Genomic DNA, 60948 nt, shown 5'->3' with positions numbered 1-60948 from the left:
TTTGTTTTGGAAGAGAGGATGGTGATGAAAAGCAGACAGAATCAAAGGAGTCACTAGGTAATTTGCTTTGCCCCTCCTAGCACAGAATTTACCTTGGACATAATAACCTGTTAGCTAGGGGAGTATTTTCTTTCCCCTTTTGTGCCTTATCCCTCACACCCCAACATAAATTTAAAGAATGGGTAGACAGACAAGGAAGGGAAGCACAGAGGAGGCTTAATATTTCTTATCTTCAACCATTCTAGTTCTAAAAGTAGCATAACCAATTCATTAGCAAATTAAAAATGAAATAAGAGCAACACAGTCAACTGAAAGCTGGTCCTCTTTCTGTTTGAAGCCATCCTTCCCTTTCAGATAGCAAATATAAAGGTCTGAGTCCTAGTGGTTCCAGAGAAGGTACACCTTCTGCGAAGGAACTTGGGGAAGGAGATTGAAAAATAATTGGTCCAGAATGGGTGGTGTTCTTTCCTACCCCCAAACTGCTTCTACCTTCAGTCCCACAATACTAAACAGAAGACTATATAACCTACCCAGATCAAAAAACTTAGTTTTGTGAGTTACAAAAACGTCACCTTTATGAAAACAAATTAACTGGAATTGTTTAATTTGGATTGTAAATTTCTGAGGTTCAAAGAAGAGTCAAGGTTTTTGAAAGTATTTTCAAACTCCTGGTTTATTCTTTTTTGGCCACACACATTTGGCAGTTTCTGCCTCAACAACTACTGCTATTGTTAAGCCCTGACTCCTCCATAACATTCCCCTCCACCCATTTGCAGGGAAAGACTGGAAGATTAAACTGTATCAAAAACGCAATTCAATTTATAATATAGGATTCTTGAAACCCAAGATTTCTGCCTGCTCCACCTAACCCCACAATTAGGTGGGCATCTTCCTAACTCGTTGTTTCATATATACACAATCATTTTTTAAATTGAATTTCATTTTGTTTTGAGCCATTTGTAGTAATCCTGGTGATAAGGCAAATACCCCGGAGATTTCAAGTGCAGGGATATCTTTGCACCTTCAGCTGGATTCTGGGTGTCCCTTCCCATTGCTTCCCCCCACCCCATCTTTCTCCTACAGAGAGCTGGAGGATCCCTTGGATCTTCTCTAGTCTGCCCATCCTTGCTCGAACTTGCCCTATACCTCTATCAGTAATCTGGTTCATTCTTTACCTTTCTTTACAATCTTTTAAAAACTAAAGCCAAAAAAAGTCATTGCAATCTTCTAGATTTGTTTGATCTCCCTGAATTCTAAACCAAACCAGCCTTACCTGGTCTTTTCCCCAGACTTGATTCCTCAGATTCACTGCAAGTGGGAGGCAGGTAGCTAACGATGACCAAACGCATCCACAGTCCCAGAATACAGAGTACCAAAGCCTTGAGCTTTGCCCAGGATGGCTGATCTGACAATGGGTCATATTTGCTTATGTTTGCACCTTAACCGCATTTTCTCAGTCCTGGCCAATCACAGTCAGGCTGGCCCTGGCTGGACTTATGAAGAGAAGGTTTTATGTACACCTATTCAAAATAGCAAAAACCAGGAGACTTCTAAAGGCCTCTTTTCTCTTTTAAGTCTGTTTCCACGCCCTATTCTAATTGATTTTTCTAAAGTGCGCTACCCATCAATAATGCAGGAAGTGGGGTGGGGTAGAAGAGTAGATATGAAATTAGCCATATTATAGATGGGATACATTAAGCTAAAAGATACTGTATGACAAGATAGAAGCCAAAACAAACAACAGACACAGTACCAGGAAATTCTGGATTTGCTTTGCTGAGAATAGGACCCTGGGACCTGGAGCCAGAACACAGCTACCACAGTGAAGAATAACCTCAGGGGATGGAGCCCCAAATCCTGGAAGTGAAGTCTAGAAGGAAGATGATGTTACCGGGAATGGGTTTCGTCCCCTCCTAAAACCAACCTCTCTCTCCTAGTTATTGTCTGAACAGAATGGCTCATTCAGGCCTCCCCTCAAGGGGACATGAAAAGCTCAAAATCCTGAACCTCAGGGTTCTTTTGGACTGCTTAGTCTCTCACAGAAAGTCAACAGGAAAATGGGGTTCACTGTTTAAGGAACCAGATGGAGATAGAATTACTCAAAATGGCCTAGTGAGAGGAAGTGGGAAGTTCATATAACCCTCGGGAGTTATTTGAGTCCAAAGTGGGTTTTCTAGGCTGCAGTCAATTGGGTTGAGTCCTAAATGCAGATCTAAATGTAGCATGTCTGGGGACAGGCACCTTGAGTGACAACATGGACATGGCTGGCTCAAATACGCAAACAACAACAGGGCTATTCCTGATTGGGTTTTTAAAAAAAAACAAATCTTTTTATTATTTAATTGCAAGTAATACAAATATTCCAAAAATATAAACAGACACTTAATGGCGTCAAACATTTCAAGTTTTGGAATAAAACAAATTTCTCCAAGAAACCATTAATCTGTAACCAGGGCAGTCAGAATCCTACATAACAGATGATGTGGGGTGCAGTCCCACCTCTACCTCCAAATCCACCATTCCCTCAAGTGGAAAAGCAGCACAAGTTAAGATTAACTCTCACTCTTAGGGCCCTTCCAAGCCTTTGAGGCTGGAAAAGAAAGGTGTATCCTCTTTGGGGAAGAAGGCTTGGATTTACTAGAGAAGGGAGATAGCTAACCAGCACCCACTGCAGAATCCAGATTTGTGTGAGGCTGACTGCTTTTTAAAAGCATGCTCTTCAGGAGATTGAGTTATGAATAACTCCATGATAAGCCTGGGACTCTGCAGTAACAATTAAGCCAAAACACCTTGTGTTCCCCTTATTCTCCCCAGATACCCTGGAGACAGTGGGAATTGTTTAGAGGTACCTAGTCTCCAACTTTCCCAAAGCTTACTGGTTCAATACAAAGGGAGATGCTCTACCCATGTGTGGAGAATTCTTTTAATATGGCACAAGGGGCTCTCAGGAGAGAAGGCATTGGGGTGGGGCAGGGCAGGGCCAGGAGGCTGGCTACTTTTTTAGACTTTCCATGATTAGCACATCCAAAGTTTCTGGGTTCTTATATAAAACAGTAAAGGTAAATTTACAAGCTTACAAAATAGTCAACATCTTTGGGAGGCAGGAGGGAGCTAAAAAGTCCCAGACAACTCTTAAGGCAAATTTATCCAAGGATATTTCTTTCCCTGTTCAACAATTAAACACTTGAATTCATGGTACAATTCTCAAAAATCTTTCAAGTCCAGGACAGTGCTTGTTTTGCCTCCCAGCCTGGGATCCACAGGCCTCTGAAGAGCATCCTCTCTACAATGTGCAGAGTTGAGATGCTTAACCTTGACCCTCTCCCAAACTGGCCTTTTGTTTAAAGCTGCCCCCTATGAGAGGGATGTGAACATCAGGCTCTTTCTAAAGAGAAGCCCAATCAGAGACAACTATTGTGTCACTGAAGAGGCAACAAAATTTGGCAGAAGGATATAGTCCTGGAATGGTTGGCCTACGTGTAGGATGGTCTCTCTCTACAGCAGCGTTAGTGCTATAGCTGAGACCTAGTTTAAATGGGGCACCCTGGCTGAGCTCCGCTCATAACTAGGCGAGGTAAAGAAATCTGGTCACCCTTGGTTAAGAAGACCTCCATTTGCTTAAGGACTCAACCTCTTTAAAGTAAGGGGTGGGGGTAAAGGGGGGTAGATAACTAATGGCACCTGTTGGAGAAAGAAAACACTTTTTCCCTCAGCCCTGGTTCATTCCAAGAGTAAACTTGCCATTACTTCAGTAGTAAGTAATGCCTCTTGGGACCAGAATTTGAAAACCCTGTCAAACAGACTTTAGCCAAACTACTTTTGGCTGGTCCAGGCTGGCAGAAGGTCTCATTCAAATCTGGCTGAGTGACAGTTTTCTAAGAGAACATGCTTTAGCTGGAAGACCATGAAGAATGGATAAAGGGGCCAGAGCGCATGTCATATGTACAGCTGAGTAAAAACTAAGGGCTGAAGCACAGGGATGTGAGGTCCATAGGGCTTTCCTATGAAAGACAGTGAGTGTACGTACCAGTGGACCAGGGAGCATGGACGTTTGTTGCTGGACACTTAAAGGGCATCTCAGTAGAGGCTATACAGAATGTCAGCATGACCTCTCCCCGTCTTTCATTATTGCTCATGGATGTTTTGGGAGACTGAGGTCTCAAAGCCCCTACATAGTAAAGGCAGGTGGGCTTGGACCAGAAGTCAGGAATGTTTTCACTACTGTTCACTTAACCTTGAGAAGCTAGTACAGATGGCCTGGAGGAAGGGAGGAGTAAGTCCAAAAATCTATCCCCTTTCCCACCAACTCTCTTGTGATGGCTGGATAAAGAATTTGGCATTCTATGTAGGAATGATGATTAGGTTTGGGTTTTATTTTGGTTGGTGTGGTGGTTTGCAGGTTACTGGAAGCACCCAGACTCACCCTCCACTGATACTCAGGAAACCAGTCTTAGGAAGAGCTGCCACAGAGAAATAGCTAGAGAGAGAAAACGGACTCTGGGAAAATTTTGTTCTCTATCTCCACAGCTTTAGGGTGCTCTGTGGCATCTTGGTAGAAAACCAAGGAGAAAAGATGGAAGCCTGCTAACAATGGAGGGAATAGAATTGGCACCAAAGATTACATTAAAGAGGGATTCTAACCAGAATGCACACCAAACACAAACAAGCAGCTCTGCCCTTGAACTTCAGCCAACTGGCTATTTCTAGAAGCTCCCCCCACCCATGCCTTACCAAGAGAGCATTTTAAAGTCAAAGAGAAGGGTAGGGAAGAATCCTAAGTATTAAGTGTCCTATTCCTGAAGTAGTGTGGAGTTTCTTTACCTTTCAGAGAAAAGGTACAGAAATTAGTTTCTAATGACCTCTTTAGGGGAATCTTCCTTTAGGTTCTATACCACACTTATTCCAGTAGAAGCCAAGGCTATTGCAGAGCATACTGCTTACTTGGGGCTTGCCTTATGAATTCCCAAAAGTGCTTCCCAATACAAGAGAACTCTCCAAACTTGGAAAATGATTTGATTTTGTGTATGTGGCTTAATGCGAATGAATGCTTCTTCAAAAAAAAAGAGCCCTTGATAACCTGCAGATCCTTGAAGTGCATCATGATTTTGAAACCTCACACTGAAGCATGCCTGGGCCTCTGCAGGAAGCTAGCACACCACAATGAAGAGAACCAATTGTTGGTTCTTGCTGTTTATTTCCCACATTTGGGACACAGGTGTTCTTGAGGCTACTCATGCAATGTCCTCACTCTCCCAACCCTCCCTAAATTCAACTCCTTAGAAGATGAAATAGGAAAGGATTCTGCTCAAGGAACTGGAAGAGCTTCAATGATATTAAAACTGCTCCTGTCTATTCCTTTGAAGAAGGATCACTGAAAAGAAGCATTCTGTAGACTTCTTTCAAGATCTATAATCTGATCCTTGCCTCAGAGTAATAGAAATTCTGACTTTCAAAGTTTATCTTGGTACTAGGAATAAGCCTCGGACTCCCTCATCCCCCAGCTTTCAGTCCAGAGCCCAAGACTCTTTCAGCTACAAACCAAGTCCCACAAACTATTTTTAGAAAGAGAACTTTAAAGCAGAACCCTATCAAATGAAATCAATTCTCTGTCCTCCTTTTAGAGTAGGGGAGATCTCTCTTGTCCACGGCTTCAGAAATTTAACTGGAGAGTTAAGTAGATGAAAAGGGGGCCACCAAGTCCCAGGCTAGTGGGAGAAGGCCAGGAAGGAGCTCTTGGCAGATGGCAGTGATAGCCCCTTGGACCTGACCCTCATGGCCAAGTTTGTGAGGTCAAGGTATAGGCTCATAGGATGTTTTAAAAACGATCTTTTTTCCCCAAGGTCACCATAGGTCCCGAGTAAAGTTTTTGAATAGTGTGCACTAAGATTTGGTGCCAGTTTGCCTACATCTGATGCTGAAAGCAGCATCCCCACCTCCTTGGCACAGGCCCTACATTTTAGGGAAGACTCAAGGTTTGGCAATGGAGCACTGGATGGTCTTTGTTCCCATGAGAGGTCAATGCTCTTGAATCAGTTCTTGAGGAGATGAGCTCTGGCTCAGGGGAGTTTGAACCTTGATGGTTTAACTCTAATCCAACCTGAATCATCATGTCAAGGCGAGAAGGTGTCAAGTGTCATACATATACACACACATAGACACGCTCTTAAGTTATGTCCCTCTAGTGCCCAGTTCAAAGATCAGGGGGTACTAGTTGTCCCTGGTCTGATTGTCCATATCGTCTCACTTTACAGCTGTTTCTCCTTGCTTCCTGTTTCCGCCATCCCTTCCTAGCTGATAGAGAAGGCACAGTGTGTCACAGTCCCCTGCAGTCCTGTATGCCAATGAGTTAAAAAGGCTAGGGTGCCCTCAGCTGCCCAAGGCTGGTATAAACATCTTCAGCTTCACTTAGCTCCTCAAAGATGGGGATCAAATTCAGCAGTTCTGTGTCTGCCATGTCATCAAACCAGGATTGCACAGGCACCTGTAGAAGAGGAACAAACAAAATGAGGGGACAGAGGTGGCCAGAACCCTTGGATTTCAGGATTGCCCCCAATCCTTTTCTTCAATATAGGAGAGCCCTGTTAGTCTTCCTTACATGAAGAAAGTTTACCTCTGGAAGTTAAAAAAAAAAAAGACTAAAATAAAAATCCTGGGGGGGGGGGATCCTCTCTAAAAGACAAACTCTTCTGAATGGCTCTTGGTATTGCCTTTTCCTAGCTTCATTTATTCTACACAATCAACACGTGGCAAGTCTCCTCCTCCAATTCTACTGTAGCCAGGGATGGGAAAGAACCAAGACTCAAGTGGACTTACTGCATTCTCTGGGTGGAAGATGTATGAGGCAGGAGAATTGTCTAAGATCAGGGTTTTCCTTAGGTCTCTCCCTAATCGGCTGAGGTCCTTGACATAGCAGCCCTGGTGGAACACACAAGACTCCCTGAAGAGGCGGGCCCGGAACACACCACACTGATCCAAGAGGTCAGTCACAGGGTCAGCATACTGAGGGGAAAGAAGAGATCTAGGTTTGGCCCCAGGCTATTCAGCAGGGGTACCCACCTCTTCTCTGCCTGCTGCCCTCCCCCCATGTCCCAGGATACCTTGGCCAGGCTGGCAGTGAACAGGACACACTCAAACAGTTCCCCCATTCGCCTCAGAAACTCATCCACATAAGGCCTCTTAAGTACATAGACCTGGAGAAAACCAGAGAGAACTTTGAAAAGGGGGAACACTGGAAAGGTTTGGAAGATTTAGGTAAAAGCAAAAACAAAGTCATCAGACTCTTTCTCCAACCTATTTCAAAGAACAACAATGTGTGCTCAGACTTGACTTTTCCTAAGCAGCTGGGTTGCTATTACTAGAAACTTTCAGTCCTACTGACCAAGGCCCAGCTCATCAGCATCATTCACCCATAAGTCTTCCTTCATCACTCGGCTCTGTCTTCCAGCTTGGGGGCCAACACCATTTCCATGGCCCAGAAAAGGAAACATGATGAGCAGGTTTGGGGGTGTGTCCTGGGAATTTCTGCTTCTAGAGGTGCACTCAGCTGCCTCCAGAAACAAGTAATCAAGAATAGGCCTGCAGCTGGACACAGCCTATCCTGGATTACTTGAACCTGGCTGTAGCCTTTGCTGGATCTTCCTGCTTTCTTCAACTCTGGCAGGTTAGTTTGTTGAAGTCATCAGTGAGCAAAGGTGATCTTGCTCTAAAATTTCATCTCCTCCAAAATCATTCCTGGATTGATGGGCCAAAGCCCTCAAGTGCTTACCATCCTTTCTTTCCCAGTCTTTCTTCTTACAAGTACTTGCTTGCTCCTTATCCCCTAATTGTCCTCCACCCCCAAAACATTTATCTGTGGCTTCTTAGTACATCTTGGTTTAAATGTTTTTATTTTTACTGTCCTATATGTTACAATTACTTGTAAGAGTTTACAGAGTCTTAACTGTCCTTAATTGTACTTTCCCTCATCATCTTAGACAACAAGGAAGAACCAGAATAGTATCCCTGAAATGGTAATGATGTCATTCTACAGCATCCTATGGCACCTAAGAATAGGATCCCCTCACCAGCCTCTCTTACCCCTGTTTAACAAGAATGCATATACAGTGTGCTTGACCTATAGAAGTCAGAGCATGACAGCCTCTTCCTTTCTTCACTGAAGCATCACACCCAGTTCTTTCAACCTTCAAATTCCATTGGAAGCTCCTCTCCAGGAATCCATCCTTCAATCACCTCCTCTCACCTCTCAACTTCTGTACTATATCCTCCTTTGTATGTTATCCTGTACATGGTTAATCTACCTCATGAAAGTATTGTGTGCCCCTAGCTTGAAGGCCCTGAGGGCAAGACTCGGGTCTCTTTAGGCCCCACCACAGAGAGCCTAGCTGACCAAAGTAGGTGGCACAGCTGCTTAGACATCATTCCAATAAAATCAGTAACAAAAGCCTTTTCATGCCTTGATAGTGACAACCAACTCTTGAGGATGGTTTTCTTTAGCTTCTCAATAGGCCACAGGGACCTCAGTGTCCACTCCAAAGTCTGCCTTGACCCTCCCAGTCGTTTTGTCTGGTTGTGGCCATGGCTAGACAGGCAGCCTGATGAATTGCTGATCTTTAGTTTACTCCCACTATCATGTGTTACTTCTTTTTTTTTAGGTTTTTTTCAAGGCAATGGGGTTAAGTGGCTTGCCCAAGGCCACACAGCTAGGTAATTATTAAGTGTCTGAGACCAGATTTGAACTCAGGTACTCCTGACTTCAGGGTCGGTGCTCTATCCACTGCGCCACCTAGTTGCCCCTATCATATGTTACTTCTACCCTAATCCACAGTGACTTCTGACCCAGGCCTTAAATCCATCAACATGCAGAGACTTGCTTACCTGGTGAGTTGTCCCCTCAATCTCCACAGGCACTATAAAGTCAGCATTGTTGATTGGCTAGAAAGAAGAAAAATCAAGGAGGGGTCAACACAGCGAAAAGTGGGGAGACCATTCTCAGTGAGTCTTGGCCCTATCTTGAATTTACTGGTAAATCTGAAAAGGAGGAGTTCTCTGTTATTGTTGATAAGAAGAAGAGCTGAAAAGGTCACTCATACTGAGAGTGCTGCAAACCCCCCATCAAGCACCTTAAAAACTTATTTAGTGACACAGAGCACACACCACACCAAGGCCATAAGGAAAAGTCTTTCTTTTTCCCTTTTCTCCCTTGAACTAAACAGGGAATATCTCAATTTGGCACAAGATTCATGATGCTCATTTCTAGCTAGGTATTTCTCCCTGGGCCATCTTTCCCCCTTTCCATGCTCATCTTGCAGATGGTGTTAATGACACCAGTATTCAGGTGAAACTGAAAAGATTCTCATGAAAACTAGGAGAAAGGAAAGAGAAGAGGGGTTTATTCCACTTATTTAGACCTACTGCTTCTACCTTGAGTTAGGGTGACAATAGCATTTAACACTGACTGAAACAGCCTCTGGATATATATTAGGTTATCACAGGGCTTATAAGGAAAGCTGAGGCATACATGTATGTGTGTACACACACACACACACACACACACACACACACAATCTAAGGGGAAACTTTCCTCCTGCTTCTGCCAACTCCTCATCTAACAAAAATCTATGAATTGCCTACTATGTGTAAGGTAGACTTCTAGTGTTTTCTAGTTCTTGCCTCGACTATCCTTACCTACATCTCAGTAATCAGCAATCCTCCCAAACTGAACTTAAGAGTAGCAAGGCGGGCTAAGAAGTCAGATTACCTTAAAGGAACTATGCACAAGGGTCTCGTCCAGGTCAATGACCACACAGATTCTTCCTTGATCTTGTTGCGTCACCTCTGGAAGCAGGCATGTTCCTGGGATCTGAAAATAAATTTCAAGCTGCTAAGACTTCTCCAAATGAGATTGGGAAGGTCAGAGGTACTGCAACAGCCTGCCCAGGGGTTGAAAGTCTGGCTGAGCTAGAGAATATAGGATCCACCTAGAAGAGGGAACCCTTAGAAGAGAAAGGAGCCAAGGAGTGGATGGATAAAGAATAAAAAAGTTACAGGGATCCTCATGCATGAAAACTCTAGGCAGAACAGATTCCCTAGACTTGGTCTATTGGACTATTGGAAAGAAACCTAAAAACTGCTTCTTGAAGAATAGAATTGGCCATAGGAGGAATCCACAGCTTCACATATGGGGCAGGAACATCAATTTCAAGTAGTAGGGTTTGTAATATCAGTAAAAACACACTGCTTCCTAGATAATTATAGCTAGAGGCTCTGAAAAGGAAGCATTCTTTACCACCACCACCACCACTCCATCTCCACAATATACCCACTGTCCAATAGAGACAAGAACATCAATCCCTTAAAGTCTACCCTAGGGATTTTTGAGCTTTTCTATAAAATTTGCCAAAGGGCAGGAAGCTGGCCTGGGTACTTGTATGTCTCAGGATTGGAGTCAGAATGGCACTGTTAGAATTTAAATACCTGATAAAACTGGTACTGAAGACACTGGAGCAGATCCGACTAGAAAGAGAAAGGGAAAAATATCAGTGAAAGAAGTTCCTGTTTTCTCCCTCCAATGTTCTCTGAGTCTTCTGTTTCAGACACCAGATTAAAAACATTTCCCTTTCATATTGCAACCACCTGGAAATGAGAAACAATAATATTTTCTTTTTCAAAGCAGTGTAAGGTGACTCCTTACAGCTGAAGTCACAAAATTATGCAAAAAAGACTGTTGGAAACACGGACAGCTACTAAAGAAGGAAAAGGGACATTAGGGTCTAAATGCAATTTAGTTCCCGTTTCACATTTGCTAGGACTAACCCAAGAATTCTCAGCTCCTATTTTAAAAAAAGATATTATGGAACTGAGCTGGATTAAAGATGTAATGTGTGTAAGAAGTAGACTCAAAGTCTCAATTTTGGTCTCCTGCTTTATCCTGAACTCAAGGACCTCCATGCAAACAGATACATCACATACTTCCTAGGGATATAATTTGGAATAAAAATCTTTTTAAAAAAAATAAATGTTTTGAACTGATGCTGAGTGAGATGAACAAAACCAGGAAAAACACTGTACACCCTAACAGCAACATGGGGGTGATGATCAAACTTGATGGACTTACTCGTTCCATCAGTGCAACAATCAGGGACAGTTCTGGGCTGTCTGCAATGGAGAATACCATCTGTATCCAGATAAAGAGCTGTGGAGTCTGAACAAAGTTCAAGGACTATTCCCTTTAATTTAGAAAAAAACCAGGTATCTTATTGTCTGATCTTGTTACCTCTTATACTTTTTGTTTCTTCCTTTAAGGATATGATTTCTCTCTCATCACACTCAATTTGGATCAATGTACAACATGGAAACAAAGTAAAGACTGACAGATTGCTTTCCATGGGGGGTGGGGGAGGGAAGCAAGATGGGGGGGAATTGTAAAACTCAAATAAAATCTTCAATAATAAAAAAAATAGCTGTTTTATGAAAACTTTATTGTGACTTGAACTGGTGCAGTAAGGGTCCTGATGGTCTACCCAAACTTATGCCATCCCCCAAAACCCTGAGTAATAATCATTAAGGCAAAATGATTTTTATTAATTTGATTTCTAAATGTTTTATAGAAGTTGTCTCAGGAAGCTGGTCTCCAAAAAATCTGAAGCATAGGTTCAAATTCTTAAGACAACCATAACCAAATCCAAAAAACCCCAAGCTACAAAGAAGTATAAAAATTGCTACCCTAAAATGGCTAGATCTAGTCACGGGGACAAGATTGAAGACATATTCTCCTTCTCTGAGGATTATAAAGTCCAGCTGAGGAAAAAAAGAGTTAATGCTGGAAAGTTTACTACACAGAAATGTGGAATAACATAGTAGGCTAAGTCCAGTAAATGCTAAGAAGAATGCTATACAGTAAAGGAGGGGAGATGAGGTAGGTGAGGTTAATCATAAAAGACCTTCCTTAAATGAAGTAGACTTGGGGATTGATTTTTTGGAGGACAAGAGTAATTTTTTTTGTTTTTTTGTTTTTTAGATTTTTGCAAGGCAATGGAGTTAAGTGGCTTGCCCAAGGCCACACAGTTAGGTAATTATTAAGTGTTTGAGGCCGAATTTGAACTCAGGTACTCCTGACTCCAGGGCTGGTGCTCTATCCACTGCACCACCTAGCCACCCCTGAGAATAAGTTTTGAGAACTGTTTTGAGTCTTGCAGCTGAGCTGAGGTGACTACAAAAGGGGTAAAGACCATCATTCCCTAAATTCTATTGGGGTAGTCAACCAAAGACTGGGTTAAAGAGTCAAGGGGTCAAGGCAACAGTGACTGGTACCTAGAGCCATGTGAGGTAGCTTGATCATGAAGAACTAGAAACAAGATGAATAACTCTAAGGAACTGCTTTGGTCTACTTTAGAGGCCAAGGTTTTGACATTCTCATGATCTTTCCTCTGAAGTTCCACCCGTTACCTTGGCAATGGTGTTGGTTTCCTCCTTGTATGAGGCGAGTTCATTGCTGCAGCCTGACTGGCCAACATGCTGGGCACGGAAGCAACAGAAAAGTGCCTTGAAGATGTTCCGTCCACGAGGTTTCTTGGGAGAGGACTTGGAGACCAGACCTAGGAAAGAGAAGGCGATTAGGTGTGAGGTGCTGGGAACATATTTGAAAACCATTCCTACAGTGTGCCTATCACGGCAGAGTCTCTTGTACATCCTTATTTTCTTTAGGGTTCTTTTTTTTGCAAGGCATATGGGGTTAAGTGGCTTGCCCAAGGCCACACAGCTAGGTAATTATTAAGTACTTGAGATCGGATTTGAACCCAGGTACTCCTGACTCCAAGGCCGGTGCTTTATTCACTACGCCACCTAGCCACCCCTGTACGTCTTTATTTTCCCAGCATTTGCATTCAGTGGGCAGAGAAGTTTGAAAGTACTGGTGAAGGGGATTGAGATTCAGAAGATTTGTTCTAATCCCAGAAAATGAAGCCAGGACAGGTGTCCTGGTCCCTATTTGATGAGCCACTTTATTTTAGCATTGCAGCTTCTTGCACATTATTCATTGACACAGTGCACCAAGTGAAACTGATGAAGACCAAAGAAATGGTGATAAATGGGAAGTCCAGGTTCACACAAACTAAAGGGTTTCAGGCACAACCTTCCCTCTCAAATATAAAAAGGAGCTTCCCCAGCCCATTAACTGATTTAGCCAATGTGGAATTCCCATTCAGCATGAGACTAAAAACCCCAGGAAAAACAGACTGCCTTCTGTGGGGGTGGGGGGGAGGGAAGCAAGATTAGGGGAAACATTGTAAAACTCAAAATATTTCTTGAATGACCAAAAAAAAAACCTCACAAAAAAACCCAGGAAAATCACAAACTTTGAGGATTAAACATTATTTCCTCTTAAATCCCCAACCCTACAACCAATTCTCTTGGAAGATGTATAATTAACTGTCAAGTATTCACAAATGGATTATCCACATGCAATGGCTCTTTCTAGCAGTTCCTGGTTACCTTCCTCACTTTTGCCCAGCAGGCTGTTCCTTTACCACCTAACCATTTTATTTATTTATTTATTTAGTTAGTTATTCATTCATTCATTCATTCATTCATTCATTCATTCATTCATTCATTCATTCGTTGGTTGGTTTTTGCAAAGCAATGAGGTTAAGTGACTTGCCCGATGTCACACAGCTAGGTAATTAAGTGTCTAAGACTGGATTTGAACTCAGGTCCTCCTGACTCCAGGGTCAGTGCTCTATCCACTGCACCACCATCTAACCAATTTAAATCCAAGGAATACAGTTAGTTTAGCACCCAAAGTTCCAATGATCTTACTCTTTTCAATGCAGATCTCCACCTGTCCATCCTATATAACTCCTGCTCATTTCCTGCTATAAATCCACCACAGGTTGTCTACCTCATATACCAGAGACCTTCTAATCCACTGTTTAGAAAAGCACAGTGGGTTAGTCAGTCACACTTGTCAGGCAGTGTGGTACAGTGGAAAGAACACTGACTTAGGGTCAGCAGACTCTTAAGCAGACTCATTCAGACCCTCGATCTACCTGTTTTGATGATCTCAGGCAAATCATTTTGCTTCTCTAGGTCTTGATTTCCTGATCTGTAAAATGAGGATAACACTTTTATTAGCAAGTTCACGGGATTGGAGGGAAGACGGAAGGCATGTAAAGCCCAGCTCTTGTTCCTATCTACTTCAATCCTATATATCCCAAATATCCACTCCATCTCTACCTCTGCAACTCCTGCTTTGTAATGAACACACTTCTCTTCAGTTTAAACATTTTTCTCTCATGCTTCTTCCAATTCCTACCATCCACTGACCCGGTTCTTCACTCTTCCAATCCTCTCCTCCTAGACTGCATTCTTGGTCACATTTTTTCTCATACTACTTGCCCTTTGCCTCTCCCCAACTCACTATTCTCAGAGAGAGGAGTTAGAATATTTCTTCTTCCCACTGAAGCAACCTCTTTGACATTCACTATCCAAATTTATAACGCAATCCAAATCCTGGTCATAACTATCTATCGACTATCCATTCTCCCTACTTTCTCAATGTACTGAGTGCCTGGGTCACATTCTCCCTTCAAAGCAACTCTTTCCCTGACACTTCAACATTCATGTCAGCCTAACTTTCAAATTCCTCAATCCCCTCAATTCCCCTGACCACTCTGTCAGTTACACTCAGGGTGGATCATAACCTTAACCTTATCATCATCTCTAAGTATTCACTTCCATGATCAAGAACCCTAAACTTTCCTATTCAATCATAATCTCTTATCATTTCATCTCTTCCTAGATCTTACTTCTCTTAAAACTATTCTTTAGTTTCACCATCTACATGGCTACATTCTCCTTTTCCCCCCCAATCTCAACTCTAAAGTTAAGACCTTTGTCCTATCACATCTCAGAACTTATTCTGGGCTGATATAATTCACAAGGCTGCTGAGTTCATGTGGAGGAAGTTATGCAATGATGCTGATTTCCTCAACCTCAGGGAATCCCTCCCTACAGCGAGGTGCTCCATCCTCCATCCTCCTTTACCACTATAGGTATTCACCCTCCTCTCAAGTTATCTGTACCACTTTTCCTCTCACTCTCCATTACTTAACTGAGTAAATCAAGCCCATTTTTGCTGGAAGCAATTCTCCTCTTTTTATCTCAAACTCTCTTGACACGGTCTCTTGTTATTCCTTCTTCACGCCATTCTCTAATTAAAGGGGTGGCCCTTCCCATAAAGGGCAACTCCTCTCCCTATAGCCTTGATCCCTTCTCCACCAGTCTTCTCTAGTAAATTGTGTACAAGATGATCTCCATTTCTGATTTCCCATGTCTCTCCAACAACTCCTTGCCTGTTGCTTACTAACAGACTCAAATCTTTTCTATCCTTGAAAAACCTTCACAAGATCTAACAATCCCCAATGATTATTAGGTATCCTCACACTCTCCTTTTTCAGCTAAACTCCTTGAAAAATAAAATCTATTACTTGATGTTTCCACCTCCCCCACCCCTCTAAATGACCACCCATCCTGGAAGTACAATGGCTATTCACAGGCCCGACCTGTTTCATTTTTGTCCTGGTATGGACACTTGATTGATTAAACCTACAGCAAGTCAGAATTCCTGAACTCAAGAGATCCCCCAAGCTCAGTCTTCCCAACAGCAGGGATTACCAAGCCTGCTCTCACTTTCTTTTATATCCTCAGCAATTTGTCTCTGAACTCACCACTCAACTGAAATTGCTCTCCCCAAAGTTACCTTTGATACATTTTCTGCATTTGACCCTATTTGCTTTTTCTCCTTAGATGTATTATCCTTTTTGGATTTTCCTCCTACCTGATAGGCTTCTCTCTCATTTTTTTTGCTTGATCACCATACCTATCCCTAATTGTAGGTGTACCCGATATTCAGTTCTAGACCTATTTTTGCTTTAGTTTTTTCATTTCCTTAGCTCCAAGGGGTTCAATTATTGCCCTAATGTAAATGATACAAAGATTTATTTATCCAGCACAACTCCCTCTCCTGAGCTCTAAAATATCAAATCACCAAGTGTCTATTAGACATTTTGAAATGAATGTCCTATAGGCATCCTAAACTCAACAAGTCCAAAACAGAACTCAACATTTTCTTCAACACTCGTTCCTCTTCTGAATTTCCCTATTCCTGTTGAAGGTACTAGCATTTTTCTAGTCAGTTAGGTTTACAACCTTGGAGTCATCTTTGACAATTCACTCTTCTTATTCCACTTATCTATTCATGGAAAATGTTGTTTCTACCTCTGTGACATCTTCAGCATCCATCCCTCTTTTACCACTCACACAGCTACTCTTCATTATTGCAATACTGTCTCCAGGTATAGGTCTAGCCATTTTTTCCTTCACCCTGAAACTCCAGCAACTTCTTATTACTTCTAAGATCAAGAACAGACTTCAATGGTACCTAATGCACACAAAAAGTTGCTCCTTTTTTCTGTTTCCAGGCTGCTTCCTTTATATGTTCAAAAGTCCAGCCACTCTCCTGCATGTTCTTTCTCGTCCATGATTCTATTTGTACTGGTTGATCTGTCCACCTGGAATTTGGAAGGGTCTTCTTTCCACCTCTTAGAATATTTTGTTTCCTTCAAGAATCATTCCAAACCTCATGTTCTGCCCTGATCCCCTCATCCCCTTAGTGCTCCTCCTCCTTCCTGAAACGTGTACATATTTTGTGGATATTCTGTGGATTATTATCTTTCCTCTTAGAATATAAATTCCTTAGAGGGCAAGTACTTTCGTCTTTACCTTCTTTCTTTTTACAGAATCTTTCATTTAAGAAATGCTTGCTGATGGATTGAAACAAAAAATGATTTAAAAGTTAGTTTCCATTTCTGAATATCTCTAACTTTGCTCCTCAGCATGGCTAATAAGTTGTCTGCAATATCAAATACAAGTAATGCTAACTTCTAGTCAGCAGGTGGTGCACGACTCTCATTCAGCACAGCAATGTGGCCAAGGTTCCAGCAAGCCCTGCTATCTGCGAGAGATTTTACAGATTGTAGACTGTAAAGTCTATTCTAGGTCACTTAGGCCATTGACCATCAATTCAGAGTCAGAAAGGAACTAAGATTTGGCCCAGACCTTTCATTTTACACAGAAGGAAAATGAGGTCCAAAGAGTAATGTATCCAATGTCACCCTGAGCTAGGATTGGAACCCAGGTCTTTTGGATCACCTTAACAGGCATACTGGGGGGGCAGCTAGGTGGTGCAGTGGATAGAGCACTGGCCCTGGACTCAGGAGTACCTGAGTTCAAATCTGACCTCAGACACTTAATAATTACCTAGCTGTGTGGTCTTGGGCAAGCCACTTAACCCCATTGCCTTGCAAAAACTTAAAACCCCCCAACAAAAAACAAGCATAATAGGGTAGTAGTAACTAAGACTTATTTACTTTCTATGAAGTCAAAGTCACTTTCCTTAAAACATCCTACATGGTAGGCAGCATAAATATCACCTCCAATTAAGAGATGAGAAAAAAAGGAGGCTCTAAAGGATGAAGTGGTTTGTCCCAGGTCACAGAGCTATTAAAGACCAGTAGATTTTCTACTCTGCTTACTGCCAGCCAGCCCACTGGAAGCAAGGAAGCCAGAGGCTAAAATGTCTCAGCCTTTGTAAGCAGAGGCTCACCTACATTGTAGAAGAGTTCTGGAGGGACAATGTAGAAGGTGAAGCATCTGCAAAGATCCCAGCCACTTCTAGAGTTTAGGTCCCAAATGATCACTCAGAATCTTCATCCTGTGTCTTAAAAGACCTGGATTCTTAGAGCAGGAATTGCCACTTCTTATTGGGCAACCTCTGGGACAACCCCTTCTGAGGAAAGAAAACAAACTACGAACTACTCCTTTGGACCCAAGAACGAAGCAGGAGAAGGCCAGTCTCATACCAGACAACACAGCTCAGTAACAACTCCCATTCAACATGAACAACATGAAAGAGGGAGGATTTCCGGCAGGTGCTGCTGGGGTGATTGAGAGACCACAAGCAGATGGTTTAAGTACCCACAACCTTTCCAACCAGCAAAGTTCAGAGTTCTCTCTTCTCCTCCACTCCCTTTTGTCCATCTATCTCCTCTAAAGTGGGCTGGATCAGAGTTCTCTTGACTTATTCTAAAATCTCAAATCTCACCAGCAACAATTCTACCATTTGGCTTTCTCAGAGCATCAAGCTGGCTCATTCCCATCAACCTCACTCCATAGAATCTGAGAACTGGAAGGATTCTATAAATCTTGGTTTTAGGAATTTAAGGATATGATCTAAGTGTATGATGGATCAAGTGATACTTGGGGCTCTTGTTCCATCCCTGATGTCTACATAAAGCTAACTATTCAGACATAGAACACACAGCCAGGGCTCATTGGCTTTTTCTGTTGTTTTTATTTTAAAAATGTGTGGGTAATATATTGTAACTAGAAATCTAATTCTAAGGCAGGCATTTTTAATATCTGCTCTGACTTGCAATGACACAGCACAGAAGAGGGAGCCATAGCTCAAAGATTAAGACCAGAACCACAATCCACAGCTGGAGATTCAGCTCCCTGCCTAATGTTTTTTTTTTTGAAAAGTCAAACAGCCTGAGCTTCTCTCCATGACAGAAGAGACCAAAAAAGCATTCAGCATTTTCTAAAGAGAAGTAATCCTGAGAGCCAGGGAGTGAAAGGGGGGAGGGTAGCTGGCTCTGGGTCACAGAAGGGCATTAGCCATAGGGAGGGCCCAGGCTCTTTAAGCTCCTCCTCTGGGCAGACAATTCTGACTAGCAAGACTAGCCCTGTTTGGCCTATGTTCAGATCAGCCAGTTAGGGCCTTTTTCCCCCCTCCAAGCTCCAAAATCTCAAGGGGTTGAGGGTCTCAGCTAAGTAGAACAGAGATCATCAGTTGATGAACTTTAGAAGACATAAAGAGCTTTGATCCCAAAAGCCTGATCCTTGATTTAAATAGGGCCACAGTCCTCAGGGAAATGAAACAAAGGGTGGCTCTTCTAGACCAGTCAGCCAAGTCAATAGAGAAGAGACCCACAGGGGAGGGTGCAGGCAGGCTTCCGGCTGTGGTCCATGCTTCATTCGTTTGAACGTCCAATCTTTCCCTTCAATTCCATCTGAGGATCTGCTCCTTTATGTCTGGCCCTCACCTTGCTTGTATAATTCTAACAATTCACACCATGTCATATTGAGGACTGAGAAAAGGGACTTGAATTTTAAATCTGAAGAGAGGCAAAACATGAAGGTAACCCAGGCCTTGGCTTAGTGTAATGGAAAGAACACATTAGGTATGACTTTAGTGGGCAAATCCTAGAGGCTTAATGCCTTAGTTTCTTCTTTAAGTGGTGGTGATGATCTTATCTACCCTGCAGATTACTAAGGAGGGTCAAATGAGATATGTTTTCTCTAAAACAAACTTGGGCTAAGTGCTACACAAATTCAAAGTATAAATAATTTGGAGGAAATGATGCTAAATTATCTTACTCTTTCTGTAGATTGTTACACACCCCAGAGCAAAAGAGGTTAGCCAGAAAACATCATGGTAAGTGAGCTGACAGACTCTTCAGCTCTGAGCTAAGTTCAGCTCTACCTGAGCAGGCAAAGAAAAGCTGGAGGGCTGGGGAACTCTAGCTCCAACTCAAATCTCACTGACTGCCCTGGGTTTGTTCTCCAGAGCAGACCATAGGGGGGAGGGGTGCAAGGACAATAGAGAGCAGTCAGTGGGGGCTGGGAAGGGTGGGGGGCTCTCAATTCTGGCTTTGTTCAACTGGTTTAAAGGGGAAGAGGAAAACTACACACCAGAGTGGGATCTGAAACTTCAGTCAATTAGCCTTTCAAATCATTTCTTTCAGTCCAGCCTCAGCTTTGTGCTCCTCAAAGCCAGGTGCAGGAGCTGTCTTTAAGCAGAGTAAATGGGAGTATTTGGGGGTGGGGGAGAGGGATGATAGCTTTGGGGGCAAGGGGGGAAGGACCCTTCTGACTACAGCACAGGTCAAGTCTGTAATTTTACTATCAAGAAGACTGATGTTGGGAAAGTTCCCCTGAGATCCAACTCCTCATTTCTCTTTTTTCCAGCTTCTTTTCCAGGATCATTTTTAATTTTCCCTCCTAAAGGAAGCCTATAATCCCTCCAGGCACCTCTTTGGATCAGGAGGGTTTGGGCATTAAGAGAATCTCAGCAAGTTGAGCTCTTGTCAAACACCTGCTTTCTCTGATTCTGACATCTGTTTTCAGGATGGAGAGTTCTGCAGACCCAGCCTGGGAGGAGGGAGCACCACCAGTTGGCCACAAGCACAGGCCTCACAGCAGGCCACATGAGGCCTCCCACAGGGCTGGATAGAAGTCTTGAAGAACAGTACACAAAGTGTAAAAGAGGCAGATGCCCAACTGGTGTTAGGACTGAATATTTCTGATGATCCCTTGACCCTCTCAAAATCAAAACAATTCCCTGACCCTCTCTAAGAACTCTGCCTTTCAGTTAGCTTACTCAAAGCAATCTTATGCTAATGAGAAAAAAAAAGGATAGCCTTGATCCCTAAAATTCCTTTTAGTTCTAAAATAGTATGAATCAAGTCAACACTGGGGTGGCAGTTCTAAAGGCAAAGTTACAAATATGTAGGGTAACTGCACTTTAAAAAAAATTTGCTCTTGGAGTAAAAGAGAGTTCCAAATAAATACACAGACACTCTCTCTCTCTCTCTCTCTCTCTCGTAGAAATACCACCTGCCAGGAATAATTCTGAAATATTTAATCCTCTTCTAAATGTTAGCACTGTTGCCACCTCTAGACCCTAGTCTCACGTGCCGGCATTGGTATTGGCCAAATACTGGTTCAGGACTAAATCAAAGAGGGATTCTGAAAGTTCTTTACTATCTCTAAGAATGTATTATGCTTGGAAGTCAAAAAGTTATTATTATTTTTTTGTTTTCTGCAAGGCAATGGGGTTAAGAATGACTTGCCCAAGGTAATTACTGTCTTGAGGCCAGATTTGAACTCAGGCTCTCCTGACTTCAGGGCCTGTGCTCTATCCATTGCACCACCTAGCTGCCCCAAAGGTATGCTTTTAACTTGGTTCATTCCCTAAAACAGTCTTTTCTCCTTTCCAACAGGCTCCTTCTGATAAAGAACATCAAAAACAGCCTCTTCAAGGAAATTCCTCTAGGCTACTGGTAGAGGCTACTCTGAATACTAGGAAGGATAGATAGGGAGCAAGCTTAGAGACCACAACTGGAATATGAAGTAGAGGCCTGGACAGTGCAATCTGCTAAACTTGTCTTGAGATGGGCAAGAGTGTGGGATGGACACAAAGATGTGGAATGGGACTGGAGTCATTGCTCTAGTCCTTGACCCCCTTCCTTCCCCATCAGGCATCATTCAATGGGACTACAATTCTGTTTCTGGAGATGGCAGCTTCAGGATTCCCCAAAAGAGATCTATATAGTGCCAAACCTGCCAAAAATAAGAGAAAAAACACTAAACTACAAACTCAAAGTCTGATGGGTGCTTCTAAACTGGTATGGGTATAGATTAGAAAACTTCCCTGACATTTTCTAAGCACTGTGCTCTATTTCAAATTTTTACTGGGAAATTGGGGTAGAGGGAGAGGAAGAGTCATTCCTTGGGTTAGCAAATAGATTCTGAGTGAGCTGATAACAGACACATTCACCCCTTCTGTAATGGTACAGGCAATGCTGAGAATCTATGTGGACATGTGGTAGGGAGCTGCCTTATATAGCTGGTTGCCCATTTCTTTTGGATGGACCTAGTGAACAGGGATTTTCCCTCCTTTTGACAAAAGTCCCATCAAGGTGGAAGTGAGACTCTTCTCCCCCAAAGGGATTCCTAAGAGAGCAAAGAAGAGCTCTGTTCATCTAAGGGGAAAAATCCTGGTAATTTCTGAGATATTCAGTATCAGCTTCCCAAGAAGTAGCTGTCCAAACAACTCAGAGGGAAGAGCAGCTGTAGAATGCTTAAAATAAATGGTATGGTCCAGATAAAGAGTGGGAGCATGGGCTTCTTCTTGTTGGGACTTTTCTAGACTCAGTCCCTCATCTTGTGGCCCTGGGGCCCTTGTAAGATAGCCATATAATCATACCAGGTAGGAAAACTCAGAAACTCAAGTAGGAGGTAGCCTAATTCAGAGGAAATGCTGGAATTAAAGTTGGATGACCAAAGTTCAAACCTGATTCTGCTACCTTACTGTATGACTCCGTTAGGGTCTCTGGGTCTCAATTACCTCATTTGTAAAATGGGAGAAAAGAAACTAGCTGACCATTAAGGTCTTTTCCTGCTTTTGATCCAAGCTTTCAGTATGCTCAGAAGAATGTGAACTCTGAGGGCTGTAAGGACTTTTTTTCATCTTTGTCTTATCTTTAGGGCTTACATAAGATATTGAAAACTACTTGCTGAATTTAATAAAATTTAAATTTAAATTCCCTTTGAACAGACAAGGATGTAAAGACTATCTGGATGTTAAGTGTTTACAAAAAACCCAACAAGTACATATATTTGAGAATGTGACATTTACTCCCACATCTAATATGAACAGCAGTGGCATCGAGACCTTCCTCGGCCACTTTACTCCACAAACTTCTAGACAGGTACTAACTTGCCAATTCCCAGAAGTCAGTGGAAGTCAGTTGTGATGGTCAAGGGAAAGAAAGTTCTTCCTTTGTGGTAGTGCTGTAGGGTCACTCAACCTTCAGGAGATGCAACCTGGGAAGGTAAAGGGGAAGAAGCCTTCCTGGTAGGCCTAGAGATTAAAAACATTCCTCCTCACTGGTCATTTCAATTCTTACCTATAATTCCTGCTCTTCTGAGGTCTTGGCAAGAATTAAAAAAATCTTGTCAGATCAAGGGGAAATGGAAGTATGACTCCTTGTCTACCTCCAAGCTTGTTTTTTTGGGGGGTTGCTAAACAGATATGGGGGTATGTGAAGAAAAAGTACAACTGTTAAATGATGGGAAAATTGCTTCAATCAGTTCACACGTCTTGATTACTTGTATTTCCTTTCTCCTTTGGATTTGGGCCTGGGAGTTTTAGACCATGGATATATCATACTGGATTGTTACATCAAGGATTATTCTTTGAACTCAAACTCCCAACAAGATCAAAGAGTAGAGCTCTTGGTAGTGTTCTATTGAGGTCCAGAGGCCTAAAGAAAATAAGGGGACTGATTTGAAGTTTCCCATGAAGGAAGAGTAAAATGGTAGCCAGTTAACCTGTTAACTTTTAAAATGAAAACTTGGTTCAAGAAAAGTTTCGGCCAGAATAGAGCTTGATAACCTGAGCTAAGATCCAAGGGTGTCCATGAGAGTGATGGTAGGCTGGGCTCAGGTTTTGGAAGTGTAGTTAAACATGCCAGGAGGGCTTAGCTTAGTTGGATAGAAATCTCAATCTCTCTTTCTCTCTCTCTCTCTCTCTCTCTCTCTCTCTCTCTCTCTCTCTCTCTCTCTCTCTCACACACACACACACACACACACACACACACACAATTATCCTTTAACTGCTTTACCCAACCTTGATATCATGGATTCTTTTTGAATTACTATTACTCTTTCACATTACAAACAAACAGCCTTTGTAAAAACTTAAGGTCCTTGACATGGCTATGGTTAAGCACAAAAAAGAGGCTGATGGGAGCTACAGGCACCTACCTCCTGGTTGCAACATTTAGCTATAGGGATTTCTGCCCTGCTCTGAAGAGGCTGGTTTAGGAGGCAGTTCTGGTGACAAGCAAGGAGTGTCTCTTCTCTGCAAGAGGGAAAGCTCAGATTCTATAGAGGGAAACAAAGTAAGAGTCTACTCTCTCCTCACTAACATTATCTAAGGAGAGCAGGGACTCAAATAAATTAAGGAAAAATAGCCAATATGTAAGCATGTCTTTGGGCAGTCTGTAGAATTCTGTTAAATTCTTTCCTCTTTCTGCTCTGGTCCGTTTATCTAGATTGTTTGAGATTCCTAGAGCATGTGAATATAAGACTTCCAAGTTAAAAAGGCCATTAGAAACCATGTAATATAATATTCCTTCCAAGTCTGAGTGACTTACCTAAGGTCGTACAGGAAGTAGGTGACAAAGTCACCCTATGTAGGTCCTCTAAGTCTCTGTGCTTTCTACTCTACCATTCCAGGACACAGGATGTTCCTTCAGAAGTTGACTGGGGTGGTGTTGGAGGGAAGTCATACTCTTAATCTCCATTTTCTTATCTGTAAAATGGAGATTCTACCTACCACATAGGGATATTATGAAGACAACATTTTCTACATCTTTTAGCTCTATTCAATAGTTATTATTATCCTTTCCAATATCCCAGGCTTTGTCCCCTTCTGGTTTGTTATCCCCCTCTACTCCAAAAATCTCCTGTAATTTATGATTTCCTGTAAATATCCCTAGATTTAAAGTGAGCCTGGCATCCTAATGTATTGGAATCACACTGATAGCTCTGGGGTGATTAGGGTGGTGAAGAGCAAAGGTGACAGAATACCAATCAGATCACATAGCAAGAGCTGAAGCAGGATGCAGGACATATGCACAGAAGAGAGATCCTGCTCCAAGCATGTTTAGGGTCTAAAGGAACTTACTAGGATCCTAGTACAATTTTTGCTACTTCATTCAGGGGGAAAGAGGCATTAATTCTGGGCTTCCAGGATATCCCTGCCCTTCTTGAGTTCAGAAATCGGGGATCCCATCACCTCAGAACAAATTTACTCCTCCCTCCTATATGGCACATGAAACTGGCTGGGCAAGATATATAAGCTTTCTTTTTCATTTCCAGAGAATTTACGATGAAAAACCTGAGTTTTTAGGATCTTATGGGTCTAGATCTAGAATGAACCTTCCAGATTAACCAATCTAATCCTTCAGTTCAGAATGTCAATTTAACTTTGTTTTTTTAAAAATAGCAAATGCCAGGAAATTCTATTTTAAGAATATCTATTTCTTTTTAAAATTCCTGTCTTTTCACTTCTAATGTCAAAATTATTGTTTAAAAAAAGGAGATCAAATATTACAGATTTAAAAAATTTACAGAATCCTAAAGCAAGTTGAAGTTGTTTTTTAAAGTACTGTAAATTGTTATTACAAGTATTTATAACATTCACTTTTGAGACTGAGCAATTGTCAGAAAAACAGCATTCCATCTCGAATCTCTGGGCCATCTCCTGAGCTTGTCCCAATCTTCCCCCCCCCCCCCCAACTCACTTGAATCTTTGGTTTCTTCAAGCCTCAGTGCAGGTACTATTTTCACCAAGTCCCACCATTTGTGAGTGCTCCCTCTCTCCTCAAATTACCTTGTATTTACTTATCTTGACAATGACAGAAAGGTTTTTTTTTTATTTTCTAAATTTTTGCTAAATTTTTAGATATACCTCCATTAAAAAAAAGTATTGTCTCCCACTACTTCCCCCTTGTACCACCCCCCCCCAGTCCTCCTCCTGGTTATAAATTCACCAGAGTGGTTAGAGGTGGAGGGGAGAGTATCTCTTTTTGGTGGGAGGGGGGGAAAGGACATCTATCTGGATTTGTTTTTTTATCCATGTGAGGAATTCCTGGTATGAAAGCTCTCTCCATTATGTAAATCAGGAACCCATCTCTAACTTGTAAGTCCTTATGAGGTGGGAGAGGGGGCACTCAGGGAGAAAGTAACTTAACAGGTTCCTTGAATTTATAGGAGTCAGAAGATCTTGACCCAGTTCTCCCCAGCCCAAACCCTCAAAGCCCGGTCTCTTTGCCATCTTGCTTACTATGGGTAAAATCATACAGCAAAACCTACTGTTGCAAAGGAGGAGACTGTTTAATAAGGCAACTCCCAAGCCTCAGAGACAATGACAAATTTTGGTCAGGAATCCTCCTTTATCACAGGTTCTTTCTGATCTCTTCTCTGAGAAAAACACTTGATGACATATGACAATCTAGTACTATTTGCATTTATGGCTAAAGTATTGACAGTTCTTGGTCCTGACCCTTTAACTCCCCTTTAGCCTTTTCATCTAAACACTGGAACCTGAAGGAAGAAAAAGCTTCTCTTTAAAAGGGATTTCAGGGGAAAGAATGGGGGGTGGAGGGGAAGGAAAAGGGTTTATGCTTCCCTTCCTCCTTCCCCTAAAGGATTTAGACTCCTGCTTTTCTCTTGTTAATTTGTAACTGAAAAGTTGGGCCAGCAACTCTGCTTTCCCTTTAGGGTCCTGCAGCCTGGGATTTCGAATGAAATACTAATTCTGTCAAAAAGAAGAAATCATTAATTTCTGTGGAGTTTGACAGGAAGATATTTACCTATAGCATGTGGACTTTCTGTTCCCATAGATTTCCTGGAGAGCTGGGGAGTAAGAGGACAGGAAATACTGCTGAGGACAGCATCCCGAGACCTTGGGAGTGGCTTTCTTGGAACACTCCAAACTAAGCAGTCAATCTAAGGCACTGGATGTATAAGGCGGCAGCAATCCCTACCAACTTTGGTCCCAGAAGTGCCAAGTTAATAGACTCCTGAAGGTAGGCTCTCAAATAGTGAGCAAAGTCAAGTGGCTGGCCCCTAGAGATCTAACTGCTTGGAAAGGCTCCAAGGGAGACAGAAGGAGACTGTCCCGATGAGGCCATAAGGAAAGGGTGAGGCCAGGATGAGAAAAGGAAAGGAACTGCTCCATGAGAAGCAGGGCCCTGGAGTTCTAGAAACTGCTGATGGTGGTAAAGGACACTTCTCAGTATGAAGGCCAAACAAGTCAAGTACTCAGCTCCAAATCCAGATTCTTTTCTTGGTTTTCAGGTTTTTTGGTTATTGGTTTTTTTTTTGTTAATATAGCAAAAGCAATGGAAATAAATGTCCTTGGGTTTAGTTTAGTTTTCTCCTGCATGAAGTTGGATTTTCTTCCTTCCACAGGAAAGAAAAACAAACTAGAAGAAGGTACCACTTATTTTAAGCTGCTCATATTTTAGGTTTCCAGATTCAAAAGAATCCATCCTCACGATGGATGCCAGTTTCCTGATGTGACAACAGGAAATGTAAGTTTATTCTTTCCCTGAGGGGAAGGACCACAGACATCAAACAAGGAGGTCTCACAGGAGGCACCATCTCTCTGTTCACTGGGGCTATATTGGGTGTGTCTGCTTTTGGGACAACTCTCTTCTACTTCCAAACACACATCAAGCCAATCACTCCTCCTGGAATGCACTAATCTAAAGAAAGGCTCTTCTTTCTAAAATTATATTCTGACATTTATACATTTTCAATAGAAGACAGGCCAATGGCCAAGAGGCCTGAATATTCTGAAGACTTTCCTCTCATGTGTCCTTGAGCGCCCCAACACATTTTTTCCTCTTCTGATTTCAGGAATTTTGCTCTCTGCTTCTTTCTAAAATTACTTTTGAATCATCAACAAACCCCAGTTAAGAGCCTCAATGCTCAAGAAATAAAACCCTAAACAAAATAAATACATAAATACAGATGGCTTTAGGCTTCTGTATTTTAAAACATAACTTTTATTCATATTTTAATTTTTTTCTGTATTTTAAAATACAGATGCCATTGGGCATCCTCTACTTTGAACAAACCTGGGCTAAGAACAATTGGTTAACCAAAGTAAACTGCCCCTGGCCTCCTTTTTCCTTCTCCAAACATGATTTATTCCAATCTCGGTTAAAGACTAGGGATCAGAAGCATCAACATTGGGTAAGGACTTACAAAGTGATAGTGCCTGGGGCTGTTTGAAACTGGACTTGGAATCTGATATTCTAAAATCTGAGTTAAAAGAACTAAGAGGGCGAGTTGGAATGTAAAGGGACAGAAAGAGAATGGAGAGAGTGTGGGACTAACCTGCTGCTTTAAAAGTTCTGTTTTGAGGTAGGATCAGAGAGCCACCCAAGAAAAAGTAACCAAAGTGAATCATGTTAACTGCTATTAAGGAGCAAGATTCCTCAATTTCCAATCTTCAATATTCACCATAACAAAAACAGAACTTGTTCTACCTGTGTGACCTTGGGCCTCAGTTTCCTCCTCTGTGAAATGAAGTGGTGGAATTCAGTGGCTCAAACTGGTTTTTTTCCCTCCCAGTTCATAGTCTGATTGTGTAATTAGCAGAACTTTATCAAATCTGCTAAAGCCCAATAACAACCGTGAATAAAGGGAGGCTGAAAGACTTCTCAGTGTGATAGATTATTGAGTACTGGGGCACCGGCTGTGTGACTTTGGGCAAGTCCCTCAACTCCGCTGCCTTAAACAAAACATTATGGACTCCTTCCTTGTCATGTTCCTTAGAGGGAGGGGTGGGGAGAGGAGGGCATCCTGGGTGCCAGGCTTCTCCCCGAAGGAAGTTGCTAAAGGTCTGGACTCCCCTCTGCAGCTTCGCCTTGGAGCCGAGGCAGGAAGGATGCCAATCGGGCCGCCCAGTCCGAGGACCGAGTCCCACGAATCCAAGTGGCCAAAGACTTTCAATTCTCAGGAAGAGGCAGAACCCATCTTTGTGGGCACCACCAACGGCGGCGTAACCACCACAGGTGGCTCTCCGGAGGGCTTCTGCCCCCTGGGAGGATGTGTTTACTTCGGGAGAGGCGGGAAGGGGGCACGGCTCGCACCCGCCCGACCCGCTCCCACGGCCCCACGAGCGGATGGCAGCGCCCTGGCACGGCGCGAGGAGCCGGCGCTCCCCGAGGGGCGGGCGCAGCGGGCGGCGGGTCTCCCGCGCTTATGTAAGCGGGCCCGGGCTCGGGGCGGCGCTGCCCGCGCATGGGTGGGGCTGGCAGCGGGGTCCGCGGCCCCGAGGCGGCGCCCCGCCCCTCCCCCCGCGGCGGCGCCCGGACCCGGGCCCCCCCCTCGGCCGGGGGGTGCCGGGGGGCGGCGGCGGCGGCAAAGTTTTCCGAAGTTGCGGGCCTTACCTTGCTTGGCGAGCACCAGGGCGTCCTCCCTCCGCGCCTGGGTGATGATGGAGCCGCGTTCCATCTAACAGCCCCGCGGGCCCGGGAGGGTGGCGGGGGCCGCGGGCGGCGGCGCGGCTCCCCTCCCCCTCCGCCCCCCGCCCGGGGCGGCGGAGGCGGGCGGCCTGCGGGAGGCCCGGCGGCCCGGGCGGCGGCTCCCCCCCGGCCCGGGTCCCCCCGGCGGCGGCTCCGGGCTCCTCAGTTGGGGTCCAACATGGAGAATCCGGAGCGAAAACAAGAGGAGGAAATGGGACACGGGGCAGTTTCCAGGCCCCCCCCTTCCCTCCGTACTCCAGATAAACAACCCGCGGCCGCGCTCCCCTCCCCCTCCCGGCCCTCCTCCTCCCCGCGCCCCTCGGCCCGGCCTGGCCGCGCCAGCCGCCCCGGGGGCCGCGCGCCGAGCCCCGGGACCCCTCACGTGCCGCGGGGCCGGGCTGCGGAGGCTTCCGGGGCTTCGGCAGTTTTGTTTTTTAAAAAAAAAAAAAACCGAATCCCGGAGGGGGGTGGGGTGGGAGGCGGGCAGGCGGGCCCGGAGGGGGGGGGACTTGAAACCGCTCCGGCGCCGCGATTGGCCGGGCCGGAGCGAGGGGGCGCGGCCTGCTTTACTATGCGGAGCGAGGACCGAGCCCGCTCCGGCCACGCCCCCGGCCCCAGGCTCCGCCCCCCCAGCTCCGGCCACGCCCCCCTCCTATTTAAACCCAGCTCGCAGGACGCTCGGCTTTTTCAAAACTGTTTTCCGCAGCGTTCCGGAGCTGTCAGTCTGAGAGCCCCCCGCCTCCGCGGCCCCGCCCCCCGGGGTCCCCACCCCTTGGGGCGGTGTCTTGGGGGGCGGAGTCCGGACCGCAGGGAGCCCAGGCGCGGATGCCGGGACCGAGCCGCAGGCAGCCCCCCGCGGCACCCCTGGAAGCCTCCAGGCTCTGCCCCCCCCCCCCCCCCCCCCGGCCCGGGCCAGCCAGCTCCCGGGGAACAACCTTGGGGCGAGGGAATTTCCCCAGTCCCCCTTCTTCCTACCTTGCATTTCCTGCAACTCCCCACAGTCGGGAACATCTTCCCGAATATAAGCTCGGATCCTCCCTCCCCTTCCTTCCTCTTTGGGCCAGTTTCTAATTATGGAATCGTAGGATTTTAGAACTGGAAGAACCCTTTAGGTAGGGCCTAAATCTTGTGATTTAGTCAGTCCTCCCTGAGAAAAACTGATCCTCCTGCTGGCCCTGCGATCTAACATTCAGATCATTTAGATTCCCTCTAGATAATTTTCAACCCCTTTTATTCTCTGACGACCAGACAAGCCCAGATCTCTCCCAGCTTTAAAACAAAATAAAGCAAAATCCCCCAAATAACAACAAAAACCCATTCGACTGGCCGGATTCTTGAGCTATCACCGTTGTTTCTTTTTCCTTTGGCAGTCAAACTCTCAGGGGGGGAAAGCTATCTCTACTAGCTTCCACTTTCTCACCTCCCACTCACTTTTCAGCCCGATGTGGCTTTACTCCCTGCCAATCACTGAAACTTCGTGGTTACCAATAGTTTGTTAGGAAAATAGTAAGAGAAATAGAAACAGGACAGCATGAAGAAACCCCCCGGAAAAAAAAAAGTTTGCAGAACAGGGGTAGCTAGTGGGATTAATAGCATCAAACCTTACAGATAGGCCTTTTCTGGGCCTCATCTTTTTTTTTTTTTTGCTTGATCTTTCCTGACTCCCTCCTTCTGGATACTCTCCTTGGCGGGGAGACAAGGGTTAAAAGATGCTCTCTTGTGGTTCTCTCACTGCCTGTCAGTCTCCTTTCAAATAACTAATCCATATTCATTCCATTTTCATCAACACATGGGGATCTAGATTCCAGAACCTTTCCGGATTCACATGTTATTTTTATTTCATATCCATCAGGACACAGGGTTCTAGGTTCTAGAACCTTTCTTAAGATTCACATGTTACTGAACTGATGCTGAGTGAGATGAGAACCAGAAAAAAACGCTGTACACTCTAACAGCAACATGGGGGCAATGATCCACCTTGATGGACTTGCTCATTCCATCAGGGCAACAATCAGGGACAATTTGGGGCTCTCTGCAATGGAGGATACCATCTGTATCCAGAGAAAGAACTGTGGAGTTTGAACAAAGACCAAGGATTATTAACTGTAATTTAGGAAAAAAAAAACTGATATCTTATTATTTGATCTTGCTATCCTCTTATACTTTATGTTTCTTCCTTAAGGATAGGATTTCTCTCTTCTCACATTCAATTTGGATTAACGTATACCATGGAAACAACATGAAGCCTGGCAAATTGCTTTCTGTGGAGGGGGTGGGGGGAGTGAAGTAAGATTAGGGGAAAAATTGTTAAACTCAAAATAAATAAAATCTTTAAGAGAAAAAAAGAAAAAGGATAAAAAAAAGATTCACATGTTACTTTTTAAGCAGATGACTCCCAAATATACATATCCAGTTTTCATCTCTCTCCAGAGATTCAGTTCCATATCTTCACCAAGATGTCTCATAGGCATCTCAAACGAAACAAGTTCCAACCCAGAACCCATGATCCCTTAAGTCTTCTGTTAAATATCCCTGGTTTAATGTTAAGGAGATACTGTGACTCCATTCATTCAGAGTCATCCTCAATTTTTCAGGTGTTAAATTTTGTTTTGATTCTACCCTTTTCATTTCCCCAGTCCATCCTTCTCTCTACTTAAGTGACAGTTCCCCTAATCTGGTCCCTCAACACCTTTTTTGCCTTTTTCTACTATATAGTAGTCTTTTAATTGAGCTTTTGTTATCCATTCTCTCTCTCTTCCATAAATTGATATTCCCAAATAAGAGTATTTCTGAATTTATATTCCTAAATAATACATATTATGTTATAGTTCTTTGTCTGACACATACATAGTAAGTACTTAATGAATATTCTAGCTATCTTTGTTTCCTATAATGTCCTTCCCAATCTGGTCTCAGTCTGTCCTGGCTGATTTGCACTTAATTCACCTTACTCTTCCTCATGTACTCTGTAGCCCACTCAAAAATGTCTGTTTTCTGTCCTATATCCATGACATGATATTCAATTGCTTATTTCTGTACCTTTACTGCTCTTCAGATCTGGAATGTTTTTCTCGTGTTTTCCTTCCTCACCTCTGCCTCCTGGAATTCCTTCAAGAAAGGTTCAGCCACCTCCTTCAAGAGACCTTTCCAGAGAGCACTAGTCTTTAAAGGCCTCAACCAATCACTATTTGATTGTATTCCATATTTATTTATCCATAAATATTTGCTGTCTCCTAGTAGAATGGAAACTCCTCAAGGGCAGAAACTGACTCACTCACTTTTAAATAGCACAGTATTTAACTATAATTTCACTGTCACTCTTCCTTACCTGTGAACTTCTTTCACCCTCCACTTAGAAGATAAGGGTAAGATTTCCTTAGGACCTTTCCCCCCCTTCCTGAACAAATCACAGTCTGTAACCCACTGATTTTATTCTTAATATAACTGTTATTAAATTTAGCATAGACCACTCAGCCATCCTTACAAACTCCATCAATATGGGGAGTGAAGGGGGGATGACATAGAGACATATAATTGTTAACACTAATTATATTTTAATAACCCTTTAGAGTTTCCAGCACACATTTGCATATATTATCTTAATTATATGATGTGCCTGAGGATTCATGAGTACATGAGTGCCCATCCATATAGTAATGCCATTTCAATATACTAATGTAACTAATGAGAGAGGAGAGCTCTTACTAACTTCATTCCCACCCCTCCTACAAGGCAGGGCTCTTATTTCCATCACTGAGGACAGAGTTCTCATTAAGAATGATAACCCATGCATTTTAGGGTCCTGGAAAAAAGGGTCCCCAGTAGCATGGATATTATTTTCTCTATTTTACCAGTGAATGCATTAGGTGTGTGAGAGGATATGTGAAGATGGAGTGATGTGACTTAACTTTAACCCTATAGTCCTACAACATATAAGTGCAGGAAGTTGATGCAAGTTTGCCTAGTTCCCTGTCCAATCTTTCAATTAATCGATAAACTTTTTTTGGTTAATTCTTATTTTTAGTTCTAAATTCTCTCCCCTTCTCCCCCTCTCATTCATCCATTGAGAAGGCAAGAAATAAAATATCCATTTTATGTATGAAGGCTTGCAAAATATATTTCTACATTAGCCATGTTGTGTGTTTGGTGGGAATAAAGGCAAGAAAAATAAAGTGGGAAACAACATATCTCAGTCTATACTCAGAAGTTCATTTCTCTCTGGAGAGATAGCATTTTTCATCATGGATCTTTTGGAATGGTCTTGGATCACTGTGTTGATCAGTAACTCTGAATCTTTCACAGGTCATCCATCTCTACAATATTGTTTTATATAATATATCTACAATAATATTCTCCTAGTTCTGACAACCTCACTTTGCATCAGCTCATATAAGTCTTCTCAAGTTTATTCTGCAACCATCCCGATTGAAATTTCTTACAATTGTAAGAATAATATTTGATTATAAACACAAACCGCAACTTGTTTAGCCATTCCCTAATTGATGGATATCCCCTCCTTTTCCAATTCATTGCTACTAACTGCTAAAAATATTTTTTTGTGCTTTTCCCTTTTCTTTGATCTCTTCGCAATGTAGGTCTAGTAGTGATATTGCTGGGTCAAAGGATAGACACAGTCTTACAGCTCTTTGGGTATTAGTTCTCCAGAATGGGTCACGATATACAGCTCCATCAATAGTGCATTAGTGTCCTGATTTTCCCACATCCCCACCTCAGATCAACAGACATTTTATTAAGATGTACTTAACACTCTATGGGATCTAAGTTTACAAAGTCAAATATAAAAAGCACTTCACTCTTAAGAGAATGTACAAATTTTAATCTACCTTCCAAATCAATAATTTTTTTTTATAATCAAAGGGAATAGAAAAACATTTTTCCAAGGCAATAAAGAGTGGATAGAGAAATGGTCTTCAGTGTAAAAAGTCCCAGGTCTTACCTCATTGTGTGTGCCCTGGGCAAATTCATTCAGTGACATAGACAGTTCTCTGAACCTATAGTACTAGCAGAAAAGACTCTGGTCAGTCTTATTAGGGGGAAATTTCCTCACCTAGATTTCTTTGTATTAATGAAATCATAGTCCAGTTCTGATTTCCCCTAACTGAAAGTGATCGAAATTATACAGTTAAACATTTAAGAGACAATTCATTTCCATTTGACAAACCCAAAGAATTTATTATTTTTAGAGTTGCTAAGGGATTGGAAAATATGGACAAGAGAATATCTTGAAGAGGCTGCTTTCTTGGAGTTTTTTAAAAATTTTTTTAGGTTTTTGCAAGGCAAACTGGGTTAAGTGGCTTGTCCAAGGCCACACAGCTAGGTAATTATTAAGTGTCTGAGACAAGATTTGAACCCAGGTACTCCTGACTCCAGGGCTGGTGCTTTATCCACTATGCCCCCTAGCTGCCCCTTTCTTGGAGTTTATAATCTAGTTAGCTAAAGCACAAACACTGATAACTATAGTAGGCAGTTAGGGGATGAGTATATCAGAATATATAAATTAAAGAGAAAGTACCATCATCTGTAGAGAAAGGGCCTCCCCACATCATTGAAATCGCAACTCTGATTTAAAAATTATTAACAAAGGGAAAAGGGAGCTACCACATCTTTTCTCTCATTATTCTTCAAAATGGGATTGAAGTGTTTTTTTTTTCCTCCTTGATAAAATGTTTAAATTTTAAAATGACCAATTTCCATTTTGCTGAAAGAATCCTTTTTTCCTCCTGCCCAGTAATAATAACAGTGCTTCCTCCTGCCACATTTCTTGATGTGGTTTTTAGCCAACAATGTGGCTCAGAGCCATCTTTATACATAGTTTTGTAGTGGCTATATACTTTCCATAAGAGTCACAGAGGATTGTATATAGTCCCTGCCTCCCAAAAGATCCCAGGCTGGTAGGAGAAGAATGAAGACTGAGAATGGACAGAAATACCGCCAAGATCGAATGCAAAAGAGTGTGATTAATACCTAGGATACAAACTGTAAGGAGTAATGAGCGTATGTGGTAACAACTCCCTAGGGGCTTAGAGGCTCCCTTGAGGAAGTCACTATTGCTGGTCTGTCTAATCTTCTTTAGATTGCCAAAACAGCATAAGAGGACTCTTGTCTCAAGCTCAAATTTTCCCTCCCTTAAGTCTGGCCCCGTACACAGTCTATTTAGTTCACAGTTGTTGCTGAAGTTGGGGAGAATGGCCCCAGGGAGATGAATAGGGCAGGGATAATAATTATCCTTACTTGATAGAGGAGGAAATCAAGGTACAGAGCTTTTTTTTTTTTTAACAATAGTTAGCATTTATATTGTAACTTTAAGGCTGAGAAAGCTCTCGAAATGTGCTATCTCATTTTGATCATCACAAAGCTGAGAGCTATTAACAAATGAGGAAACTGAATAAAGCACAGAGACATTTAAGTGCCTGGCCCAGATTATGTAATTATAAGGTTAGGATTTGAATGCAGGTCTTTCTGACTCCAAATACAAAATTCTCTCAACCCAGATTGCTGGCTAGCTTTAAGTCAGCAAAGGGCAATGGAGATGGGCAATAATTAAGGCTATTCAAACCATAACATTACATTTTCTCCAAAATCTGTCCATCTCCAAGAGCTTTCCTATTTCTGTTTGCTGGTACAAGCATCTTTACAGTCATCTGAGTTTGCATCTTTGTAGGAGTCTACCTTGACTTTCTTCCCTTTTTTTTTTAATCTCTCCTGAACCTCCATAGCCAATCAGCTGTCAAGACTTGATTATGCCTGCACAATATTTTTCAAATCTGGTCCCTTCTCTCCACTCAGAAAGGGGTGAATTCAAATGGCCTCTTTTAAAAAAGGTTTTATCGATGTCATTTTTTTGTACATTATCATGATTTCTCCCAGTACCCCTCTTCCTCCCAGAGAGTCAATTTCTTTAAGGAAAAAAAATCAGCATAAAATACATTTTTAAAAATCTGAAAATATGGGTAATAGTCAATACTTTATTATGTCCTAAGGAACCTCATTATTTTCTAAGATCACATCAACCCTAGAACTCAGATCTAGTTAGTACCCCTTGCCCCTGGAGCCCCTTTCCTCTCTCAGATTGGAGGTGAAGAGCAGAGATCTGCTCCATCTAAGAAGGGGACCCAGGTTGGTTAGGATGTGAGCACCTTGATAGATGAGATGACAATTGTTTATCTCACTGCATCTTGTATATAGCAGGTGCTTAATAAAGGTTTATTGACTGACAATATCTGTTTCCCTCCCTCCTCCCGAGAGCCACCATAGTTCTTTGTAATTTTGTAACATTCACTTTGGAATTTTATGTGATTCTTCTGTTTGCATGGTTTTAGTCATAATGTATATTATTAGATTGACTGTTTACTTCACTCTGCATCAGTTTTTGGGATCTTTTCTTGTCTCTTTATATTCAGAATTTTTTTTTGTTTTTTTTCCCCCCCTCCAAACAGTGGGGTTAAGTGACTTGCCCAAGGTCACACAGCTAAGTAATAATTACTTGTCTGAGACCAGATTTGAACTCAGGTCCTCCTGACTTCAGGGTCAGTGCTCTATCTAGTGCATCACCTAGCTGCCCCTAAATTCATATTTAGCCAGCAATATTATATTACATATCTGTACCACAATTTGTTTAGCCATTTTTTAATCAGTGAGCATTTACTTTGTTTCTATTTCTTTGCTATCACAAAAAAGTATTGTTATAAATATTTTGGTTTTTATTATCAATATCCTTCTTGAAGTATGAACCTAGTAATGAAATCCCTGGGTCAAAGGATATGGCATTTTAGTCACTTTATTTGCATAGTTCCAAATTGCTTCCCAAAATGTTGGACTGATTCATCACTCCATCAGCAATGAACTATATTTAGTGTGTGCCTATTTTCCCATAACTCCAATATTGACTATTCCTATTCCTATCTTTAATCATCTTTGACAATTCTGCAGTGACTTCTTGGTGGTCTCCTAAGATTATAATTTTCCTCTCTACCTCTATAATTTTCCTCAGCTGCCAAGTGGATATTCTTTTTTTTTTTTAGGTTTTTGCAAGGCAAATGGGTTAAGTGACTTGCCCAAGGCCACACAGCTAGGTAATTATTAAGTGTCTGAGCCCGGATTTGAACCCAGGTACTCCTGACTCCAGGGCCGGTGCTTTATCCACTATGCCACCTAGCCACCCCAACCAAGTTGATATTCTTAAAACAGATCTGACCATGGACTATTCCTAACAAAAAATTTTAAATGGCTCTCTAGTTACCTCTAGAGTAGTATACCCAAATCATCAGCTTGGCATTTTAAAGTTCTCATTATTTAGGAAGTTTTCTCCCACCTTCAAGGCTAATTTTGATATTGCATAGCCCTGTTGCCCCTGTTACAATCAAACTGGCCTATACGATATTATCTTTCTCTTGCCTCTTTGAACAGGGGATTCCCCATGTCTAGGACTCATGCTCCTTCTTTACTTTCGTCTCTTCATATCCAAACTCTTCAACTACTACCAAGATACAGTCTCCTGAATCTTTCTTATTCTCCCCTTCTAAGAGTTCATCACTAGCTAGCTCTTTAGGGTTTGTGAAACACTTTACATATATTTTATTTGATCCTAACAATAGCATTGTGCATGTTAATATTAATCTTGTTTTTACTAATGTAGAAACTAAAACTGAGAGATGTTAGAATGACTTGCCCAGTCATACAACTAGTAAGTGTCTGAGATTTGATTTGAATTCAGGTCTTCTTATCTATAAATTTAGTACCTTATCCACTATGCCATCTAGCTTACCTTAGGGTCCCTTCTCTTTGGTATTTTCTTCCTCTTGATATTATTTAGCACTACATTTCTTTTTAGGGTTTTTTTTTTTTTTGCAAGGCAAATGGGGTTAAGTAGCTTGCCCAAGGCCACACAGCTAGGTAAATCTTAAGTGTCTGAGGCTGGATTTGAACTCAGATACTCCTGAATCCAGGGCAGGTACTCTAGCCACTGTGCCACCTAGTCGCCCCTTGGCACTACGTTTCAATACTTCTTATTTACTGATCAGTAGGCATACTCTATCGCCCTAAATAGACTCTAAGTTTCTTGAAGGCAAAGACTTTGCCTTTGTAACCTCCACAGTGTAGCCTCCCCCCCCCAAGACATTGGGGTTAAGTAACTTGCCCAAGGTCACACAGCCAGGTAATTATTAAGTGTCTTAGGCTGGATTTGAACTCAGGTCCTCCTGACTCCAGGGTCAGTGCTCTATTCATTGTGTCCCCTAGTTGCCCCTATAGCGTAGCATCTTGCATCTTGTTCTGTTGGATTGAATACATTACCAATGGAGCCTCACAGGAAAAAACCAGAAAACAAGTCTTTATTAAGCACCACTGTGCTAAGTAAGCTCTTGTATCTGTTGACACAAATACCAGTACAAAGTACCTGCCATCAGGCTGCTTCCATTCTAATGAGGAAGTTAACACACAAAAAAATAAAAGTATAAAGACTGACAACAGAGCATAACTAGAAAAGGAAATGGGTAGGTCATGGAGTAAGAAAGGATAACTGATGAAAAGGCCTGCATACTCTATCAGTTGCAGACTATAACCTATATCATATAATCTATTGTCATTGTCATTGTCAACTGATCAGGGGGAAAAACACCACACTGGGACAAGAAGGATGAGATGACATGGGATGGATGGTTTACTATTCACACCAGTACAGAGAGCAGAGATGTAACTAAGCTTCAAGGGAACTGATCTTTATTTACCCTAGGGTACTATATGCAAACTTACTGAATTTAGAGTCACCCAATTTAGAGGGTGCTAATTTCAGTAAAGAATGTAAGCCTGTTTAGCAAGAATAATTAAACTATCAGATGTCAAAATAGTCCCTCTTTCCTTTCTACCCATCCTCCTCCTCCTCCTCCTTTAACCTTCCCAGCAATGACATTCACACTGGTGTTATGAAGCCCCTGCCCTCTCAACTGAGGTCAGCTTTGAGCTATTTGTCTTGTGTGTGATTTGTGCTTATAACCCTGAGCATAAGCATTTACTAGATTTGGGAGAGAGTTCCCAGATAAATAAGCTCAACAGATCCACCAAAGTACAGACATATATCAGAGTTAGAATTGATGCAAAGATAAGTAAGTCCTTACCTTTATCTTAAGGAGTTTAGAGTTTCCTGTAGGAGTTTTTGACTTGTTTTGTGTCATGGACCTTTTAGATAGTTTGGTGAAATCTGCGGATCCTTTCTCAGAACAATAAAAGATATATATATATATATGAAATGATAAAGGAAGTCAAAATTTAGTTAATATATGCCCTAAAATCTATCTCTAAAGGGCTCCCATAGAATCAGTGTATGTGACCTTCAAATAATAGCATTCATTACACCCAATTTCTTCTTGTGTTACATGTATATAAAATGTGCAAATTTACATGAATAGAAGAGAAAATGCTAATTTTTTTTAGAACAGAAATAAGTATTGCCTTTTAGCTAGCAAATACTAGCTCCATTAGTGACACACATTAATGATTTGTGTCAGATTATTGGCTCTACTCTTTAATCACCTTTTGGAAATAACCCACCTCCCCCTTGAGTTTCAGATCCCTCTTGGTGAATCATATTGGTAAAACATAAAATTTGCACAAAAATATGGACCTTCTGAAAGGTCTGGGGATCCCAAGTTAAGAACTCCTGGACTAATAGGAGGTCTTATATCTATAAATTATTAGATATTCCAGGAAGAGTTTGGAATTGGGTCTTCCTAGAGCCTGATGATACTCTAATGTGGCCTCTCACAGAGTATAACTGGGCCCAGACATGCTGTTGGCACACATGATCTGGAATTTTGAAAATTAAATTCTAAAACTTTACCTAACCCCTGGAGATAATCGAGATGACTTTGATGTTGACCTGCATTTACCTAAAGTATTCCCCTTTGGATGCCTGTACTGGATACCAGAGCTGTAGTTGCTCAGGGAAGACACAAAACTAGAATCCTGACTCCCTCCTCCCATCCATGTCTGAAGAACTTCTGACCTGCCTAGGGCAAAACAGAGAGGAGAAAAGGTATTTCTTTTGGACCTTCCCTAACCTTGAGAGATCAGATTCCTGAGACAGAGCCACATATTACTTTAATCCTGAAACCTAGACATCCTATTTTACTACAGGAAATGGAGAAGGGACGGGTGGGTAGGGGCTCTAAATCTGAACTCCACCCACCTCCAGATCTATGAATAGATTTCAGGTGTGGGGTTCAGGAACTTGAATGGGGAAAATATTTCATCTTTATTTTATTGTCTTCTAACTAAATTTAGCATTTCCTTCAATTATGAATTAAACATGCGCGTGCACACACACACACACACACACACACACACACACACAAATATTATTATGAGTTGGGATTCCATAAGTCTCACCAAGGACCAAAGGGGGTTTTTTATTTAAAAAATGTCCATTTCAGGAAATTACAAAAGGGATTCTGGTGGGGAGAGACATGGAGAGGCAAAACACACACACACACACACACACACACACACACACACACACACACACGATGGACAAAGGAGGAAAGGAGATTGAAACATAACTTTATGACAGATGTCAAACGGGAAGTTAATAGCATTAACTCTTATTCAGAGAAAAGGGCAAACAAAGAAAACATGAGAGGCAAGGATATTCTCAGTTTCCTACCTTCCTATTGGGCACATGACTGGAAGGATAATGACCTATATAGGTGAGGGCTCATGATGTGGTGCTCTCAGAGGCAGCCGCTAATAGAGCAGCACTATCCAACCCTGCTCCTAAATAGGAAGTGATAGGAGCATATAGAGTTTCTGTTTCTGTGTTTACAGGTTACTTCACCAGAGCAAAACATACCTTGCTGTGTATGCCAGCATTTGCTGCTGTCTCATCCTCTCTCTCTTCCTCTCATCCCTCTCTGTGGTGGGTATTGCTCCTGTTCTTGCTGTGGCTTCAGCAACTAGGGAAATCGACCCACTTCTTCCAGTCAATCAATAAGTATTTATTAAGCTTATTAATAAGCTTACTAGATGCTAAGCTGGAGATGCTCTCCCCCCAAAACGAACCAAAAAACTAAGGCTGCCTTCAAGAAGCTTACAGTCTCATAGGTGAAGGTTACAAGCAAGCAGCTATAAAAAGACAAACTATATAGAAGATACACAGGAAATAGCTATGGAGAAAAAGTACTAGAATGAAGAGAGATTAGAAAAAAGCTTTCTGTATGTAGAAGGTGGGATGGATTTCAGGTGGATCTCAAGTGATTCCTTTTCCCTTTTTCCACCCCCCCCCTTTTTGATCCCTAATTCCCAAATCTTTTGATTCCTTTTATCACAAGGTCAAAAAGACCCTGGAGCATAGTCTCTGGACTCTTGGAGGTGGTTGCTTGTGATTTTCCCTGCTTCAGGGTGGAGTTTTCCAGGTTAGATTGTGTGTTGTAAGATTCTCAATTCTAAAGCTGACCTGGACAATGAACACTTGATCATTCTTATGCTGGAGCCTTTGGATAGATTTCAGGTGGCCTGTGAATTTGGATTTGAAAAATAAAATTACATCCATATTGTCACTAACCAGTTCCCTTTGCCATCATATATACTTTGGGTCTTGGAGGAGTATGTAGGCTTCACCAGATTGCCAAAGGGATCCATGACTCAAAAAAAGTATCCTCTGAGAAAAAGGGAAAAGAAAAGGAACCCCCAAGTTAGAAGTAGCTTGTACACTTCTTGAAATCAAGTATATGTCCACTGATTGGAAATTCCTAAACAAGTTGTGATAGATGAATTTGTAAAGGAATATTCTTCTGCTGGAAGAAACAATGAATATGATCAATGCAAAGTAGTATGGAAAGACTCAACATGAACTGATAAAGACTAAATTAAGCAAAGTTGAGAAAATTATGTACTCCAAATGCAACAATGGAAATGGAATAATCACAATAAAATAATCAAAAGTGAATGTTGCAAAATTACAAAAGAACAAGTATAGACCTAAAGAAAACAGATTCCCCCCCCCCGCCTCCATTCCATTCCTTTGCAAAGGTGGGGATCTGTGAATGTGGAACATTGTATATAGTGTCATATTTTGGTATTATTTTACAATATATTGATTTGTTTTCCTGATTTTTTCTTTTCTTTTTTATTAAACAAAAATGATAGTGCAGAGAGGCAAGAGTGCAACCCAGAATATGAAGGCAAGCCAATCAGAGGAAGGGAACAGAAGGTGGGCTGTATTTCTGTTATGAGAGATTCAGAAATGAAGAAACTGCATAAAACCACCTGTTTATCCCTAAAAGCTCCAAATGACTTGTCTTCTGAAATCAGAAATATCCTAAGGGAGCCACATTCTGATACAATCACATCAGGGTGTATTCAGGGTCAAGTACTGGCCTGAGAAGGCCTAGGTTTTATTCATACATTTGCCTCTTTCTCAATGTGTGATTTTGGGTAGTTATTTAAGTTTTCTAAACCTCAATTTCTTTATTTATAAAATGGGGGTAATCAAGTCCTACTGACTTTACAGGTTGTTGCAAGGATTAAATGAAATGTTATGTATGTAGATACTTAGTAAACTATAGATTTTTATAATGTCATCTTTATGTAATCTTTATTAAATACACTTTCTTTTTATTAAATAAAATTTATTGATGTCTTCTGTTTCTTATAATCATTATAGTTATCCCCTTATCCCTTCATAGTTATCTCTTCTCCTCCCCCTTCCAGAAGGCTGTCCAATATAACAAACAGAATTTTTAAAAGAGGAAAAAAAATCAGTACAACTGATAAATACATTGTAAAAAATCCCCAAACATATAATGTATAATACCTGTGGACCTCCTACCTTCACAAAGGGGTGGGTTAGTGGTCTCTTTTCATAGCTACTTATTTAAGACATGCTTGATTTTTATAACTTTGTTACATTCACTTTGGATCTTTTGGTGTATAGTTCTTTCCATTTATATTGTGGTTATTGTTTTTATCATTTTTGTTTTTTAGGTTTTTTGCAAGGCAAATGGGGTTAAGTGGCTTGCCCATGGCCACACAGCTAGGTAAGTATTAAGTGTCTGAGGTCGGTTTTGAACTCAGGTTTTCCTGACTCCAGGGCCGGTGCTTTATCTACTGTGCCACCTAGCTACCCCTGCAGGATGCTGAATATGCTTTCTGGAGGGCTGGTAAAGTGATAACTTCATCCCCCATTTTCCCAGGGCTGTATAGTTACTGTGGTCACAGGGTCAGATATCACAAACTACAAATCAAGTTTATGAGATGGAGACATAATGGCTTCCATCTCTGTATGTGCAAGCTTTAGCTTGACTTTTATTACTTAGAGTCAAAGATGAGGTTACTAGCCACAAAAATAGGGAAGTTGAAGGAAGGCAGGTTTTAGGAAAACGATGATGACTTTAATTTTGAGCCTGTTGAGTTTGAGCTTTCTGTAGGATATTCAGGCAGAGAAGATTACAATGCAGGATAATAGCATAGGGAAGATATCAAGAGATGGAGATAATTTGGTAGGTCTATGCATAAGCGTGGTGACTGAAGCCACTGTGAGTGAGTTAGATGGCAAAGTATAGAGTGAAAAGATGTCCAGTGACCAAACTTTGGGAGAGGGAGATGGTCCCACTTAGGGGGTGTGAAGAGATAGCCAAATTTTAGATTTCTTTGATTATAGGGAACTGCCTGGTTGTGAATTCTTTCTCTCTATGCAGGATGGAACCTTCTTTTTTTTTAGTTATAGTCTTAAAGCAGGGATTCTTAGCCTAGAGTTCATGGAAACCCAACTGTCTTTGGATAGGTTTTAGGACACTGAGACACTGGCTGGGGAAAAAAAAATTATACTAACTTTTTACTGAAACATAATTTCCTAACATTATGACTAAAATTATCTTTTAAGAAACTCATACATAGGCTTAAACATGCTGCCAGAGGAATCTAAGACACACAAAGAAGGTTAAGAACTTCAATTTTTAAGAATTACCTAGAGTACTGAGATATTAAGTGACTTGACCAGACTTGGAGGTGGATCTTGAGATCAAGTTTTCCTGGCTTAGAAAAATCAGGAAAACCAAAGGTAGAGAGAGCACTAAAGGAGGGGGCTAGTCAGGAATGTCAAATGGATTAGAAGGGTCAAGATATATGAGAATTTAGGGGCAGCTAGGTGGCTCAGTGGATAGAGCACCAGCCCTGGAGTCAGGAGTACCTGAGTCCAAATCAGGCCTCAGACACTTAATAATTACCTAGCTGTGTGGCCTTGGGCAAGCCACTTAACCCCACTACCTTGCAAAACAAACAAACCCCCCCCCTCCAAAAAATATATATGAGAATTTAAAAGAGGTCTTGGATTTTTAATTTAGGATGTCCCTGTTGATCTTGGAGAGATCCAATTCAGTGGGTCTGTGGAATGGTTGGGAGGGGAAAGGGAGGAATGAGGGTGACAATCTGTGGGATAACAACATGATGGGAAGACTTTTTAAGAAAGATTTGAAGATTAGGAGAATATGAGTAGAGCTAGTATAGAGGGAGGGATTGAAGATGGGAGAAGGGGTAGTTGATGAGGCTAGATGCTGAAGTCCCAGAGAAACAGCATAGATGACAGTTACAACCTGTGTTTGTGGGTAGTGAAATATCACTGAAATCAAGAAGAAAATATTCCAAGTAAGGAAATAGATTGAATATAATGTGACACATGTTGCACCATGACAAGAGAAATGAAGACTGAAAAAAGGTTTTTGGGTTTTAAAACAGCTTCTGAAGGAGTTGTCTCCAGAATCTGTGGATTATTGATTCATTAGAGCTGGGCAGGAAGAATCTATACTCCACTCAGGCCAAACCTCAGCCCCTGCAAGTCCTGTCTTTCCAGATATCCTCTCAAGTTGACTTAGTAGGATAGCTGCTTTTTTTTGACATTCTACATTCATTTTGAAACTATGTTTTATCTACTTGTGGAGAAAATTTGGAAAGCCTGGAATTTTCTGACCTACGCTGACATCTTCCCAGAATCCTCTAACATTTGAGAGAACTATGTCTATAGAATGTTAGGGGTATAGATTCAGAAAGAGAGAAAAAGCAGTAAGGAGCTCTCCTTCAAAAACTTGACATTGAAAAGAGGGAAAACCTCATTCTTGTCTGGAGGGCATGGCAGGGTGTAGTGAATATTGAAATCACCAAGAATAATGGTGAGAAACGAGATGTGGGTGGGGGGGCAGCTAGGTGGTACAGTGGATAAAGCACTGGCCCTTGGAGGCAGGAGGACCAGAATTCAAATTCAGCCTCAGACACTCAATAATTGCCTAGCTGTGTGACCTTGGACAAGTCACTCAAATCGCATTGCCTTAAATAAATAAAAAAATTTTTTAAAAAAGGAAATGAGATACAGAGGGCAGTAAGCTGGAGGTTGAATTCAAGGAATGTAGAAGTATGTTGTTTGGTTAAATAATAGTGAAATATTAAAGTAGCAAAACTTTGGAGAGGCTGGTATAACCATTTGGCAAAAAATTCAAAAGAGAAGTGGAGTGACTATGTTAGACTAATAGTTCAGAAATTGAATTGGAGAGCAAGAAACATTCTCCTCTTCCTTTCTCATTGAGGTGAGAGGATTTGGAGATGAGTCCCTGGATGGAAGAAGGCAGTGGGAAATATAGTGTCCTAGTTGAAATGCAGTTTCAGTGGAGGAAAGAAGACTGTGAAGGGGGCCCAGTGGAAGGGAGTAGTGATAGAATGGAGCAAGGGGGAATTGAAACAAGTTGAGTCCTCTTCCTACCTACTCATATTCCTCTTGAGGAATGACTAAGGGAAGGGCTTGTAGCAAAGTAAGGATAACAGATGAAGGAAGTAGTAGGTTGTTTTTGTCATTGTTATTATTATTTTTGGCCTTCATTTTTGAAGAGAACCAATCACATCCTGAGTGATGTACAGACTTGTCCATGAATTGGATTTAAGTGAGGCAGAGTTGCACAAAGTCACCTGAGTCATAGAAGTCCAGTGGCAAGAAAAAAGTCAGGCTGACTGATGATGACCTGTAATGCAGTGCAGGATCTTTTCATCTTTGATATCTGACCAAGTTTTAATTTCTCCATGGTGTTTGTTTCAGTTCCCTTTCTTGGCGATTGGAACAAACTTTCTCATTTGCTCATTCTGCCAGGAGCAGTCTTCACATGCTTGGGGTAATAATTTATAATGATTCTCCCTAATTCACCAATAGGTTTGAGATCTGTTGGTTATCTTCAACCTGATTTAGCCCATCTTCTGAGATTGGTTTGTCAGAGTATAGCTGCTAAGTGTGCTTACAGTTGCTTGGAACCAGAAGTTGAGAGTTGAGTGAACCAGGTAGCCACCAAAAGTGGGCAAGTAACCCTGAAAGGGCTTGGTAAGACTTCATACCAGAGACATTAGTCTTCTTGAATACCTCATACACCTTAAGGCAAATGTTAGGTATATGTTCAACAGTAGAGGAAGAGAGAGAAAAGGATAAAAAGACTATCTCTGGTTTGTTATTAGGGGAATTTAACTGGTGAATCCACCCCAACATTGTGAGTTGAATGTGAGGGTTCTCACAAAACTCCCTGATATTCTTTTAAAGGACTCTTCATATTCAACGTGATATGGGTGTTAGATTCTGGCTGGTCAGGGTAAGGGGACAGGGACTGACTGGTAGAATCAGAAGTTTCTGACCAACTTTTTTTTTTATTGTTATTTTATGATCTTGGGCATCTAAAGACATCATCCCACTGCAGTGATTTAAGAATATTGTGACAGTCTGCTTGTCCCCTACCAATAACTTCGATGAGAGTGCCCTCAATTCATATATTTTGTAAAAATGACCTTTACAAAAGTACTACTATGATGTTTTATTGTGGTGTGGAGGTGACAGGTTTTCCAAGATCAGTGGATCACAAACACTGGCAGGTGTTTCCATTCTGGAGAAGCTTTGAGAATGACCCTGGCAACAGAACCAGTCTATTTTCTGAGAATCAGCTTATTATGAAGATGAAGCTTTTTTTGTTCATGTCAATCTATCAAGAAAAGGAAAAAAAAAACTAATCCTCTATCTTGTGCGGCTTTTTTTTCTGATTCTTCAATGATAGTGGCAGAAGGTACAAAGAATCAAACTTGATTGTGGGTTGGTGCTCAAATTGTGAGATTCTTGTTCACTCATCAACAAGTGGGTAGAGGAATCAGTCATATCAATCTTGATGATCCAAATGAACATCAGCTTTGTGGAAGGATAGCTCATGGAATTCTCTTGAAGAGGCAAAAGGAGTTGGAAGAGTACTGGTGAGAGTGGCATGAAAAAGAGGCAGAGGATGCTAAGAATTACACAATTAAAGACACATCTAGTGGACTCCCTCCCATCCTCTCCCAGCTCCAGAGCAAAAGTTCAGGAGGACCAGGAGAGCAAAGTGAATGTGGAAGCTTGAATGGATGCAAATCTGCATTGCTAAAGAAAATTCCCAAACTGATGAGATCACAGATCTGTAGCAGTATTTGATTGTCTCTATTCCCATTTGATCAACCATCATCAAAGGATCATAGCTTAAGAGATCATCAAACACAATCCCTCTCATTTTATGGAGGGAACTGAAGCACAGAGAGGTGACTCTGACTTGCCCATTATCACTCAGCTACTAAGTGATCTAGTCAAGATTTGAACTCAGTCCTTCCTGACTCAGCTCATTAGTCTATGATATCTAGCTGGCTGTCAACTCTATCCCAGGTCATAGCTAAGAAAAGTTCTTGATCTCATTATCTTCTACTTTTCAAGGAGAGGGGAAAGGAGAAATGGGGGTAAGCATAGTACTATGCTCCATACTTTTTTGTGGGGCAAGGCAATTGTGGTTAAATGATTTGCCCAGGATCACAACGGGTGATCTACGTACTTTAAAAAAACATCTCATTTTATCCTCTCAACTATCCTGAAGGTCAGTGTTATTATCCCCATTTTTAGTGATAGGGAAACCGAGACAGAAGTCAAATGACTTGTCTAAAGTCATACAACTTGTCAGAGTTTAAACTCAAGTCTTCCTGACTCCAGAATCAGTCTTATGCATTATGCTATCTACCTCAAATTAATGCTGTAATCATTAATGTACAGGTGGTTTTAAAAAAAATGACCTTAATTTGTTGTCATTCATCCACTTGCCTTCTACTTTTTTGCTACTACAAAAAGTGCTGTTATAATAGATTTTTGCATATATATATATATATATATATATATATATATATATAATATTTCTGTCTTTTGACTACTTTGAAGTTTTATGTCCAATAGTTGTCACTGGACATGTACAGTTTAGTGATTTGTTTTTAAAGTAAAATTGCAAATTGTTTCCTAGAACAGCTGGACCAATTCACAGCTCTATCAGCACCCATTAGTATGCCATTTTCCTCCTCCTCCAACCTTTGCTATTTTTTGTCATCTTTGCCAATATCACGGTCTTCAGTTTTCCTCCAATCCAGGTTGTCTTCCTTTAATGTAGATTTCCTTATATCACAATCCTGCCTGCCCTGCTTGTGACCAAAGGAACCAATAAGTATTTTGGGTGGTATTCTTCAGGGTTTTGCCTTGTCCCAGGTATTGTGATGGAAGGTCATACATCTGTATATTTTTTATATTGTATATGCTCATATTATTTTGAACTTCTGTTTCATATGTTATCTGTATTACATAATTTAGGTAATTAAGCAAAATTACTCCACACAATGAACAAGTCTGATAACATTTTGCCCATTCCTACAATGTATAACATTAAGCTTCCTTCTTTTCATTTATAATGATTCAGTTGCTCATATTACTATTTGATTCTCTCTGTGAGTTCATACAGATTTTCCTGGGTTTCTCTGCTTTTTTCCTATTCACCATTTCTTATTATGCATTATCATCATATTACCACTGTTTCTTTAGTCATTTTCCACATGATGCGTACTCATGTTGTTTCCATTTCTCACTACCAAAAAAGGGCAGTTATTAATATTTTGGTACATATTATGCTTTTATTTCTATCTTAGGTCCTTCTTAAAACATATAAACTCTTTGCTAGATACTCCTCTCCCCCTTGGCTCCCACTTCTTTCTCTCTCTCTCTCTCTCTCTCTGGCTTCAATCCCAGATCTTTAGCTTTAGAATGCTTCTTGAAGCAGCATTTTGCTATTTTACTAAACAATTTGGACTTGGAAATACTGCAGTGTAGGATTGGGCAATGGGATGGTTAGTACGGTAGAAAATATGTACTCAGTCAGAGGACTTGAGTTCAAATCCTCATTTTTAATTCTCTTTTGTAAAGTCTTTTCCAAAACTTTCAAACTTACCCTTATCTAAACTTCCATAGCATTAAGAAACACAGTCTTACTGTCCTTCATTCCTGGAGAAGACTGTGACATCAGAGAGGTAATGTTATGACATGCACATGAATTAGAATTGAGTGAGGGAGTGCTGTGCAAAGTCCTATGGCCCTGGATTTGAGGCCATCAGAAATAAATGACTTAACCAAGGTCATACAGCTGGTAAGTATCACATTTTGGAGGTAAAATTTGAACCTAAGTCCTCTTGACTCCAGGGCCAGTTCTCTATCCACTGTGTCACCCAGCTGCCCTACTCTTGTATGACCTAGATAGCCCAGTGGAGAGAGTACTAGACCCTGACTATAAGTTTCTTGAGACTGGACACTATCTTTTACCTTTCTTTGTATCCCCCAATGCTTAGTATAGTGTCTGGCATATAGAAGTCATCTGACTGATTGAAAACTTGAGTTCAAATCACTTTGGCTTTATGTACTTTTATTTCTTTTTTTTTTTTTAACAAGGCAATGGAGTTAAAGAGACTTGTCTAAGGTCACACAACTAGGTAATTAAGTATCTGAAGTCAAATTTGAACTCAGGTCCTTCTGACTCCAGGGCCAGTACTCTATCCACTGAGCCTTCTTTCTTGGTCTATTAAAGGGAACTTGATACCAGCGTTACAGGGCTGTTCTGAGACTGAAATGAGATATGTGTAAAGTGCTTTACAAATCTTTAAATGCTATATAGAAATGTTGACTGATATATTGTTTTAGGTTTGTTCTTCTCAGTGGACCTTACCCTTGTTGTTTTAATCTATTAAAGCATACAGTAAATATATTGGGACTAGCTTCTTTTTTTCTTGAATAGGTATTTTTAATCCTTCTTGTGCCATGGACTCCTTTGGAAGATTGGGAAGCCTATTTGCCTTCTCAAAATAAAGTTTTTAAATATAGAAAATAAAATATATAGGATTACAAAGGAAACCAATTATATTCACATGCAGTTGTTAAAATATTTTTTAGAGTCAAGTTCAGGGATTCCAGATGATGAGCCCTTGCTAGGGAAATAATTTCTGACTACCCAGGATTAATGTTAACTGACAGTCTGGTTTAATGTTTGGCAAATTGTAGGAAAAATAAGATTGTACTCCAATAAATGAATAAATGAACCATTGTCCCTTTGCCCCTCCAGTTGACCTTGATTTCTGTTTGATCAGGTCAGGTCAAGCTGTATACTAACCCAGACTGTATACAGGAAAGCACTTTTCTTGCCTTCCCCCCACTCCCTCCCTTACTCTTTCAACAGAGTTTAAGGAGGGACTTCTTTGGAGGTTATTCTTAAAGGGTCAGAGAAGCATATATTTAGAGCAGAAAGAGACCAATCTAACCCTCCTTTATTTTACAGATTAAAAAAACGAAGGCAGGAGAGTTTAAGTGACTTGACAGGATCACACAGGTAATACTGTGAAGTATTACTCTGAGGAGGGCACAGGTTCTCCTGACTCCAAATCCAGTATTTGATACATTATATCAATAGACTCTGGATGAAGAATCCTTGTGAATCAATCTGGAAATGAAGTGCTCCATCTTCAAGCAAGAAATAGGGTTGGGTTTTGATTTGAGGGGAATTCCAGAAGTGACATTATCTAGTTGGCAGTTTTCCCTGGATGTTCCTCAAGGAGCAAGCTGTAGCTTGTGAATTTCCAGGTATTTCTCTGATCATCTTATCAACACCTATTTTAGCATGAATCTAGGAATGATGTAAGAATCCAAAAGTCCAAAGACTATCTTTTCAGGGCCTGTCTTCTCATGGAAGGAGACAGATTAAACTTGAAGAAAGCTCAGGAATCTGGAAAGGAGTTTCCTAAAATGATATCCCCTTCAATTCATTTATAATACAGGCTCTAATACAATCTTTCATTTGTGGTGGAATCCTGGATGGCAGAGTGAAGGCAGGAGGAAGACAACAGAAATTGAGCACACAGCTCTTTTCCAGTCCTAAAATTCTATAATTCTATGAAATGTCGTCTCCACAGCTCCCTGGGCCTCTTTTCCAAAATGCTGTCAGCACTACCATTTGGAAAATATTTTTCACCCTCCCTTTTGATTTCTTTATTCCTTAAAAAAATAAAAAAAAACACAAGGGGAAAAAAACACAACAAAAACAAGCCATCTGGTGTCAGATTCTCTCCTGGCACATTATAAAGGGTAGGACTAAAAATGTCCCTGGAAAAAATAAAAGCCTAAGCCATACCAGTACTCACATCTTTCTCTCTCTCTCTCTCTCTCTCTCTCTCTCTCTCTCTCTCTCTCTCTCTCCCCACACATTTTCTTCTTTCCTTTCTTTTCTCCTCTTTCTGTCTTCTCTTCCAATCTTTTCCCCTTTCTCCCCCTTCTTTCTCTCCCCTTTTCTCTTATAGCTTGTTTTCCCCTTCTCCTTTTTCCATTTTCTCTTCTCTCTCCCTTCTGTTTTCTTTCTTTTCTCTTCCATTTTCTTCTCCCTCCCTTCTGTTTTTTCTTTTCTTCTTTCTTTTCTCTTCCCTCTTCTCTCTTCTGTTTTTTTTTCCATTTTCTTCACTCTCCCTTTTGTTCATTTGTCTTTCCTTTTCTTCTCTTTCCCTTCTGGTTTCTTTTCCCTTTCCTTTTCTTCTCTCTCTCCCTTCTGTTTTCTGTCTTTTCTCCTCCCTTTTCTTCTCTCTTCCTTTTTCTTCTCCTTCCCTTGCTTTCTTTTCTCTTCCCTTTTCTTGTCTCTTCCTTCTGTTTTTCCTTCTTTTCTTTGCTCTTCCTTTCTTTTCTCTTCCATTCCCTTCTCTCTCTCTCTCTCTCTCTCTCTCTCTCTCTCTCTCTCTCTCTCTCTCTCTCTCTCTCTCTCCCTTTTTTTCCCTTTCTTCTCTCTTTATCCTCTACCTTGCTGTCTCTGTAGCCCCCCCCCCCCCCCCCCCCCCGCCCCGTCACCTTGCCAGCCAGTGTTGACTGCACTAGGGGGAATCTCGACTTATTTCCCGCCTCCCACTCTGCGGTTCATCGCCACCTTCTGACCCCAGTAGCCCCGAGAGTTTGTGGGGGAGACAGGGATGGACCCTGAGAGGGGGAGCGAGGACCGGAGGATGAGGAGGGAGGAGGGCAGAGGAAAGGAAGAGAAAGGAGAGGCCGGCAGGTCTGTTGACTCTACTTGGGGCTCGCTCCCCGCCGGCTCCCGGCTCCCCTCGGGCTGCCCCGAGTCGCTGTTTACTTTTGGTCTGGGTTTGCAGTGAGTTGCCCCTGGCGGCCCCCTCCCCCGGCCGCGCTGTAATCTCGGAGCCGTTTCCTCTCGCCGACCGTGGGCTCTGCATTCCTGAGCGTTGAGCAACAACTTTCCCTCCGACGCAGAGGGGCTGGGGCCAGCGGGGGCGGGCTGGGCCGGGGCCCCGTTTAGGGGCTCCCTCGGGGAGCCTGGGGCTCCCGAGGCCGGACCTAGCGGAGCCACTCCTAGATGAACTCCCTCCTCCCTCCTCCTCCTCCTCCTCCTCCTCCTCCTCCCGCAGCCCTGCAAACACACCCACAAGCTCACCCAAGACACTCAAACTTACAAGATAACACAGACGCGCAGAACACATGGACACACAACGTAAACACGTACAGATCTGTGCAGAAACATCACTGGCATGCAAGCACACAAATAAGCCACAGACGTGAGTCAAAGACACAAAAACACAGGAAGCACAAGGCACCCAGACGCCCCCCCCCCCCCAGACAGACGTAGAAGACTCACAAACTCAATCTTCCTTGGCAACTTCCTCCCCCTTCCTCCCCCTCCCCCCCGCAGTTGTACAAACTCAGATGGCTGGGCTTTGATTTCTAGAGAGAAACTGCCCACTCTTAGCCTGCTTAGGTCTGGGCCAGGTCTTAGCCAGTGGGAGGGACGTGACTCAGTGTCCTTGGGGGCTGCAGAGGAGAACAGGGTCTGGTAGGCGCCCAGTCAATGACCCATCTGCCACGACCCTGGAACTGAAAGTGCTTCCTGGAGAGTTGTACCCTGCCTGGAGAGCTGTTTAGGAAAATAGTTTAAGACCTTTGGGAGAAGCCACAGTGACTGACCCCCCCCTCCGTGGATGCTGAGTTTTTGGCTAATTTAGGAAGGCCCTGGGCTGTCTGTTCCGGAAACAGCTCAGGACAGTTTGTTGACTTGATTGGGACCTTTGGGGTTGAGGCTGGGGGCGAAGGATGAACTTGTGAGTCATTCTTCCCCCAGAAGGAGGGAGGTAAAACCTAGCAAAGACTAGATGGAAGTCTCTAAAGAACCCTAGTTGATGCTCAACTTGTGACCTCAATAGACATTTTTTTTGATGAAAAAACAATCAAATTAGAAGTATCAGAGTTGGAAGGAACCTCCTTACATACAGTAAGCTTTTAATAAATACCCATTGAACTGAACCCTTAGATTATAAACACCTTAAGGGTAGGGGCTGTGCCTTGCTCGTCTTTGAATCTTTTCCCCATCTGCCTAGAAATAGTAGATTCTAGGCAGTTAGGTGGCATAGTGGATAGAGCACTAGCCCTAGAGTCAGGAGAACCCGAGTTCAAATCCTACCTCATTCACTTAAGATTTACTGACTGTGTGATCTTGGACAAGTCATTTAACTCTGCCTCACATTTAGACCCATTTCCAGGAGTCCACTCCAGAGGATTAGCACAGTAGCCCCTCACTCAAATCCAATTCACTTGCTTGTCTTGGTATCAACTCCCTGATGTCACAGTCTTCAAACACGAAGGCAAATCATCAGAATAGCAGATGGAGTTGGAAGGGATCTTAGCCATCACTTGGTTCAGCATCCTCATTTGACATGGAAGAAACTGAGCCTTGGAGACAATTTAGTGAATTTATTTACCCAAACCTTAGGTCCCAAGTTCACCCACCTAGGGCATGTCACTTAACCCCATTGCCTTAAATAAATAAAATTTAAAAAAATACCCTCCCCATTGAATGTATTGAGAGAGAAATAATGTCCTTAAGGAAAAAAATAAAATATAAGAGATAGAAAATTACATAATAAGATACCAGTTTTTTTAAATTAGAGGTAATAGTCTTTGATCTTTGTTTAAACTCCACAATTCTTTCTTTAGATACAGATGGTATTCTCCGTTTCAGATACCCTAAAATTGTCCCTGTTTGTTGCACTGATGAATCCATTAAGGTTGATCCTCACCCCCAAGTTGCTGTTAGGGTGTACTATGTCCTTCTGGTTATGTTCCTCTCACTCAGCATCAGTTCATGAAAATCCAGGCTTCTCTGAATTTGTTAGATATTTTTAATATGAACTGTTATCTAACTATGTTTTCTTCATCTTGGATTTATGTAGTTGATTTTTTGAACTTTTTACATTTGTTCCTATTAAACAAATCAATTTAGATTCCACCCTTGTACTAATTATCAAGATCTTTTTACATCTCTATTCTTTCATTTAGTGCAGAAGTTCTTAATCTGGAGTCCATAGAACCCTAAGGATTCATGGATAGATTTACCAGGATGTGGTGGGGGTGGGAATGGGAATTCATGAATTCAAGATGAGGAAAAAATGACATCCTTTTTTCAATCTGTTTTTTAAAAAAATAATCCTAAGAATTTTGTTTTATGCATTTAGAAATGTTGTTCTGAGAAGGGGTCTAAAGATTTTGTCAGATTGGAACTCTGGCAGAAAAAGGCATAAAGAGCCCCTGTTGTAATAGTTATTCCCTTTTTCTTTGTGCCATCTATAGATTTGATAATCTATGCCTTCAACTAAGAACTTGATAAAGAATATTGAACAGAATAGTCAAAATCAGATCACCACTCCTTGGGATTAGTTGCTCAGCAGATTTTGAATCAACTTCACTCCATATTTCTTATGAGAATATTCTGAAAGGTTTTGTCAAATGCCTTGCTAAAATCAAAGTGCTGTATGTCTAGGTCATTCTCCTATGTGGGTGCCCTGTTAAAAGGAGATAAACTGAGTCTGGGAGATCCTGGGACTATTGTTTGGAACTATTCTTCACCAGTGTGGGTAGAAATAAGGGATTCTCAATTCAGGATCTTATTTGTACAAAATAACTACAATAGTTCAAAGAAGTACTTATACAAATTTATACATTTCAGTTAATTGATCAACAAACATGAATTGGCTGCCTAATAATGTAAAGCATTATGCTAGGTGCTGGGGATAAGAATATAAAAAAAAACAGTCCTTGTCTTCAAAGAATTTGAATTCTCTTAAAGGGAATACAGCTTTTATGGACAACAGAAGCAAGGAAAAAAAACTTTGATCTAGATGAGAGGTACTTTTCTCATGTAACACCACTATCAGTAAAGGTTTTGATCAACCCCTTCCAGTTATCATGTATCTTTTTTCATTTTTTTCTTCTCTTTAGTGCCCCATTCTTCTATAGAGGGACAAATGTTTGTGTGTGTATGTAAAATCATTCTATATCCTTTTTGGTACAGATAGTGTCCTCAATATTTCCTTTGTTGTTAAATTGGGTATTTATAGTAGTTAAAATGACTTAGTCAATCAAAATTATTCTTAAAACAATATTGTTCTTACTGTATACAATGTTCTCTTGATTCTACTTTTACTCTTCATTATTTAATGCAAGTCTTTCATACTTTTCTAAGTTCATAGAGTTTATTTATTTTTTTATGGAATAGTAGTATTCCATTACAATCATATATCACAACTTGTTCAGTCATTTCTCCAATTGGATCATACTCACAATTTACAGATATTTTTTTTAACCATAAAGTGAGCTGTTTAAAAATATGTTAGAACATAGAAGTTCTTTCCCTTTCCCCCTAATTATCTTGGAAAACAGAACTAATAGTGGTATTGCTGGATCAAAGGTTTTAGCAACTTAATAATTCTTTGGGCTCAATTCCAGATTGCTCTCCAAAATGGTTAGATCAGTTTACAATTCCACCAAATTGTGCAACAAATTAGACTATGAAAAAGGCATGAATACTAAAAGACACAATTAGTACTGGTCCACGGAGCAGGAGATATCTTTTCCAACTAAGGAGCTCCAACTCTGAGCTCACGCTTGAGTTGAATCCTGGAGTAACCTAATCTTTAAAGAAAGGAGCCAAGCTTTCTTTTATTGCCCCTGACTGTGACTTCACCCCTAAGTCCCAGGAAAAACCACTTTAACTTAGATTTGGAGCCTGTCTAAGGTCTATCTAGAAGAGGATTATTAAGCCCTTTCTAGAAAGATGCTCTTAGAAAGGTAGGACAGACATAGAACAACTATTTATTTTCTTCACCCAAAAGAAATATTTAACACAAAAGACTCATCCATCACACACTGACAAATATTTAAAATGTGATTTAGAAACTCTTATTATACTGTCTTGAGGGCTGATACTTAAAACATTGCCACAAGAAATTTATTGTTGAATTCCTGAATAACATTTTCACTTCTTCTCAGTTCTTATTTCTGAGCAGCTCCTTCAAAGTTCAAAGCTTTGGGCAAGACAGTGCATATTTTAGACTTATCTTTTTAGGAATGGTCATTCTCTGAAAAGGGTATAGTTACAGAAAAATCCTCTCCCTGTCAGTCAACTTCAATTGAAGAAACTCCTAAACTTCAAAGACAATCACTTCCCATAGTCCATCTTTCATGATCACTGTTCAGTCCTCAATGGTCAGGGAAAGAAGCATAGATTAATCCGGTGATCAGAGACTTGAGGTCTAATCTCAGGTTTATCTAGACAAGCCAGGACATAGACTCTTTTTGAAAAACTGTCCAAAATTTTTTTTAAAAATTTATTTTATTTTAGATCTGAATTCTCTGTCTCATCTCCTCCCCACAACTAAGAAAACAAAGAAAACAAATTACCTATTACAAACATCTATAATCAAACAAAACAAAGTCTTGTATTTGGAAGGAAGGAAACAAGCATTTACTAAGCATCTACTATGTCCTAGGAGCTTTATAAATATTATTTCATTTGATCCTCACAACTACCCTGGAAGGTAGGTACTGTTATTATCTCTATGTTACAGTGAAGGAAATTCAAGGCAGAAGTTAAATTATTTGGGCTTAAAGCCCAGCCCTCTATTTACTATGCCACTTAGCCATGCCCTTCCCTTCCCCCAAAATTTCAGTCTCTATTCTGAGTCCATCGTTTCTCTATTAGGAGGTGGGTGAATACTCTGGAATTGTGGCTAGTCATTTTGCTGATCAGATTTGGAAGTCTTTCAAAGTTGTGTTGTCATTATCTCATAAATTGTTCTCTTGATTCTGCATCAATTCATATAAATTTTCTCAAGTATCTAAGGTGGATTTGAATTTAGGTTTTCCTGACTCCAAGATCATCTCACTTCCTTGGGTAGGGAGAGATAGGATCCCACAATCATCCTAAAGTGATCCTTCACCTGGGAATATTTAATTTTTCAACTGCATGGGACAGTAGTTTTCAACAATCATTTTTTGCAAGGTTTTGAGATTCACATTTTTCTCCTTCCCTCCATTCCCACCCCCCCACCCCCTGACAGAAAGTAATCTAATATAGGTTATACATGTATAACTAGGTTAAACATAAATACATATTAATCATCTTGTGAAAGAAGTATCAAACCGAAATGGGAAAAACATTAGAGAGGAAAAAAACAACATAGTACATAAGATGACTTTTAAAAACTGAAGATCAGAAGCTTTGGTCTGCATTTAAACTCCACAGTTCCTTCTCTGGGTATGGATGGTATTTTCCATCACAAGTCTTTTAAAATTGTCTTTGATTATTGTACTGCTGAAATGAACAAGGCCAATCTTAGTTGATCTTCACCCAAAGTTTGTACAGTGTTCTTTTGGTTCTGCTTACTTGATTTAACATCAGCTACTCTGAAGTCCCATCTCTCATGATTTCTTATAGAACAATATTCACTTGGGAATATTAAACACATGATGATTCTCATGAGAACAAGAGATTTACAGATTACTCACATGCAGATGGCCTAGTTATCACTTTTGAATTGAACTGGGTGGGTTGGTCTTCCTGGCTCAATGGTCATTCATTTTTATTTATTTATTTATTTATTTGTTTGTTTGTTTGTTTGTTTGTTTATTTATTTGTTTATTTAATTTTTTTAGCTTTTGCTAGGCAATGGGGTTAAGTGGCTTGCCCAGGGCCACAGAGCTAGGTAATTATTAAGTGTCCGAGGCAGGATTTGGACTCAGGTCCTCCTAACTCCAGGGCCGGCACTCTATCCACTGTGCCACCTAGCTGCCCTGGTCATTCATTTTTTTATTACAGTTCCTTGTGATAGAAGAAGGAAGGCATTACTTCTCAGTGAGTTTTTTAGATATTAGTAGGGTGCCAGTGGAGCCCTCTTGTTCAGCCTATCCATCATCCCTCTTTTTTGCCACAGGATTACTTAGCATACAATTCTTTGATAGCATCCTTTACTCTTGTTCTTCTTAGGAGTTCTTCATTAGTGATATGTTGAGCCTGATAATTTATATTTGATAATGGAACAAGATGAGACACTTGGAGGCCGTTCAATAGTTAACAAAAGATTTACTTAGCCAGGGCAGGAGAACAATAGGCATTGATGAGATCTTGAATTGATTTAACTGAGTGCAGCTCTCTTGTCCTAATTGGCTGACTAGCCTCTTCCCTTCGTACCCTTGTGGTCCTTGACAGCCTGTCTACCTATGGTTAACTCTTAACTGTGACCCTTGTCAGGATCTCTTTATATCCTTGGAGTTCTCTGACTTCAGGCTTAATGATTTTTTTCCTCATTGTCTACCTACCCCAGATATTCCTGGACTGTCACTTTACTTTTTCTTTGACTTTTCCCTACCTCCTTGGTGCCAAATCATAATCACAGAGTTAGAACTGACCTTGTCCAAGTCTCTCATTTATTTATATTTTGTTCTAATTAATATTCAGATGTTTTGTTTTTATATTGTCTTCATTTCATACTATATCCTTCCCACAGAACCATCTCTTCTAACAAGGAATAAAAGAGTAGAGAAAAAAGTAGATCAGAAAAAATAAAGAACATACTAATAGTCTTCCATATATCTATAATTCCTACCACTGAAAAGAAGAGAGGGCAGTACATTTTCTCAATTAATCTCCTCAATTAATTATAATTCCAGTTCCAATTCCATCAGGGATTTCTAACTTCTGTGTGTGTGTGTGTGTGTGTGATGAAACACTTTGGTAGTCTGGTGAAAACTATGGACCTCTTCTCAGAATAATCTTTTTAAATATCCAAAATAAAGCATACAAGTTAAAAAGGAAACCAATTACATTGAAATGCAGTCATCAAAGAACTAAAAAAAAGTTCATGATTCCCTCATGAAGAATCCCTAACAACAAAAAAAAGAATCCCTGCAGTTATTCGATATGCTGCTTTTCTGGTTCTGCTTACTCTCATTGTATCAGTTCATGTAACATTCTTCCCATTACAGTTCTTTTCAAATCAGCTCTTCTCATATCTATCTTCTCATATCAATTTACAGATAAGGTGCACAGAAAGGACAGAACTTGCTCAAAGTCACATTGCAAGTTTGTGACAGACTAGATTTCAGGCTTCTTCCATTTCATTGTGCTTTTTATGATAACATGTTGCCTTCCTAAATAGATGTCTTCTCTGTGCTGGGAACTTTATTATTAATCAGGAGATTCTGCTTTTGGTGAAGTCTCATCCTCTTGGATCTTCAGAAGATATCTAGTTGTAGAAGCTCCCTGCTCAGCACCCTCCTCTCCCACCCACATTCCCCAATTCCAGTTTTCCTTAGGAGTTACTGATTCCTAGTTGTCTCCAGTCTGTAATGAATCAGAGGTGGTAATATGCATGTACCAGCCACAAAATGCAGGGATATTTCAGGCCTGATGGGCCTATTTCTGGCAGCTGTAGAATTAAAGTGCTAGTCTTTGGACTGCAGCTGCTACTAGGAGCCTTCAGAGATGTGTTTTTTTTTTTTTTTTAAGATGTGAATAAAGCTCCCAGCCCTTCAGCTCAGCTCAGTGGGGCTATTTATCTTGCTGCTGCCCTCATTGTACCTTTGGATTTGAAATTTTAGAGAATTCAGAAGAAGGAAACTCAGCAGGAAGTGTAAAGCATACCAAACACCCTGATGGCAGGGGTGGGGTGGAAGAGTGTCCTGATTTCTGTCTCAGAATCTTCATTTCTGTTCTGGGAACATGAAACCACTCAGAGGATGCTCCTTTGCCAGGAGCATTCCCTCTAAAATCTTTCTTCATGATGATACTCTCTACCATTGTACATTATGGTAACATATTGAGGAGGCTTCTGAAATCCTTATCTTTGGTTAGGGTCCTTAACTATGTTAACCTCACTGGGCTCAGTTTCCTTATTTGAAAAATAAAGGTGTTAGATTAGATGATCCATCCCTGAAATCCTTTTTTACTTGAAGCCAAGTATCTTATACCCCCTCTTGAGTTTTAAACTCAGCTAAGACATCACTGCTGATACTGAGATTATTTTTTTCTCCTCAATCCCTCCCCTGCATTCCTTTAATAGATGATGAAATATCAGTCTTCTTCATCACTTAATGAAAGACATCAAAATCAATTTGACTGCTCTCATAGATTTAGAGCTGGAAGAGAACTTAGAGATCATCTAGTACAATCCTTATTTTATATTTGAGGAAACTGTGTTTAGAGAGTTAAATGGGTCATATAGGTATGAAGTATAAAGCTGAGAGGTCAACCCAGGTCCTAAGCTTCTAAACTCACAATTTTATCCA

General features: G+C 41.3%; 1 protein-coding gene across 2 annotated transcripts; it reads right to left on the bottom strand.

The window, feature by feature from the left end:
* Positions 1–2294: 2294 nt before the first annotated feature.
* CTDSP2 (CTD small phosphatase 2) lies at positions 2295–28976 on the bottom strand. 2 transcript variants are annotated; one of them, XM_074226261.1, is made up of 8 exons: positions 28872–28976; positions 12445–12593; positions 10474–10512; positions 9758–9859; positions 8875–8931; positions 7098–7190; positions 6814–6999; positions 2295–6481 (listed from the first exon to the last, which is right to left on the bottom strand). In XM_074226261.1, exons 1-8 carry the CDS (start codon positions 28933–28935, stop codon positions 6356–6358), a joined length of 816 nt encoding a protein of 271 aa, XP_074082362.1. In that variant the 5' UTR covers positions 28936–28976; the 3' UTR covers positions 2295–6355. The 2 variants fall into 2 exon arrangements, with proteins under 2 accessions (XP_074082362.1, XP_074082363.1); XM_074226262.1 differs by lacking the exon at positions 28872–28976 and adding an exon at positions 14043–14098.
* Positions 28977–60948: the final 31972 nt, after the last annotated feature.

This window comes from Macrotis lagotis, chromosome 2 (genome assembly GCF_037893015.1).
Source record: "Macrotis lagotis isolate mMagLag1 chromosome 2, bilby.v1.9.chrom.fasta, whole genome shotgun sequence".
NCBI classification, from domain to species: Eukaryota; Metazoa; Chordata; class Mammalia; order Peramelemorphia; family Peramelidae; genus Macrotis; species Macrotis lagotis.
The sequence above is the reverse complement of the archived record's forward strand: the minus strand, read 5'-3'. Positions and strand labels throughout refer to the sequence as shown.

Excerpts from the sequence above, each read along its gene's own strand:
- CTDSP2 (XM_074226261.1), bottom strand. The coding sequence starts at position 28,935 with ATGGAACGCGGCTCCATCATCACCCAGGCGCGGAGGGAGGACGCCCTG. Across the intron at positions 12,594-28,871 it reads CCTGGTGCTCGCCAAGCAAG|GTCTGGTCTCCAAGTCCTCT; the intron begins GTAAGGCCCGCA and ends TCTCTTTCCTAG. Across the intron at positions 7,191-8,874 it reads TTGAGGGGACAACTCACCAG|GTCTATGTACTTAAGAGGCC; the intron begins GTAAGCAAGTCT and ends GGTTTTCTCCAG.